This window comes from Syngnathus scovelli, chromosome 8, assembly GCF_024217435.2.
Source record: "Syngnathus scovelli strain Florida chromosome 8, RoL_Ssco_1.2, whole genome shotgun sequence".
In the NCBI taxonomy this organism is placed as follows: domain Eukaryota; kingdom Metazoa; phylum Chordata; class Actinopteri; order Syngnathiformes; family Syngnathidae; genus Syngnathus; species Syngnathus scovelli.
This window is the reverse complement of record NC_090854.1, coordinates 1820194-1881141: the sequence shown is the minus strand read 5'-3', so window position 1 is coordinate 1881141 and position 60948 is coordinate 1820194. Positions and strand designations below refer to the sequence as shown.

At 47.8% G+C, this 60948-nt stretch overlaps 1 protein-coding gene and 3 long non-coding RNA genes across 4 annotated transcripts; all 4 read right to left on the bottom strand.

Moving 5' to 3' along the window:
* Positions 1-9307: 9307 nt before the first annotated feature.
* LOC137840547 (uncharacterized) lies at positions 9308-10817 on the bottom strand. Its single transcript, XR_011087278.1, has 3 exons — positions 10468-10817; positions 10263-10388; positions 9308-9483 (listed from the first exon to the last, which is right to left on the bottom strand). It is a non-coding gene; the product is annotated as an uncharacterized lncRNA (long non-coding RNA).
* A 7558-nt stretch (positions 10818-18375) lies between these two features.
* Positions 18376-19354, bottom strand: LOC125973208 (janus kinase and microtubule-interacting protein 3-like). The gene is made up of 5 exons (XM_068651656.1): positions 19296-19354; positions 19111-19209; positions 18788-19021; positions 18602-18667; positions 18376-18540 (listed from the first exon to the last, which is right to left on the bottom strand). The coding sequence occupies exons 2-5, from the start codon at positions 19198-19200 to the stop codon at positions 18529-18531; spliced, it is 402 nt and encodes a 133-aa protein (XP_068507757.1). The 5' UTR covers positions 19201-19209; positions 19296-19354; the 3' UTR covers positions 18376-18528.
* A 218-nt stretch (positions 19355-19572) lies between these two features.
* On the bottom strand, positions 19573-20820 carry LOC137840568 (uncharacterized). The gene is made up of 3 exons (XR_011087307.1): positions 20016-20820; positions 19775-19879; positions 19573-19631 (listed from the first exon to the last, which is right to left on the bottom strand). It is a non-coding gene; the product is annotated as an uncharacterized lncRNA (long non-coding RNA).
* Positions 20821-21122: 302 nt separating this feature from the next.
* Positions 21123-22144, bottom strand: LOC137840567 (uncharacterized). Its single transcript, XR_011087306.1, has 3 exons — positions 21744-22144; positions 21532-21645; positions 21123-21300 (listed from the first exon to the last, which is right to left on the bottom strand). It is a non-coding gene; the product is annotated as an uncharacterized lncRNA (long non-coding RNA).
* Between the last annotated feature and the right edge of the window lie 38804 nt (positions 22145-60948).

The window sequence follows — 60948 nt, the reverse complement described above, 5'->3', positions numbered from 1 at the left end:
CCAGTGGAGCCAATAAACACATCTTTTGACATTGCAATCTCTGCATTCGAGTCCTCTCCCTGCTCCGCGCCTGACAGGTTCAAAAGAAAGACATTTAAAAGGAAATAACATTTTTGATTTGGGCAATTGCAGGCTAACAGGAGCATGAGAAAGAACAGCTGAAAAGCGGGATCAAATGGGATCGGGGAGATTGGAAATTCACAACACCATATTCTAAGTCACATTTTCGAGCAAGCATGACACAGGTAATAACGTTTGAGAGGTCGAGACGTAGATCAGGGCTAGATTTGGAACGCAGACGCTTGATGAGTTAATTTTGGATACTGATATTGAAGACACAACCTACATCTCATTAAATTACATTACATCTTTACACAAGAGTTAGAAGCTGTATCCAAAATTGAAGGCTTGAAGTGGGAAAGAGAGAAGGATGAGGGATCTAAGTAAGGTATGGAACGAGGGGAGCTTGGAGTAAGTCCCCTGGGGGGATGTGGTATGCACATGGAGCAAGGAGTGGTCTCAGCGGTTTCAACTCAAATAATTAGAAGAAGGAAGGGATTAGAATCGAAAATAAGAAAACAACAGACAAAATGTCTCTCAAAAACAGGATGAGTTTGCAGGACTTACAATATGAAAACGAGATTGCTTTTACTAGGAGAAGTTGAAGTTTGATAAACAAACGTTATTAGCGAATTGATGGCAGCAGCTATATTTGGAGATACTCTTACAAGTTTGACGTCCCAGTCTGTCACATATCTGCCGTGCGCAATTACGATTGCAACGGCCGCGCGCAACGGCCGCTCCAAAGCCGCTCCAAAGCCGCACACTTCCTCTCGGGTGAAACTGCAATCGGAATTGCCGCGCGCAACGACCGCGCGCAATGGCCGACCACAAGGGCTCCGCGCAACGGCCGCTCCCGAGTGGCACACTTCCTTTCAGTTGAAATTAAACAAAGTGTGAAGGCCCATTCATTTACGTTTGGGATTTGGGCGGAGGGCGACATTCCCACAGCGGCAATCCAACAGTAGCGCAATAACCCCGCAGAATGGCATATCGGAAACGGCCGCGAGCAAGGGCCGCGCACAATGGACGATCGGAACGGCGGTTCATACTGACGGAAGTGCTTTTTTCGGCCACCTCGCGCTTGTGCGCGGCCTCCCGGTAGTCCCAGGAGCGCGTGGAAAAGGCACAAAGTGCTGTCAGACCGCTGAAAATTGTCTATCCGCTCTCCAGGTGCTTTTTTCGGCCGCCTCGGGCGTGTGAGCGGCCTTCCAGTAGTCCCAGGAGCGCGTGGAAAAGACACAAAGTGTCGTCAGACCGCTAAAAGGTGTCCATCCGCTCTCCTGGTTCCTTTTTCGGCCGCCTCGCGCGTGTGCGCGGCCTCTCGGTAGTCCCAGGAGCGCGTGGAAATGACACAATGTTCCGTCGGACCGCTAAAAAGTGTCGATCTGCTCTCCTGGTGCTTTTTTGGGCCACCTCCCGCGTGTGCACGGCCTCCGGTAGTCCAAGGAGCCCGTGGAAAAGGCACAAAGTGCCACCGGACCGCTAAAAAGTTTACATCCGCTCTCCTGGTGCTTTTTTCGGCCACCTCGCGCGTGTGCGCGGCCTCCCGGTAGTCCCAGGAGCGCGTGGAAAAGGCACAAAGTGCCGTCAGACCGGAGAAGAGGCGGATATGCGGTAAGTGCAACTGACGGTGTATTGACAAGGCGTATCCGCCAGAGGTAGGTAATTCCCCGCTACAGCTGCAGCGGCAGCGCTGAAAAGTCTCCCCGAGCCCGTGGAACTCTTCACGGGGGGGAGATGTGTCCCGTGCGAGGTACCAGACCTCTACGGTCAGCAAAGCCGCTTTTGGTGGGCTAGCGGCCCGCTGTAAGTCTATTAACGCTCTCTGATCTCCGCCGCGGACCTTAAAGCACAAAGTGCCGTCGGACCGCTAAAAAGTGTCCATCCGCTCTCCTGGTTCTTTTTTCGGCCGTCTCGCGCGTGTGCGCGGCCTTTTGGTAGTCCCAGGAGGACGTGGAAAACACACAAAGTGCCGTCGGACCGCTAAAAAGTGTCCATCCGCTCTCCTGGTGCTTTTTTCGGCCACCTCCCGCGTGTGCACGAACCCCCGATAGTTCCAGAAGGGCATGGAAAAGTCACAAAGTGCCGTCGGACCGCTAAAAAGTGTCCATCCGCTCTTCTAGTGCTATTTCCGGCCACTTCCTGCGTGTGCACGGCCTCCCGGTAGTCCCAGGAGCTCATGGAAAAGGCACAAAGTGCTGTCGGACCGCTAAAAAGTGGAGAGAAGGGGAGGTTTCAGCGAATGAAGCTAGCGGGGAGCTGTGCACGTAGTGTGCACGAGGTGGGTTTTTCGTCATTTCTGCCCGACCGGGGAACCATAGCGGCCGTTGCAATTGGCCATTGCGCGCGGCCGTTGCGATCGGCCATTGCGAGTGACCATTCTGATCGGCCATTGCACACAGTCGTTGCGCGCAGCAATTCCGATCGGACATTGCAGTTTCCACCGAGAAGTGCGCAGCTTTAAAGCGGCTGTTGCGCGCGGCCGTTGCAATCTGCCATTGCGCTCTGCAGTTCCGATCGGTCATAGCAGTTTCAACCGAGAGTTCGTGTGCAGCTTTTGAGCGGACGTTGCGAGAGGGCGTTGCGATCGGCAATTGCGGGCGGCCTTTCCGATCGGCCATTGCGCGCGGTTGTTGCGCACCGCAATTCCGATCGGCCATTGTAGTTATAACCAAGAGAAAGTGTGCGGCTTTTTAGCGGCTGTTGCGCGCGACCGTTGCTCGCGGCCGTGGTGTGCGGCCATTGCACGCGGCAGTTGAGCTCTTCAGGTGGTTACCTTTATTTATTACTTGACTATTGTTATTTTTAGTTCCTATATTCATATTTATATTTACTGTGTTTTCTGGACTATAAATTGCGTTTTTTCATAGTTTGGCCGGAGCTGTGACTTATAATCAGGAGTAATTTATATGTGAAATTGTTAACACAATATTATTTGATCATTAATACATTACTTATTAGTATCTAGTATAGTTGATCACGTAACATATTATTTTCACTTTGAACCACAAGAGGACGCACTAGGCCTGTGGAATAACTGGCTTGTTCACGGCAATTATCTTAAAAGGCCTGCCTGATACTTATACGCCTTAGCTACACGTTGCTATTACAGTGAACGCTAGCTACATCGACAACTTTAGTCAAACTACACAAACGTAAATCTCCTTAAACAAAATGAGTGTTACTCACCGTGTACGCTCTAGACGGTCCAGTTGCAAGCAGAAAATAAAGATATTTCTGTTGATAATCGTCGTTGCTCAGTGGCGGAAGTTCCGCCAATTACGTCATATCCGCGGCACATGACTGCGACGTAATACCCGCTTATCTGAAACGGCAGTTAAAAGTAGAGTTACATCAAGTTTTCTTGGAACCTAAACGAATGAAAGAAAACTATCATTTGGCCACAACCAACATTCACAGATACAACACAATGTGACGTGCGGGGTTGAGGTTAAAGGTTGAGTGAAGGGCCCTCGTTTTAAACAACTTTTTTGAAAAGGAGTGGGAACAAGTAAGACATATTTAATTTATTTAATGGGAAGTAGTAAGACTTATTAAATTTATTTAATCTACTTTTCCTCCCAGGCAAAATTTGATGTGCTGCAATTCCAAATTTCCAAAGTGAATGAAGGAATGAAGTCCTTTAAATTATGATTTTGTATAAATACTAGGCATAAACACAAAATCTACGGCACAAAATGGGCAGACTTTACTTGTTTGAAAAGGACTGGTTACAAGACATCCATCCATCCATCCATCCATCCATCCATCCATCCATCCATCCATCCATCCATCCATCCATCCATCCATCCATCCATCCATCCATCCATCCATCCATCCATCCATCCATCCATCCATCCATCCATCCATCCATCCATCCATCCATCCATCCATCCATCTTCTTCCGCTTATCCGGGGTCGGGTCGCGGGGGCAGCAGCTTTAGGAGGGACTCCCAGACTTCCCTCTCCCCAGCCACTTCATCCAGCTCATCCCGGGGGATCCCAAGGCGTTCCCAGGCCAGCTGAGAGACATAGTCTCTCCAGCGCGTCCTGGGTCGTCCCCGGGGTCTCCTACCGGTGGGACATGCCCGGAACACCTCCCCAGGGAGGCGTCGAGGAGGCATCTCTCTCAACGTGGAGGAGTAGCGACTCTACTCCGAGTCTCTCCCGGATGACCGAGCTTCTCACCCTATCTCTAAGGGAGAGCCCGGACATCCTGCGGAGAAAACTCATTTCGGCCGCTTGTATCCGAGATCTCGTTCTTTCGGTCACGACCCATAGCTCGTGACCATAGGTGAGGGTAGGAGCGTAAATCGACCGGTAAATTGAGAGCTTTGCCTTTTGGCTCAGCTCTCTCTTCACCACAACGGACCGGTACAGGGTCCGCATTACTGCCGACGCTGCACCGATCCGCCTGTCGATCTCACGCTCCATCCTCCCCTCACTCGTGAACAAGACTCCAAGATACTTGAACTCCTCCACTTGGGGCAGGATCTCATCCCCGATCCGGAGAGGGCATTCCACCCTTTTCCGATCGAGGACCATGGACTCGGATTTGGAGGTGCTGACCCTCATCCCGACCGCTTCACACTCGGCTGCGAACCGTTCCAGCGAGAGCTGGAGATCACGGCCTGAAGAAGCCAACAGCACCACATCATCTGCAAAAAGCAGAGACGCGATGCTGAGGTCCCCAAACCGGACCCCCTCAATGCCTCGGCTGCGCCTAGAAATTCTGTCCATAAAAATTATGAACAGAATCAGTGACAAAGGGCAGCCTTGGCGGAGTCCAACCCTCACTGGGAACGAATCCGACTTACTGCCGGAAATGCGGACCAGACTCTGGCATCGGTGATACAGGGACCGAACCGCCCTTATCAGTTGGCTCGGCACCCCGTACTCCCGAAGCACCCTCCACAGAACCTCCCGAGGGACACGGTCGAACGCCTTCTCCAAGTCCACAAAACACATGTGGACTGGTTGGGCGAACTCCCATGCACCCTCGAGGATCCTGCCGAGGGTGTAGAGCTGGTCCACTGTTCCACGGCCAGGACGAAAGCCACACTGCTCCTCCTGAATCCGAGGTTCGACCTCCCGACGGACCCTCCTCTCCAGCACCCCTGAATAGACCTTACCAGGGAGGCTGAGGAGTGTGATTCCCCTGTAATTGGAACACACCCTCCGGTCCCCCTTCTTAAAGAGGGGAACCACCACCCCAGTCTGCCAATCCAGAGGCACTGTCCCCGATGTCCACGCAACGTTGTAGAGGCGTGTCAGCCATGACAGCCCCACAACATCCAGAGCCTTTAAGAACTCTGGGCGGATCTCATCCACCCCCGGGGCCTTGCCACCGAGGAGTTTTTTAACTACCTCAGTGACTTCGACCCCAGAGATTGGAGAATCCGCCTCAGAGTCTCCAGGCCCTGCTTCCTCAATGGAAGGCGTGTAGGTGGAATTGAGGAGGTCTTCGAAGTATTCTCCCCACCGACTCACGACGTCCCGAGTCGAGGTCAGCAGCACGCCATCCCCACTGTAAACAGTGTTGACGTTGCACTGCTTCCCCCTCCTGAGACGCCGGATGGTGGACCAGAATTTCCTCGAAGCCATCCGAAAGTCATTCTCCATGGCCTCACCGAACTCCTCCCACGCCCGGGTTTTTGCCTCAGCAACCGCCGAAGCCGCGTTCCGCTTGGCCATCCGGTACCTGTCAGCTGCCTCCGGAGTCCCGCAGGCCAAAACGGCCCGATAGGACTCCTTCTTCAGCTTGACGGCATCCCTTACCGCCGGTGTCCACCAGCGGGTTCGGGGATTGCCGCCACGACAGGCACCAACGACCTTACGGCCACAGCTCCGGTCGGCCGCCTCAACAATGGAGGCGCGGAACATGGTCCACTCAGACTCAATGTCCCCCGCCTCCCCCGGGACGTGGGAAAAGCTCTGCCGGAGGTGGGAGTTGAAGCTCTTCCTGACAGGAGATTCTGCCAGACGTTCCCAGCAGACCCTCACAGAGCGTTTGGGTCTGCCAGGTCGGACCGGCATCTTCCCCCACCATCGGAGCCAACCCACCACCAGGTGGTGATCAGTTGACAGCTCCGCCCCTCTCTTCACCCGAGTGTCCAAAACATGCGGCCGCAAATCCGATGACACGACTACAAAGTCGATCATCGAACTGCGGCCTAGGGTGTCCTGGTGCCAAGTGCACACATGGACACCCTTATGTTTGAACATGGTGTTCATTATTGAAAATCCGTGTCGAGCACAGAAGTCCAACAATAGAACACCGCTCGGGTTCAGATCAGGGGGGCCGTTCCTCCCAATCACGCCCTTCCAGGTCTCACTGTCATTGCCCACGTGAGCATTGAAGTCACCCAGTAGAACGATAGAGTCCCCAGAAGGAGCGCTCTCCAGCACTTCCTCCAGGGACCCCAAGAAGGGTGGGTACTCTGAGCTGCTGTTTGGTGCATAGACACAAACAACAGTCAGGACCCGTCCCCCCACCCGAAGGCGGAGGGAGGCTACCCTCTCGTTCACCGGGGTGAACCCCAATGTGCAGGCGCCCAGCCGGGGGGCAATAAGTATACCCACACCTGCTCGACGCCTCTCACCGTGGGCAACTCCAGAGTGGAAGAGAGTCCAGCCCCTCTCGAGAGGGCTTGTACCGGAACCCAAACTGTGTGTGGAGGCTAGTCCGACTATATCTAGTCGGAATCTTTCTGCCTCGCACACCAGCTCGGGCTCCTTTCCAGCCAGAGAGGTGACATTCCATGTCCCAAGAGCCAGCTTCTGCAGCCGGGGATCAGACCGCCAAGGTCCCCGCCTTTGGCTGCCGCCCAGCTCACATTGCACCCGACCCCTTCGGCCCCTCCCACAGGTGGTGAGCCCATGGGAAGGGGGACCCACGTTTCCATTTCGGGCTATGCCCGGCCACCAGACGCTCGCCTTCGAGCCCCGCCTCCAGGCCTGGCTCCAGAGGGAGGCCCGGTGACCCGCGAAAAAATCAATTACTGTTAGACATTATTAGTCTGATAATCTACCAAATCTTTGAATTGAAGAATTTGTGATTTAATTAATAGCTTGTTATTATGTTCAGGATAATCAGACTTGTATATAATTCTAATGGCCTTCTTTTGAAAACTATTCTGAATTACAACTTTGGATCTTATATTACTTTGCAACAATATACTCGGTGGCAGATTAGGCAGTATAATCACATGTTAACTTCAGTGCCCACACTGTATTTATTTATGGTTATTTGTTAAATCAAGTACTGTTAGACATGAAATAGGAAGTGTTTAACATAAATGTTATGGCTACTCACTATTGTAGCTCGCTCCTGGTCAATGATACGAGCCTCTTCTTGCAGTGGAAAACTTACAGCCAACAAACACCGTGGAACCTAAAGGAATGAAATTAAACATTAACATTTCGCCTGGACCAATATTCACACGTACAACGCAACGCGGCTACACTTCTGCTAGGGTTAGCGCCTCAGCTACACGTTGCTATTACAAACGTAAATCTCCTTAAACACAATGAGTGTTACTTACCGTGTACGCTCTAGACGGTCCAGTTGCAACCAGAAAATAAAGATATTTCTGTTGATAATTGTCGTTGCTCAGTGGCTCACGGCCATCGCGCCAACAGATTAGAATTTTGGTGGAAGTTCCGTCAATTACGTCATATCCGCGGCACATGACTGCGACGTAATACCCGCTTATCTGAAACGGCAGTTAAAAGTAGAGTTACATCAAGTTTTCTTTTTTAATCAACGCAATCATTTACAACCGTTGACCAGAAAACGTCGAAATTCGACGTTCCCCCCAAACGCCACACTCACTCGCTTTTCAGGGCAACAAAAGTACTTATTTTTAAAAACTATGAGTTGTACTTACCGTGTACGCTCTGGACGGTCCAGTTGCAAGCAGAATATAAAAATATTTCTCGTTAGTCGTATGTTACCATCCACTGTGTCTTTGTCAACGTCGCCGTTTTCCTACTTCCTGTTGCGAGCCACGCCCACGGATTTAAATTTTGGCGGAAGTTCCTCCCATTGGCGTCGTTTTCGCGTATAGCAAATCCGATTGGTTGGGAAGGGGGCGCGGTTATGCAGCCGAGGGGTCTTGTGATCGGTGGGATGTAAAGTAGGCGTCGACGTCATGTCCGCGTCACGTGACCACGGCAGACGTCATATAGTAACCGCTGTTTTGTTTAGTAGACTTACAGTTGTTATGCATTGACATAATGGCGCACACTCCAAATAGATTTAAATAAATTAAATAATTCTTCTGCCCACTCCCTTTTAAACAAGTTAACTCTCCCCGCGGATTTGAATTCCGGCGGAAGTTCCGCCCATCGACGTCACGTCTGTCACGTGACCACAACGTGGCAGATGTCATATAGCAGTTATAGCTGTTTTGTTTAGTAGATTTACAGTTGTTATTCATTGGCATAATGGTGTGCACTCAAAATAGATTTAAATAAATTAAATATTTCTTCTGCCCACTCCCTTTTAAACAAGTTAACTCTGCCCACGGATTCTAATTTCGGAGGAAGGTCCGCCCATTGACGTCTTGTCTGCGTCACGTGACCACGACGTAGCGACGTCATATAGTAACCGCTGTTTTGATCAATAGACTTAGTTATTATGCGTTGACATAATGGCGCACTGGTTAGCATGTCCACCTTTTAAGCATGATGTTGCGGGTTCGACGCCTGATCAACGTTAGCATGGAGTGAGCTGAAGTGCATGGCGCTGAAGATTTGAATCTTTGAAATGCACTGAGGTCTGACATATCAGGCAGAATGGTTTACCATCACGTTCAACAAAAAAATAGAAACTTTCCCACTCTGATAAAAACGTCCTGTGTTCACCTACATATTTTCGTTTTGCTGTGCATCTTTTCCCTGCCATTTCGAGAGCCCAATTGACACTAATAGTTTACTGTAATGTGTTTGCCCATCCTACTTTGTGGAATTTCACCACATGCGCTTTTGACGAAAATACCAAATTGAACTCAAGTGAAACCAACACGCACAACCCCCCCCCCCCCCCCCACCCCAAACACACACACACAAATGTTGATATGAACATAAAAGAGCCGCATGAATCCAAGCAAAGAGCCGCATGCGGTTCGGGAGTTGCGGCTTGGCCAAACCTGTACTATACAACTTTATTTGTATAAAATTTTCACAACAGCTGTCACACAAACAAACCGAAGACGTGCGTGTTCCGCCCACGCTGGATTTATTTGCACCTTTGAAAAGACACCGTATTGCCACAGATGTAGCAAAGAGTACTTTTGGGCATCTGAGACGGAAGGATGTCCAAAGCATCACGTCACCTGCTCTGGTAGGCATGGTTGTGGGACGTTGAGGTCAACCGCTTTGGGGTTGGCTGAATCTTTGGTCGCAGGATGCCACACACTTGAAGACAGAAGCAGAAAAGCAGAGCTAAATCCAAAATGTACTCACCAGTTGTTAGGGTTTTCCAGGTTATCTTTATCATAGGATTATGTTGGAATGCAACAGGTAATAAATACCTTACCTTGTCCTCCTTATCACAAGATCGTAAAACATCCCCTGAGATGTTTAGACTAGAGGACAAGGGCTTTCTATTCAGCCCACTCATACCCCCATTCTTTCTCTTAATAAATATGCCTTTGCAGTTGGGAGAGGCTCCAGACTTCATTCCTGCACGTGGATATTTATTAAGAGAAACAGAGTGGGGGTATGGGTAGGCTGGCTAAAGCCCTTGTCCTCTAGTCTAAACATGTCAGGGGATGTTTTACGACATTGTGATAAGGAGGACAAGGTAAGGTATTTATTACCTGTTGCATTCCAACATAATCCTACGATAAAGATAACCTGGAAAACCCTAACACCAGTGACTCCAACATTTTCCCCCCTGAAGAAATGGATGGACGGGTGGCCCCGGCTGGCCGGTGGGACTCTTGTTATTCTGACCCTTTTTAGTGCGCGTTTGGGGCAACAACCGTTTTTTTGTGGCCCTCTCTTCTGGTTCAAGAGTGCCCTGCATGTGAATTTGCCTTTCATGCCTTCTGATTGGATGAGCGCCGGTGTGACGCGGTGCCTCTGTCACCGTGGCGGGGGGTATACGTCGGCATCGGAGCGTCTGCCAACGTCTGAGACCGGCTGGCAGTGTATCGGAGGTGTCGAGTGCGGTGCCGCTGGAGCTCACTCACCAGCTGGTGTTACGGCCACAGAATGAAGGCCAAGGAGAAGAATAGAAAGAGAAACAGAAACTTCTCCTCCAATTGTTTGATTTGTCTCTTCTGAGCTTCGATGAATTCTTTCAGCTCTTTGTTCCTCTAGGACGGACAAATGGAAAGTGGCCTTCAAAAGCCAGTAAGCGTGCAAGTAAGTGCCGGGCTGGCTTTGGGCCCTTACCTGTTGCGCGCTGTGCAGCAGATCCATTCTCTCTTGGAGGATGCAAGCGTCACGCTCCCTCAACTCGCACATCAGGGCTCGCTTCCATTGGTCCACGGCGCTCCTAAGCTCTTCTCTCTGATCCGCCGTCAGCACGTCATTCACGCCAGCGTGGCTGGCTTTTTCGCCGTCCGTGGCGGGGCAGTCCCGCTGCGGTAGTGCCTTGTACAACATGGCCTCCAGCTCCAGGATCCTCTGGGCCGCAATCCTCGTCCATCAGTGGTCCGGCGGGAGATTTGAGGGCGGCTTACCTTATGAGCCTGGTCCATGGAACGCTTCCTGAAGTCCAACTCTTCATCCAGGTAGCCTGTTAGGTTCAAAGTGCTAACTGAATATCTGAATAAGAGAAAAGGATCAGCAGACAAAAAACAAGTGAGGCAGAATATTGAGTCTTTTCTCGCGAGGAGTGCATTCAGACTTACAGCAATCCGACTACACTAAAAATCTGTTTTACACTCCTCGCTCTTTTTATTTGGAATGCCCTACCCACAGTGTGAGACGATTAGCCCTTAAGGGGGGGGGGGGGAAGAGATTGTGGCTTCGTCTCGTAAGAAACAAAAAGTAACGCACAAAGTGTTGCGTGCAGATATGGCTATATCAGCAAAACAGTTTAAGCGATATTCTGAGAGATAAAAACAGAAAGTGACGTTCTTTAAGGAAGATCAGAAGGTTCATGACGCATTGTTTGACGTGTTGTTTTCACGATCTGTTCTGGTGGACGCTGAGCTGTCAGCAGCATCTTGTTTGACACAACCGTCATCTCGCCCCTGACCCAGCCGTAATCCTTCTGTTCTGTTGTACAAGATAAGAATAAGCAAGGCAAAGCAGCAAGCATACTGAACAGTAATATTGTGAATAAGTACTCATTAGAGAACGCATGATAACATATATATACAATTTTTCTAACAATTCCCCCCTGTTTATCATAAGTTCTCGGGGACTAACTTATCACCCATATGGCCACTTCAAAAGATTTTCAGCCAAGGGATCACATTTCGCAAGAACTAACTTACACTTGGGAGGAAATTGAGTCTTAATCGTCAAAGCCAGAGTCACGAAACAAATCGGACAGGTTTACCACAATGGATTCGCTGACAGAGTCGTCACTAGAGAAAGAACTCCCGTCGATCGAAAGGTCATCCCTTTGGAGTAACGGAAAAGTCTCAGCTGGTGGAGAGATAGCAGTTGTAATTAGCTTAATAATTAAGGATCGGAGACAAGGAATGCAGCAACATCCACACAGGGTTAAAATGGCAGAGAAAACGGCAATGGAGACCAGGACCGAGGAAACCAGGGTGCGGTACTTTCCGAACACGTTCAACCAGTCGGTCCAAACCTCCGTGTTCACCCCACTGTGTTCCTTCATCCTCCCATTCAAGGTCCTCAGACCCTCAATGGCCCGGGACAGGCTTCCGTCGGCTGCAGTATTATTTGGAATAAATGTGCAACATTGCTCACCAAACATGGCGCAGACACCACCCTCTTTTGAGAGTAGCATGTCAAGGGCCATTCGATTCTGGAAAGCCATGAGGGAAGTAGCGGCCAGTTGGGAGTGGACCGCCTTGAAACTCGCCTCGGTCCAGTTTCCAAGCCTCTGCACGTTGTAGTGGATGTAGTTAATCCTGTCAACATTTTTGTTAAGAGTACACCACCAACACAGGGCGGATTCAAAACCAGCTGCTATCTGATTCACCAGCTTATACTCATCCGGTACTCCTCTAGGAACACCAATGGCGTCTATGTAAGTTGGATTAACTGCGCCCTGCCATTCGGCGTTTCGCTTCGTTCTCGGCCAGTATTCGGGCACTACGGACTTAGCAAAAGATGTTAGATCATAAGACATTGGTATCAAATGAACAGGAAACAATAGGCCTAACAAAGCGCAAATTCCAGAGCTGTTTAAAGGCAACCTATCATAAAGTTTTTTACTATTACACCAAAACCAAATATCACTACGAGCAATGGGCAAAAAGGGGCAGTGACATTGGTCATGGACCCACACCATGGAGTAGGTAGGGCGCCGAGCTTCTCACCGGTACCAGGTAATCTAATGCATGTAAAATTACCCTTATCTACATCGGACGAAAAAAGGGGTTTATATTTTGTCATAGAGGCAACAGGGTAAACCTTATCCCATTTAAAACAATCATGAGTGGGTGAAATGGATGAGTTTAACATTAAAACAACAGCACACTTAGGAACTATATTTGCAAGTATTTTCAAAAGAGGTCTTGGACCCATACATGCAATGCAACTGGTGTTAGCCATTTTTGCGGCTTGCTCAGCCATAAGAAGCCAGTTGTCGGTTTGACCGCTTATTCCTGTGGAAGCTACAAAATAGCTGTCTATATCAGTGAGGAGCATACTTGTGATTTTTGCTCCTGCTGACAAGGTGTAATTATTTGTAACGGGACGGTCTGCGATCGACATTGTTTTATTAAGGCAAATAGCAATAGGAAAGTGAGGATCGATTCCAGAGGACCAGGCCCACAGTTGAAAACCCCAACAAAAAGTGTCAAACAAGGTGGCATTTGGAGGACGAATTTGACCATCAGGGAGTGTAAGAGTCAAAAGGAGGCTTGTGCCCTGATTCTTCAAAGTCACTCGTTTAGCAAAGAACACAGCCTCTTAACTGGAACCAGAGAGCGGGGTGACCATTTCGAAACCTTTCAAACTTTTCATAGGTAAAATAATAGAAGAAGATGTATTAGGAGCCACAGTAAACATTAATGAGTTATTGTAAGTCCAAGACAAAAGCCATGGTACGCAAGTTGGAACGCGGACGGTTTCTGGTGTACAAACAACATGATCAAAAGGGGATTTTGTGTTGCGCTCATGTCTAGCAATTTTTCCCCATGAGCCATATTGATTAGAATCAGCGTTGGTAGTTGCCCGAGAGAAGAATGTTCGAGGCTCATGGTACTCTATCCCTCCAAATAAAATAACCCCCGAAAAAAAATACAATGGTAACACAAACCAGCAAAAGCAACCAAAAACACATGGCAGACTTTGCGCAGGCCACAGCCGGATTAAAGTACTCACCAAATGACTCTCTAATGCTCATGTTTTTGGATCTCCTCAGAGTCAACACCCTGAGCTTCGGGTTGGTGTCTTGGAAATTGGCTTCTGCTAGCTTTCGTGTCAACCCTGGATCTTGGCACCAGGATCAGGCACTATTACCAGACTTTGCTCACCTTCCGTACTTAGGTTGGGTCTGCGGAGATCACCTTTTTACAATAAGATAAATGCAGAAAACAAATAAATGCAGAAAAAAATAATATTTTTTCCCTTCACATTTATGTAATTGGATATAAACAATATGTATTGTCTGAAGCGGATACAATGGAGTCGGGAACTTTCCTCTCTGAGGTCTTAAATTGCCTCGTGAAAAAGCTGCAAAACCATATGTCGTATAAATAGCTTCAACTTGTTTCACCATACCCCCCGTCGAGACATGGGTGACCCCATGACTCGAAATAGCAGCCCATTTGAACAAGTTACGAGGCAAGACAGGTTTGCCCAAAGGTCACACAAAAAGACCATCAGTGTTTTTAGTTGCACCCCGTTTTTTCCATCGAATCATGATCAGTGAGAGACGAGAGGACATGGAGCAGGCCTTCTGCAGCGGCCTTAGCGGATTTGTCAGCAAAAGCATTACCAAGAGAAACAGGATCAGATCTTGCAGTGTGAGCAGCACATTTGCAAACCGCCACCTTTAAAGGTCCAAATTGCGTCCAAAAGTTGAGTTAGTAATGTGGAATGGGTGACGGGCTTCCCTGTAGAAGTTATCATGCCACGGTTGCTCCACTGCTGAGCAAAAACGTGCACTGTAGCAAAAGCATACTGACTATCAGTCCAGATAGTGACGGACTTGTTTGCAAACAATTTGCAGGCCCCAGTCAAAGCAATGAGCTCAGCGGCCTATGCTGACATATAGGATGGCAGTTTAGCAGCCTCCAAGACTTCGTCGGCAGTAACAATGGCATACCCAGTAAGGGTCACACCAGATTCATTTTTCTTAGAAGACCCATCAACAAAACCCACATGACCATCTGACAGAGGCGTATCTTCCAAATCAGGCCGAGCCTTTGCAATCTGTTGGGCAGCATCGACACAATCATGGAATCCGCCGTCGTCAGGAAGGGGAATGAGAGTGGCAGGATTGAGTGTTGTGCACCTTTCAACGGTCAGATGCAGCTGAGACAGCAACGTAGCCATGCAAGAAAGATGACGTGCAGGCGACAGAAAAGTCGCTCGCTCAATCAATCAATCAATCAATCAATCAATCAATCAATCAATCAATCAATCAATCAATCAATCAATCAAGCAAGCAAGCAAGCAAGCAAGCAAGCAAGCAAGCAAGCAAGCAAGCAAGCAAGCAAGCAAGCAAGCAATCAATCAATCAATCAATCACACAGGTGTTAACTAATTTGTAATTTTATTGCAAGCAATTCCTAATCCTACTTTACCTTTGTATAAGGCACAGGTGTCAAATTGTGCTTCATATTCATGTCATTACTCGAATTGCGAATTATCTTCCCTCTTAATAATGTTGTAAGTTTAAATATTAGACCAGTTTGTATTTGTCTGATTTGAAAGCGAGTTACTCGTCAGCTTGTTTTGCAACTCCCACAATATGAGGCGCTCATACATCTACTCGGGTATGACAGTCATACCGGCCCTCCAAAAGAAGCCATGACTACACCGCGGCCCTTGAACAAATGACACCCCTGGCACAAGGGATAGCCTTCTCATTGATCAATCGCGTATCTTAAATCATGCTTTTCCTCCTTTGAAGCGACTATGTACTTCAAACCCAAACGGCACCATTTTATAGGGAAAAAGTTGTCGAATTTATTCGTTGTCGACATAATACTGGTCGCAAATTTGCATGTAGAGCATTTTTGAGTTGTTGATCATAGACATCAGTTGAACACTCTTTCTGGTCTGTGTCTAAAGTCTTCAAACAACTTATCTTGTTTTTGTTTAGTTCGGCCAATGTCTGTGTAATTTGCTCTACGTTGGAATTTTATTTTTATCCTGCCCAATAGTTGGTCAATTTGTATTTGTAATGGCACCCCGTTATATTCCAATGGACGGCCCTGGAGATCAAAAGGACTCCAGGTGCCTTTACCGCTTGCCCAATGTTTGGTTAAGGATGCCATGAAAACCTGTTGTACTTCATCACCTCTCAAATTATAGGAAGCAATGAGTTGTTTAATTTGGGGTACAAAGACGGAAAGGATGGTTCGCTTTGCCGTGCCACAACATCTGTCTTTGTAATTTGATCATTTTTCTCATCTTCATTCATCACATTCTTAGCTGCGATTCTTAAGCGAGCTCGCGCTGACACTGTGTCATTATCTTCCTGTCTGTGCAACAGCAAGTTCTTTTTTATCTTTTCTTCGTCTTCCTTATCTTTCACTTTTCCTCTCATCTGGGAAAATGAGAATGTAATTTTGCTTTTTAATTTTTAATTTTAAGTCTTGCAAAATTGCTATATCCTTACTGCACCGAGATAAACTGTTAAACATATCTTTAAACAAAAACAATCTATGCTCCTGCAGAGACTCTTCAAAATGGGACCCAAATGTCAGATTACAAATCAAACCTCCTCCTTCACTCTCACATTTTTTGATAGAACAGTCTACTTAGCTAGACACTGTCATATCGTACTAAATAATGGCCTGCAAATTAAATATAATGTTGTTGCTGTGGTCCCTCAAAACATGTGACTAGAATTTGGACAATTACTAACCCCCATCAATTGATAAATTATCTCCTCACTAAAGTCCTAGCCTGTTAACCTATCTGCATTAAGAAGACATTTGCAATGCAGGGGATTAGAGAATAATAATAACACCAGTGATTTCTAATCATTAACCTAATTTTATCCAGTTCTACAATGTATGTTTTCTCTTACTCTCACATTTTTATGAGGGTTGGGCACTCTCCTCGTCGGATGAGTTTCTGCCCACAACCGTCATATTATTCTATAATTTCTAATTTTTACATTTAACAATGCAAATCTGATAAACCATTGTCTAGCACACCGTTTTCGTGCACCAATTTAGCGCAATTCCAACCTTTATAACGAACTGATACACAAAGACAAACATACACAGAAACAAACACACGGGCCCACAACATAGACATGACAATCTTCCCAGCTGATAACAAGGGTGGGGGGAGCAACTGAAGTGCGGAGAGCCTCGCCACCGCCACGTCGCATAATGCAACCCACCTCTGTCCAAAATATGCATTTGTCAAGATATTTTATATTTTCGGTGTCAACCTCTTCCATCAATTTCCAATCTTTGCATTTTAATTCATGTCGGGGTAGCAGCTTTTGTTTGCTATTTGATTTTCCCATGGTTTATTTTCTAAATTTCGGAGTTGGCAATTCGAATGGCACCTACAGTGTCCTAAAGCCAACTTTATTCACAGGACAGTGGTTAAATGTTCGATGTGTGGCGAGTCTCTTTTCACCTTCCCGGAGGAAGCAGAGAGTCCTTGCTTTCATCCACACAAAGCCACTGTTTACAATCCTGTGTTGTTTACATAGAGGAGAGCTCAAATGAGGTCACTCTCAGTCAAACCATACACACACACACAATGCGCACTTTTATCGTCTCACAGGCAAGCAGGGGAGTCCACCCTCCCGTGGATTTTAACAAACTCTTTAACCTTCCTATTGTGTAAGCAAACTTATTTTGCCTTTTTCTTGAAGCAGATATAAAACCTATCTTTTCATGGATAAATGAGCCAAACCAGCTAAACAAGAGTTAAGAAAAACACCACAGATGGCAGCAGAAAGCTAACACATTAGGAAGGTTAAGTTAGGAGGCCCCACGACACCTCAGTGGAATTTAACTGCTCCAAATTACCTGTACTTTTTAGAAAACAGAGGAGTCCGCCCTCCCGTGGAATTTAACTGACTTTTACGTCAGGGGACTCCACCATCCCCTGCAGAATTTAACTGTTTCTAATTGCACTTGATAGGGTCTAGAATTGTCAAGGTTTTAAGTGACCTCTTGTCACTGTACTTTCATTACTTTCAACAGAATCAAGATTCGTACTCACAGTCTGCTGGGCCTTCTCCTCGGATGATCTCGTCAACCACTCCGGCGTCCAGCTGACTGATCGAGTCAGCCCTGTGAAAAGGGTTTCCTCTATATGCCTTGGCCAAGGACTTGTCCTGGGTCGAAAAGTCAGCTGGAATCCCGAAATAGGTCTATTGAGATCCCGGACGAGCCCCCAAAAATCTGTTAGGTTCAAAGTGCTAACTGAATATCTGAATAAGAGAAAAGGATCAGCAGACAAAAAACAAGTGAGGCAGAATATTGAGTCTTTTCTCGCGAGGAGTGCATTCAGACTTACAGCAATCCGACTACACTAAAAATCTGTTTTACACTCCTCGCTCTTTTTATTTGGAATGCCCTACCCACAGTGTGAGACGATTAGCCCTTAGGGGGGGGGGGAAGAGATTGTGGCTTCGTCTCGTAAGAAACAAAAAGTAACGCTCAAAGTGTTGCGTGCAGATATGGCTATATCAGCAAAACAGTTTAAGCGATATTCTGAGAGATAAAAAGAGAAAGTGTCGTTCTTTAACAAAGATCAGAAGGTTCATGACGCATTGTTTGACGTGTTGTTTTCACGATCTGTTCTGGTGGACGCTGAGCTGTCAGCAGCATCTTGTTTGACACAACCGTCATCTCGCCCCTGACCCAGCCGTAATCCTTCTGTTCTGTTGTACAAGATAAGAATAAGCAAGGCAAAGCAGCAAGCATACTGAACAGTAATATTGTGAATAAGTACTCATTAGAGAACGCATGATAACATATATATACAATTTTTCTAACATAGCCCTTCTGCTTGCAGAACATATCCTAGCACAGCTCAAGGTCAGAATTGTTGGGGCACATTGCCGGAGTTCCCCTTGGCTGATGTCGCGTGTCTGTCTACCTTCTCACTTTCAATGTCCAACATCTTCTGTTGAAGTGCTGACTTGGTCACTTTGATCTATTCTAACCACTGAGGAAAGGCTGCTGTCACATAAGCAGAACGCGAGAGCGTGCGTGGACGTGCGCGTTACCTTCTCGGCTAGGGTGAGAAGGGTCCTGCCGTGAATCACGACCACCTGCTCCTCGTTGGTGAGATTCTGCAAGAGCCCAAAGGCACAGCGTCAACAAGCTTCTTTCAGCGCAAAGCCTTCCAAAAGTCACATTTGAGCCGCCGAGTCTCGTGGAGTGCGAACATAAGGAGTTCGACATACACTTACGGCGTTATCGCCCAGGATGTCCAGCTTCTTCATCAGATCACTGATGATGATGTCCGGGGGAAAGGCGCAAGGAGCAATGTAAGGTGTTCTGGGACCTCGGGTTAAGGTTAGGGTTGCGAGGGACGCCTTACGTAGGCTCACGCCCTCGGCCTCGCAGTAGATCTGCAAAGGGCTGAGGCCGTCTGGGAAACGGACTTGCAGAGACTTCAAGACGGGGGAGCGCCACTCCCTCTCCTGAAAGGCAGAGGCATGCATCCGTCCGTCCGTCCGTCCGTCCGTCTGTCACATCTCTGGCCTCAACACGCTTGTGCGAGTCTTCCCACCTCCAGCTCCAGGATGCGGAACTCAAGCAGTTCGTTTTGGTCTCGGATATCCTGGATGTGCTCTTTCAGACGCGCTTCTTCCGCCTCCATCCGCCTGACCTGAAAAGACAGTCAGACCTCATCTGCGGGGCTTCCCGACGGGTGTGACGCCAAGCGACTCCGCCCAGCGCCTTTCTTTCCGTCACCTTTTCGGCCAACTGCTGATTGCTCTGACGCAGCAGCTGCTTCTCCTCCACCCACTTGACATTCTAGAAGAGACAAACGCGTGGACAGCTTTGGAATGTTGTGTCATTTTCATCCACAAATTCTTTGGTTGACTGGAAAATGGGCTCCTCCTCCTCCTTTCAGACCAGAGAACACCCGAGGCTGGGTGAGAACGGGGAGGCTGCGACCCGGCCGGGGGTTGCGGGAAGGGGCGCCACCTTGATCTCCTTCTCGGCGTCGTAGTCCCCTCCGCTGGTCTAGGCTCGTTGCAGCGCTTGATATTCTTGCGTCAGCTGGCGGTAGCGAAGCTCCGCCTCCTCATGCACACACCAATGCAACACAGCACTAGTACCAGAATCAGTCAGACCGGCGACAAAGCACCCGCGACGCGAAGACGAGTCCGATTCCAGGCTGAAGAGGAATGTTTGGCGCCAATACGCTGGCAGAAATGGCGGGTTACCTCTTCGGGTTCCGTGTCGGGGGTTCTGTCGGTGTGAAAAGACAAGAACGATCCGTCCGAGTCCACCAACACGTCTTCGTCGTAGCCGTAAAATGTTTCGATGACCTGCGGGCGCGGAAGCAAACATCTCTCTGAACAAACTGAAGCGACACCTCACGATGAATTGACGAGAGGAACGATAGCGAGGAAAAGGCCATTTCATCTTGCGCAACACCAAGCAGCCGCAAACGAACAGACTCACCTTGCAGGACCTCACGCTTTCTTCCTCCTCAGAGATTCTCGACGTCGGTATCGTAGCAGTAAATCTCTCTCCTGTCAACACAAATAATCCGCCTTTGAGATTCTTTGGATGCAAAGGGAACGAACGGCTCCGGCGCAGAAACAAACGCGACTCACGATGACATTTCTGACATGAGCTCCTGTCTCCAGAGCCTGAAAAACCGGTCACCGGCGATGATTGGAGGGACGCTCGTCTTTTCCAAAAGTGACAACTACAGGGTGTGTCAGGGTTTTCCAGATTATCTTTATCGTATGATTATGTTGCTTTGACTTTGACTGCAACCTGTAATAAATAATATTATTTATCCCTTATTTATCCCTATCGCTTATCCCTTCCTACACAAAGTCGTAAAACAACCCTTGCTATGTTTTGACTAGAGGTCAAGGGCTTTCTCTATTCAATCCACTCTTACACCCACCCTGTTTCTCTTAATAAAAATGCTCGTGCAGGAGCCGAGAGTCAGACTTCATTCCTACAACGGATGGACTCTCCACCTGCAGGTGTCCAAAAGAACTTACTTGTCTCCCGTGTGGTTCTTGCAAAATAAGTTGGAGCAAGCGCAACTCTAACAGGGTGCATTTTGCCACTAGCTGCCTACGGACAATGACGTTGCGCTCGCGGCTCATGGCTGACGGGCTGAGCAGCCGGGCGAGTCCGTCGTTTTCAGCGCACAGCGAGTGGCAAAGGCGCTGACAAAACGGGAGCTTTGAGCTGCTGAAAACGGCAAAACAAGTCTAAAGCGTGTTCAAACGCGTGCGCACAATGCTCCTGCTTGAAAGGTCGGAATTTAATTTAATTTAAAAATTGGCCCCAATTTTTTGGATGGCGGCCGCCGGCCAAGCTTTGGACGAAAAAGGTTTCCTGGCGACAGCGAGCGAGCGCGGCGCTGCCGTACGTGCACCGAATCGCCTGCCTGAAGACCTTGGACAAGTCGTCGATGATTTGCCGCTGCTCCACAACTTGAAGGAACTCCATTTCACCGTCCTGCTGGCCGCAACCGCGGTCCAGGTCATTGAGCGAACTAGGCCTTCTCTGTGGAACACAAATGCAGTGGACTGTTGGCACGCCGCCGTTGTCCGCGTCGACTTACCAAGCTTGCCATCTCCTCGTTCTCCTGGGTGACAAAGCGCACTTTGTTTTCAAGGCGACACAGCACCAGCGAGAGTTCTTCATTCTTCCTGCTCAGACGTTTGTTTTTGTACAGGAGTGGCAGAAACTGGCTTTCTGTTTCTCTCAGTCGCTTTAGCTGCAAGCATGAAGTGCGGGATGTGAAAGACGCACAACACGCGGGCCAGAACATATCCATTCCTTTTGCATCGGTTTGAACGGAATCGTGGCTTTGGCTCCCTATAAAAGACATCTACCAGGCAACCGACTCGCCGCGCCGCTCAACTAATAAGCAAGCGCAATGGGTGCCATGCTGGATGGCGCGCATCAAACGTAGCGCAAACCTTCAAGCGTGCCGTCAATAAATTACCAGTTCATTGCGCTCTTCAGAAAGCAGGGCGTTTCGATCCTCCAGTTTCCTGATGACTGCGCTGAGCTCAGCGATTTTCAGATGAAACCTTCGCGGGTCCCGATCCTCCTGAGACTGAAAACGCCCCGCAACACACACACACAACCACTCGTTCAAAGTTCAAAACTGTTTTTGTGCTACCTTCCTCCAGCAACGAACTAAGTCATGCATACTGCAAGTGTGTGATGAGGTGGCTTACGCTATGAAGAGGATTGCTAGTAGCGCCGTTGACCCCACTTCCAGGGTAATTTAGGCCCGCCCTTTGGGAATCCCTCAGGGCAGCGATCTGCTGCTCGGCAGCCTGAGTCTGCAGCTGAAGGCGGTGGACGTGGCCGGCCCCAGGGCTTTATCCAAAACACTAACCGCTCTGTCTTTCAGCTTGATCTCATCCATCTGGATGTACAAACGGGGAGCGCTCAGGCAGGCGGGCAAACTCATTTGCCAGAATTGTGACAAAATCAAAGCGAGCAACCGGCCAATTTTTATCTTGAATCGACTAGAACACCATTGCTGTGACAAAAGCGAAGCGAGCAACCGGACGTTTTCTTCTTGTGAAATAGAATAGAATAGAATGCCTTAGGTGTCATTGTTGGGTTGACAACATTTATCTGAAATCAATCTCAGAGGCGGTAGGTCTTTTTGGCTTAGCGTTTTCTTCTGCGCAGAAGGGCGCACCCCAAACACACGCAGCAAGTGTGGCTGAGATACGCGCTCTGCTCGAATTTAGCCGTGCCTTTTATTGAGAGAGAAACAAAGGGGCAAGTGTACATGGTCGAATAGGTTTCCAGACAGGAAGAACATTCCATAGTTATATCCCATTACCACAGAACACAGGGGGTACTCTTATGGACGGGGCAGTATGGACGTCTCATGACCATTAGCTCACCAAAGACGTAGTCTTTAGTGCCTCTAGGAATACATTGCTGTGCCGTACTCATGACTTCAACTTAAATAAGACCTTTGTCCGCTTCAGCCGTCCCATGACAATCTCATGATCTGCACATGTCTAGATAACTGTGGGGCTTATTGTATAGCGCGGCTAATGACTGCCATATGCCCCCAAGTCATTTTCACGAGGCCAGATGGTCACATACTGCGGAGAATCTTGCACACAAAAGTAGTTACATAGAATCCAATGATAAAAAGTATATTATTTCCAACATTCCCCCCTGTTTAACATTGGAATTCATGGGAAAACAAAACATCAACTAATAACTACAAATGTGTATAAATGAGTATATGCTTACACAATATAGTATAGTACCATCAAAAAGCATGAAAGTTTACATTCCAGAGTTTAGCAGAAGTACAGCCCTTCATCCGGCTTTGGCTATGTTCATCATAATGGAATGTATTTTGTTCTGGATCGTCAAGGAAAAAATAGACAGCGATTTACGCAACGCGGTCCCACTCATCTTGTTCACGCTGGGCCAACATGATATTCTGGACAGCAGACGTTGATGTCAACCTTTTAGTCATGTGACAAATTAAAATAATGCCGCATGTGGTCATTTGATAAAGTAATGAAGGACATAATATTGACACAATATCACTGCATACTGCAAAGTTGAAATGCTCTTAGTTTTGCCCCCCTTGCATATGTATGTGTCTGTAGTGAATTGCTCTGGGATCACTGCCCAGGGGATGCTGTCCATCCAAGATCTTTATGTCCACTTCACTGTCCTCAGAGTCTCTTCCCAGGCCCCGGTCAGCGTCCAGGAGTTCCCTAGTAATCGACATCTCCATAACCAGTCGTCAGCAAACAATTCTTCTCCTTTGTGGTTGTTCGGGGCACGGGGATGATTGGTGGTCGTTGTCTCATCGGAGTGTTCAATAGAACCTCCAAGCGTCCCTGCATCTACTCCTACGATCCAGAGGCCCGCGTGAACCTAAAACAAACAAACAAACAAACAACAACACTCCCCCCAGGAGTTATGAATTATCTTCCTTATTTCTCATCGTGCTGTCAGTCTCGCACGATTTCTCCTGTGACTGCTGCCTGTTGAATTCTGGCACGTCCTGTTAAAGCCTCCAAAACAAGTGAATCCAAAAAAGCATTGAATGTCACAATTAAATTTTATATGCATCTACTTACGCACTCAAACGTAACCCCACCCCCCTTTGACACATTCGCCCAATGTGTCATTAGGCATCCAAAAAGGAACCGGCAAATGTCCTACCACATCATCATATGTCTTGCAGCCAGTCCTGTCGAACCTTGCACTCATCCAAGATCGTCATCCCCAAGTTCCTGAAAATTGACTGTGCACCTCACACTCGGCAATACCAACAATGGACACTTGTACTCACAAAACTACACAGGCATCGAGTATCTACTGAATGAAAATAGACACACCATGAATCATGGCGCACGGGGATTCCATCCTGAAAATCATCAATCATCATAAAAATCAAAAGGGTTAGGGTTAACATTTTCACGTGAATTCAACATAAACTTTCCAAGACTGCAATCGACAGCCTGCAAAAGTAATACAAGTTATAAAACAACCAGCAATCTGCTCCTCGGCTGGCGGTTGACGCTGCAATAAGTCAAGTGACACACAGAAACAAAGCAAAGCTCGCACTTGCCACAAGCAAGCTTAAGTTCCAGATGTATGGTTGTCATCTACATAGTCTGTCACCTTGTCGGGTGAGTCCAGGTTCGTCATGTCATATGTCCATCGTCCTAGTGTTCGATATCAGTCCTGTCTTGTCCATCCGTGTTGCTGAATTCGGCCTTCTCCATGAACTATTTTTGTTGTTCATGGTGCCTTTGATTAACCATCGGCTGTTAGTCATCACGCTTGGGTGTTCCCGTCTCAGGTGAGAGGAATCTTACCCTCAACTGTGACCCTTTCATACCAACTACACAATACTTTGGCCTTTCATACTGCCCTCAACACACACACACACACACACACACACACACACACACACACACACACACACACACACACACACACACACACACACACACACACACACACACACACACACACACACACACACACACACATACACACACACACACACACATATTCGTAACCACACAAGCGCCATCCATTTGCATCTATCACTCATACAACAACAAACAAATTTAGTATGTGTAAGTGAACAGGCAATCAGCGAATATTAACGGTAAACCCTTCATTTCTGGATGTTCTTCCCAAGTGAATATTTCGTACATTCGTACCGGACCTTTACTATAAAATTGCCAATTAAATGCCTAAAAATTCAGTCATTTGTACTGCTGAGCATGTTCATGGGTGAGCATGGGGAAAGAAGCAGCCTCAGTAGGTCCTTAAATAATCTTGTCCTAATCCATCGTTCTGATCGAGCACCTGGGTAAAGATACTCAAAAGTCTTCCTCCAACAGTCTATTCCACTACATTATTTTCACTTTGCCATGTTAAGGCATTTGTTTTCCGAGTCCTATCACATTTGTCATCGCGTTCACTGTCACTTGGTGTGAGTCTCATGCAGTGTTATTCTTAACTGTCAAAAGTTTTCATGGCTGTTATTCCTTGATCTTATCAAACTTTTTGTTTTGACACCAGAATTTCCCTATGAGGTGTGATTAACTTCTACTTTATTAATTACCTCCATTGAATAATCTAATCACCTTTTGACTGCATCCTAGTAGATCCTAATGCCCTATTTTTCCTTCTCCGAACTGTTAATGACTAAATGTCTAATTGTTAAGCTGGATGGGCTAAATGTGATTCTACTCTTATTTCTTACAATTTTAGCCTATCTGTTTCATCCAAATTTATCCTCTGACTATGATACTTTTTCTTTCTTCGTAACACTACACAATTTGTTCCTTATTTGATTATCTTTTAGTAAGACTCCTCAGTTGTGTCAAACTCAGTGCCCAAGCAAGCTTCCATCCACTCTGACCCAAGCTCCACCAAGTTTGATAACGTCTCAGCAGCTTGATGCATCTTTCAGGTCTTGTGTGTCTTTCGCCGCACCTCATTGTCAGGTTGTTATCTTTGGTTGTAGTCTTAGAGTCAACTCATCTCTCACTCTTGGATGAGTCCATTTTCAACTGAGTCCATTCTCATCTTGTGAGTTCCTTCACTCTTTGTACTCCGCCGCCGAGGATGCCGTTCTCCTCCAGAAGCGTTGTGCTCCCCCCCAAGCACAAATTTAGTCCTTCTTTGCTCTTGCAAAGGTCAAAGGTGCCTTAGAGCCATGCACCATTTTTCTTGATGTTCTCAGCTGTCGGTGGAGTCTCGGGATCGAGTTTCAGAGTCACTGATGGATACTGAAAAAGACAGACTGGGATACCAAACTTAAATATCATCTTCCAATTTGACATAAATTCCATAGTGCCTTCTGTTAATCAAACTTCAAATTCTACTATTATCAATAATCTAATCTACCTGAGAAGGACAGCGCCTTTCCTTCATGAGCCCTCGGATGTATTGTGATGGACCTCATTTGAACCATTTTAAATTGACAGATTACCCTAAACTTAAATTGCAAGTCTTAACTGTGATTTCTCTCAATTATACTGTAATTTCCAGAAACTCCTCCTATTTTCAGGCTACTATCTATCTTTTGTTTTCCTAACTTTGATTTTATGCCATTCTCTCTATTACCTTTCCACCTTTCCTGATTTGAGCCTTCAATTTCTGATCTAGTTTCCAAATTTTGCCTAGTATCATCTCTATTTTGACCTCAGTATTAATGGTGTTATGCTCACTGAACTGTCCTGAATTTATAATTCACTGCCAGTACATCGAAGGCCATTTCTCAGCTGTTCACTTTTTCCATGTTCCTGTTAGGCTCCACTATTCGAATCTTCGAATTTTCATATAGAGTTTCTTTTAGGTTCCTGTGTGGATCATGTTTCACACAAACAGGACATGCTTAAAACATTTTTTTTCAAGAATCTAAACCAAAGGTAACTAATAGGTAACTAATAACTCATCCCCCCCCCCCTGTTGTCACATAAGTGACACAACAGGCGTTGCCTTAAAAGTCATTTTGGCAAAACAGTTTTGTTATTGACATCGTCAATAGCACCTTATCCATTATCACACCCTTTGTTGTTTGAACTAATATCATTTTCAATCTTGTCAATCCTTCTTCTACTTTTGGTGTCCACGCGAATGTATCTTTGACTGCTAACGGCTGTCCATGAGCCACTCCTGTTAGTGGCTTAGCAATTTCAGCATAGCATGGAGCCCAAGCTCTGCAGTAATGACAAAAAAACATCAGTTGTTCTTCGTGACAGGTCGTGGTGTGTCTAATATAACCTGTTCCCTGCTCTCCCTTTCGCTGAGAGTAAACCAAGATAGTTTACTTCTGGTTTTTACCCATCCTAACTTCTGTTACTTGAATTCACTTCCTCTCTGGCCTAAATGCTGCATGAGGAGAAAGGAATCTCATCCTTACACTTCCTTTGTTTCAAAAGCAATTATCATCATTGTGGACGAAAACTTGAATTTTTGTCTACTTGAAGCCCTTTGAGACTGTTTGTGATTTAGGGCTATACAAATAAACTTGACTTGACTTTTAGATGAAAGCGTAAAACGAGCCATTCAATCCATGATAATCAGTCAACCACTGTGAAATAAGCCCTATTTTCTTTTCTTAGCATTAAATATGTTCAAAATCACTCTTTCTTCAAAGTTGTTCTACTGCTTTTCACATAGTAGTCTCCAACAACGTCAAACAGTCAAGCTGTATCTTTTTTTTTTTTTTTTAAGTCAAATGTTGTCATTCATTCCTGCTCATTTGCATCTCACACATGCGCACACACACAGGCACGCACGCATGCACTGTTCTCACTCTCCTCAAGCTCTCTTCAAGCTGTCCACACAGTCATACTACATCATTTTTAATTCACAGTCCTCATTTGAATCTGTCCTATCTCAAGGTTCTTGGTAAAACAACCCACTCATTCCGATTTTGACATATTCCAAAAATTCACTCAAGAGATGCTTGCATTGAATTAATTCCATAAGCTTTTCATTTCCACAAAATTTCAAATTTAGGGCAATTTTCCTTCCACTCATTCTTACAGGCAAATTCTACATTTCACCTTTACATTGTCCCAGTTTGAAATTCACATCATTCAGCCCATTTAAATCACACTGGGAACGTTTTTAAACATTCCCGAAATTGCAAAATTAAAAAAAACATATTTTAACGTTAAATTATTACTTCTTTGTAATGCTATGGCATGGTCAAACTTGGCGAATAAAAGATTGATTAAAATTTCTGCAAAATTTTACAAAATTCATATTTCACCTCTAAGTTCTACATGTTTCAACTGATTCAATTCTGCTCGAACATCATTCTGTTGCATCTCCTAAGTATTTATTCATTTTTTATTATGAATATTCATATTTATTTAGTATTTACCCCAATTTCTCCAAAAATTGCATTTTCCAGTTTTAATGTCTCCTTTTTTATTTTATTTTTTCTTGCAGTGCAAATCGAATAGACCCCAGTCTAGTAACTTTCCTTGCACACTATTTTAGCCAATTTCAAAATTTTAACACATAGACACACATAAACACACAGAGAACACAAGGACAACACAAAGGCCCACAACAAAACACAGTGCACAAACAACATCAACAAACAATGCTGCGCAAACGTCTTCCTCTATTTGATGTTTTGGTTTTACTATTTTTATTTATTTTTTTCTCACATTACTGGCCTTTCAATAAGGTTTGACAACTGTATCATTCGCATACATCAGCGTCATTTATACTTTGGGGAAATTTAACAGCCTTGGTCATGCTTCTTGTTTGGTAGGAGTTCTTATTGACTGACCATGATATATTTTGCTATTATATGGGGGGGGTTCAGGTCTTTTAAATTAGATGCATGTTTTGCATAGGAGCAGAAGGAGCTTCTGCCTCAGGCTCCTCTTCTTGAGCCACGCCTAACAGTGCGCCTACGCACTATAGCTTCATTGTCTGACAATCATACTTGCGGCCTCAAGTTTGGTAACTTATTTAACGTATACTTCTCATCCCCTGATACATTGTCAGTAACACTTTGACGGCCCCCCATTGTAATCAATTTAGTTCAACATTTAAATCATAGGGATTTCTAAAGATGGAATGTTTCTTTAGTGCAATAGCAACTTTCTGTGGTAATTCCTGCTTTGACCAGTTTTCTGGTGAGGAATTCCACAGAAATTTGCCATTTCTTCCCACCATGTTACATGCAGCACAATAGCGAGTGATACGTGCTACCATTCACACACATTCACACCGCGGAATTTTCTTAACACAACGAGGTGTATTTCCGTCTACAAGTTCCATCTGTAGACCGAATTCCTATCACTTGGAATTCACAACAAGGACTCCGCCATCCTTACCCAGGTACCCTTTTTCTGGGGACTAAAATACCCCAACCACGCAGCCAACAAAGAGGTCTCACCGAGTCTCTGAGAGATTTCTTTTGAAGTTTCCGTCAATCATCCCTGCCGAGAGGTGCTGAACCGGACGCCGGCCTGGTGGATGAACATTGTTCCCCAGGGCTTTCCTTCAGGCGTCCTGTGACCTCTGGCGCGCACGGATTCGGCGTCTTCAACACTCTTCGGATCAGCGAGCAGATTTTCAGGAAATCCCGGACGAGCCCCCAAAAATGTTGGGTTGACAACATTTATCTGAAATCAATCTCAGAGGCGGTAGGTCTTTTTGGCTTAGCGTTTTCTTCTGCGCAGAAGGGCGCACCCCAAACACACGCAGCAAGTGTGGCTGAGATACGCGCTCTGCTCGAATTTAGCCGTGCCTTTTATTGAGAGAGAAACAAAGGGGCAAGTGTACATGGTCGAATAGGTTTCCAGACAGGAAGAACATTCCATAGTTATATCCCATTACCACAGAACACAGGGGGTACTCTTATGGACGGGGCAGTATGGACGTCTCATGACCATTAGCTCAACAAAGACGTAGTCTTTAGTGCCTCTGGGAATACATTGCTGTGCCGTACTCATGACTTCAACTTAAATAAATCATCAGTATCTTCGCCAGGCTTCTGTTTTATTGCTGCCAAATGACCATAATTAGCTCGTCTTTGAAATATAGTTCGCACTCTTTGCACAAGACCATTCCATTGTGCTGCATACTTCCCTCCCAATTGATTTCCCTCAACGGGATAGGGAAAAGGCCCTTGATTATTTCTGCCTGTATAATTTCCTCTAACCTTTGCCCAGTCTTTTCCCAAGGAGGACATTGCAGCTTCTCCTGCCTCATGTCCATTCAGTCTATAGGAATGTATAATTCCAGCCATGTCCTCTGCCCATTTATCTGGGTCTTCAGCAACAGGGGTAACCCCTTCAACTGCTTTTCTTGCCTCTTCCAAAGTCCATGGCCGGAAAACATATGTATGTGGGGGTTGGCCTTCACCTACAATAGGGTTTGGCACCTGTATCATTGGGCACACATCAACCTTGTCTAAATTTTGAGAAAATTTAGCAGCAGTGGTCAAACTTCTTGTTTGTACAGGACTTCTAGTAATGTGACCCTGACTTCTTTTGCTGTTATATGGGGGGGGCTGCAGGTTTGTTAAGCTTGGATACAAGTTTTGTGTACGAGCGGAATGCCCCTCTTGCTCCTCTGCTCGAGCTGCGCCTTCAGAGTCGGCGGGAGCCGTGGCCGCGGCAGTGCGCCTGCGCACTCCGGCCTCATTGTCTTCCGGCCTGACAAACATAGTCTCAGCCTCATCACCTTTCATCTTTCTCTTTTGTCTTTTGGATTTGTTCTTTTCTCTCTTGTGAAGCTTTCAACCACACTTTAGCACAATCCAATTCTCTTTCTTTTCTTTTCTTTTTCAGTCCATTTTTCTTTTTATCCACACTCTCTTCTAAAACATCAACTACTATCTTCCACACTTCAACTCTCAACTTCCCTTCTACTCCATACTTTTTCTTCCACTTTGGCATATATTGCATACAATTAAGAAATCTACTCGCCATGTACTTCTCATCTCCGTCAAGAGGTAGAGATTTACAGTTTTTATTTCCCATCTTAATTCTAGTAGTTCTAGGTTTTACAATCTTTGTCTCAAAAATATTATTATTATTATTATTACTATTTATTACTATTTATTTATTTAACTATGTCTTTGAGGATCCTCAATGCAGGTTTAAATTGACCTTTCAACAAATTACTAGCCTGTATTATTGCCGTGGATCAATGCTAGAACTGCTATTTAGTCAATTTATCCTACCAGTCACACTCCCAACCACACAAACTCAAGCGCTTTGTATTTTTCTCATGGCTCGGACAAACCAAAGCCGAATCTCATAGCTCGGACAAACCAAAGCCGTATCTCATAGCTCGGACAAACCAAAGCCGAATCTCATAGCTCGGACAAACCAAAGCCGTATCTCATAGCTCGGACAAACCAAAGCCGTATCTCATAGCTCGGACAAACCAAAGCCGTATCTCATGTGCACCTGTGTTTTTTTTTTTTTTTTATATATATACGCGTTTCACAACAACACAATCACACAACTTCAGGCCTTTGACTTACTTGTCCCCTGGTTCGTTGCACTGCCGGGTCCCGTCAATCCACCTCTGTCAGACGAAGGCAGACCTAAGATGCTGGCCCAGCGAAGAATTTCCTTCCCAGGTCTTTCTTTACCAGGTCCGGCTAGTGGACGCTGGCCCGTCGACGGTGTACAGCGCGTCGTCCTCCGTCAGCCAGATGATGGGTATGAGGGTCCCGGGTTTCGGCACCAAAATGTTAGAGATTTGCTCACTCCAACTTATTTTGCAAGAACCACACAGAGACAAGGCAAGTTCTTTTAGACACCTGCAGGTGGAGAGTCCATTTGTCGCTGTGTGTGCAGCGATGATCAAATGGAGGTCTGAAACTCTCCCTCCTGTAAGGGCATATTTATTAGGGGAAGCAGAGTGGGGGTGAGAGTGGACAGGTTTGGTGAACCCCCGGCCTCTGGTCAAATCAGAGCAGGGGGTGTTTTACGATGTTGTGGGAAACAGAACAACTTTGATTGCTTACTGGGGACAAGCTACACAATACGGTAGCGGCCGCATCGGAGCCCGACGTGGCGTGGGGATAGTCAGACACGGATTGAGCGGATCACCTTGTCCATGGAGCCGTCCCTCAGGCTGAGGACCAAGGCATTCAGTCGCTGGATCTCTCCATCTTTGATTTTGATCACTCTCATCAGCTCCATTTCATGCTGTCGCAGTAATGTCTCCCTGGTAACGGCTAACTCTTTCTGCTTCTCCTCATGGAGTTTGCTTTTGAGTTCCGTCATGGCGGCGGTGGCACGGTGGTGCTCCGCCCGCAGGTCCTGACTTCTCACTCTCTCCAGACAGCTGACCTGACATGACTTAGACTTAGACAAACTTTATTGTCATCTTGTCTGCACATGGTGCATACAAAACGAAATTTCGTTGCATACGGCTTACAACAAAGTAGTGATATTGCAGTTGAATAGAAGTAACATATCCTATGAAAATATATATATATACTTATACTGTATATATATATATATATATATATATATATATATATATATATATATTACAAATAAGTATAAAGTGCAGCAGTGCTAATTATGTAATAGTGCAAGTAGGCAAAACAGTATTCAAGAGTGTGCAGAGGAATGCTAAACCATGTATTAAACTTCTATTTAAAGGGTTTACACAATTTCAGTAAAGTTGGTAGTGCGAGATAGTGCAAGATAGAGGTCCGTAGTGTCATAAAGTACAGTTCTGTGAATGTGTGATGCAGAGTTCAGTTTAGAGCTCAACAGTTCTAGTGTTCAACAGTCTGATGACAGCAGGGAAAAAGCTGTTGCAGAACCTGGTGGACCTGCAGCGAATGCTGCGAAACCTCTTCCCAGAGGGCAGCAGGGAGAACAGTCCATGGTGGGGGTGTGATGGGTCATTGATGATGTTACGGGCACGGGACATGCAGCGCTGAGATGAAATGTCCTGAATGGAGGGAAGAGGAGCCCCTATGATCCTCTCTGCTGTCCTCACCACTCTCCTCACGTTCTTCCAATCGGAGGCGGTGCAGCCTCCACACCACAGAGAGACAGCTTGTCAGAATGCTCTCTATGGTGCTCCTGTAGAACGTCCTCATGATGGGTGGGGGCAGGTGGGCTCTCCTCATCCTCCGCAGGAAGTACAAGCGCTTCTGTGCCCTCTTGACCAGTGCCATAGTGTTCATAGTCCAGGTGAGGTCTTCTGTGATGTGGACCCCCAGGAATTTGGTGCTGCTGACCACCTCCACAGCTGAGCTGTTGATGATCAGTGGAGCGTGGTGAGGCTGGTTTTTCCTGAAGTCGACGATGATCTCCTTCATCTTCTCCACATTCAGGATCAGGCTGTTGTCTCTGCATCAGCCCACCAGCTGCTCCACCTCCTCTCTGTAGTCCAGGTCGTTGTTGACTCTGATGAGCCCCACCACCGTTGTGTCGTCTGCGAACTTCACGATGTGATTGGTGGTGAACCTGGGGACGCAGTCGTGTGTCATCAGGGTGAACAGCAGGGGGCTCAGGACGCAGCCCTGAGGGGAGCCTGTGCTGAGGGTGATGACATCAGAGGTGTTCTGTCCGACCCGGGCTGACTGAGTTCTATTGGTGAGGAAGTCTAGCAGCCAGTTGCGAAGGGGGGTGTTGAAGCCCAGGTGTTCCAATTTTCCTACCAGATGCTGTGGGATGATGGTGTTAAACGCTGAGCTGAAGTCCAGGAACAGCATCCGCACATGGGTGTTCTTCTCCTCCAGATGAGCCAGGCTCAGGTGAAGAACGGAGGAGATGGCGTCTTGAGTGGAGCGGTTTTGCCGGTCGGCAAACTGGAACGGGTCAAATAATGGGGGGAGTCTGGAAACGATGTGATCTTTAAGCAGCCTTTCGAAGCACTTCATCATGACTGGAGTCAGTGCAACAGAGGTGATTTGAGGTTTCTTCGGCACCGGAATGATGGAGGCAGTCTTAAAGCACGCTGGCACTGTGGCTTGGCCCAGCGAGGTGTTAAAAATGTCTGTGATGACCCCAGCCAGCTGACTTGCACATTCCCTGAACACACGCCCAGGAATGTTGTCGGGGCCAGGGGCCTTGCGGGGGTTGACTCTCCTCAGGGTCTTCAACACATCGGCGGAGTCAAGGCAGAGTACCTCCTCTTCCTGATGGGGGATGTTAGAGATTTGCTCACTCCAACTTATTTTGCAAGAACCACACAGAGACAAGGCAAGTTCTTTTAGACACCTGCAGGTGGAGAGATCACTCGCTACAGGAATGAAATCTGAAAAGTCTCCTTCCTGCAAGGGCATATTTATTAGGAGGAACAGAGTGGGGGTATGGGTAGGCTGGCTAAAGCCCTTGCCCTCTAGTCTAAACATGTCAGGGGATGTTTTATGACCTTGTGATAAGGGGGACAAGGTAAGGTATTTATTACCTGTTGCACTCCAACATAATCCTACGATAAAGATAACCTGGAAAACCCTAACATCTCCCTCCTGATTTATCATATGATTATGCCACCCCAAACAACAAAGACAAGCAAGGAAAAAAACATATATACGTATAATGAAGAAAGTAGAATGGTAAAAATAAAAACAACAAACAATAATAGCAACACATTCCAGTGAAGATGAGGCATTACCTCAAACTTATTGTGTAAGCGAAAAACCTGCTGGCCAGATGTTATTAGCAGGAAAATTCTTACACGGCCCCGTCGCCACAGGCGACCAGAATGCTATGAATAATAAAAAATAAAAAGAAAAACACAGAAACAGTACATCATTGTATCCATCACTTGCGAAGCATTTTCGATGGTCAAATCATCAAGTTTCTGTAAAACATGCTCAACAGAACAGCACCTACGCAATCCATGTTTCATCATCGTCATCACATCCGTCATCTCTAAGGAGTTGTATATGAACCTGGGCTACAGTAGAGGACACAAACTTCGACACAGCAGACTTCAAACATGGGATAACGCAGGTCGTAAACAAGCACAACACCATCAGCACAACAAGCACAGGAGACAGCAATTTCAACAGCAGTTGCCACCAGTTGCCAGAGAATAGCCATGAAAAGAAATCAAACTGAAGTGGGACCTTGTCTTTAGACATGGCCTGCTGTAAGTTCTTCAGCGAATTCATGGCGTCGTTGATGTGGGTGTCATTTTCTCCTGGTATGTATGTGCAACAGGAAGTCCCAATGATGTGGCACACACCACCTTGTGCTGCCGTCAACAAGTCCAGAACCATCCTGTTTTGCAAGACCATCAGTCTAATAGCCTGAATCTCTCTATTTTGTCCATCGTTGACTTGCAGTGAGAGATTCACAAAGGATTGAAAACGATAGTTCAGTGTCTCGATGAAGAGCGATAGTTTCCCAACCCCACTCTGGGGGAAGAGCGCAAGGACAACTTTGTCCCCGGCAGACCATACTTTATGGTCCTCTGGAACGTTCGCACCCCAGACAGGGTCATGAGGGTCAAAGGTTGCAACTGCTCTGCGTCGACGTCCAGTAGAGTTATGTGCTCCTGTCAACAAATGGTGTCGTATCCTGTAGGTGTGGTCTGTCACCCACACTGGTGCACACACTCCTGTCCAGTTGGCGGGCAGCATCGGATAAACCTTGTGACCACAAAGCCACCAGCCATTCTGTATGAAGTATGTTCCGTTCGATGGTGTAGCCATGTTCGTTGGAGAGCCCTCACCACCTGAAATTGCTCTCTTATCTTGACACTCATCGGTGATGTCCAAAGCTCCCATCCAGTTTCCTCCTGGAGAGCAGTCGTCGTTAATGCAGACGTGGGTCTTGTTGCCTTGGATGTAACATGTGTAATTCACTCCAGCTGGTCTTTCTGTGTAGGCCACTTGTGGTATTGTTCGTCCTTTAACAGTCACATTGAGATTTGTCCAGAACAGCTGATCACAGGCACCGTCAGCAAGTCCAGGGCGGTAAGGGTCGGCATCTTTGACTGCGACGGCACGGTGCTGATATCCAACTCCTCCCATGGATGCCATACATTTTGCTTCAGTGACATTCATTGCTCTGGCCTCCAAGCGAACTTGCGTGGAGGAAGGGGGGAGTTTCGAACACACATAGCATCCCTCCTGTGTGTGAGCTCTCACAGTGAACCTGACATACCGGTACCAAGTGTTGGTTTCGTATGGGTTTCTGGGGTCCCATGACCAGTCTTCATAGTTCTCATCATGTGACCATCGTTTACCACGGGCAACATTGTCATTTGGTCTGTTCAGATGAGTCAATAGACCATAGCACGCTCCAACCACAACGCAGCAGAGGATCCATCTGGCATATGGAGCCCCGTTGCTACTAGGATGGCAGAGACACCGGGACATCCCCTCGCCTAGCGGAGTGGGGATCGATGAATTCTTCACCAACATTGAGACGCCTCGCCCTAAACGACGGGGCCCCTTTGTAGTCAGCCTTCCCCACCACTCCGAATTAGGGGTCCAGCACTCTCTGCAACTTGCAGTGGCTGAGGTGAATCCAGCTGGGCCGTTGAGAAATTTTTACCGCCGTGGGAGTAGCAAGCAAAACTTGGAACGGTCCCTCCCACCGCGGGCTGGCCCAGTTCTTTCTTTTGATGACCTTGATGTAGACCCAGTCTCCTGGATTGATGGTGTTGTCCACCTGTGAGGGGGAGAGATCAGGCGGCAGTAAATTTGCATTTGACACATCTTTCAGTTTGAGCGTCCTGATTAGATAATCTGCCAAGGTCTGTTCTTCATCTGCTTTTTGCAAATCTGCAGGGAACACTGGTAGTCTATATGGTCTCCCATGTATGATTTCAAAAGGTGTTAGTCCTTCTGAAGTGGGAGTAATTCTCATATAGAGCTTCACTAAGTCGAGGCACTCTGGCCAAGGTCTGCCTGTTGTTTCCATGCATTTTTTCAACCTGCTTTTGATGGTAAAGTTTGCCCGTTCAACCAGGCCTGCGCTCGAAGGATGCCAAGCACAGTGGTTTTTTAACGTTATTCCAAGGTGTACAGCCATGTTCTGCACAACTTGGTTCACAAAGTGTGGACCATTGTCACTGTAAATGGTTTGGGGGATGCCATGAGTTGGTATGATGGTTTTGCAGATAGCTTTTGCCACTGTTAAGGCATCTGCGCGTTTAGATGGAACTACTTCCACCCATTTTGAAAATGCATCAATCATCACTAGGCAGTATTTGTAAGGTCCACTTTGTGTGAGTTCAATAAAATCCATATGCATGATTTGAAATGGATAAGAGGGTTTTGGAAATGAGCCTCTCTTAGGTCTCATGTTTCCTTGTGGATTATGTTTCACACAAACAGGACATGCTTTACAAAAAATTTTTAAGTAAGCATCTAAACCAAAGGTAGTGAATTGTTGATCTATGATGGACTTCATCCCTCCTGTCGACACATGGCAAGGCCCATGTGTCGCAAGCGCTGCTGCCTTAAAAAGTGATTTTGGTAAAACAGGTTTGTCATTGATGCGGTGGATATTATCTGTATCCACTATTGCACCTTTTGTCGTCCACATTCGTTTTTCCACCATTGGAGCATTGCCCTGCATATCTGTCAGTACAGTCTTATCTATGAGTTGTGTGTCCTCTGAACCCATTAAAAAAAATTCATGGCCATGTCTCCCTGCAGCTGCTTCTTTTGCAATCTTGTCTGCTAATCTGTTTCCATTTGAGACTTCATCTCTGCCAGTGGTGTGAGCAGCACATTTACACACAGCTAGTTTAGCAGGTAAAAGAATGGCCTGCAACAAGTCTTTTAACAAGGAGGCATGGGTAACCGGCTTACCGGTTGATGTTGTCATCCCTCTGCGCTCCCATTGTTTCGCAAAATAGAACAGAGTAGAAAACGCATACTGACTGTCTGTGTATACAGTGACTTCCTTATCTTCCGCTAATTGACAAGCTCTTGTTAGAGCAATCAGCTCAGCAGCCTGTGCTGACCTGGTGTATGGAAGCTTCTCTGCTTCAACAATCTGGTTTGGCAATTTCACAATTGCATAACCACTTTGATTGTTTCCTTTAGGATCCTTTGAACATGATCCATCCACAAACCACTTTTCCCCCTTGTCAAGTGGCGTGTCACTTAAATCTCCTCTGGGCAGCTGTAGATGTTCTGTAGCATCCAAACAGTTATGTGGTGTTCCATCCCCTGGCAACGGGATCAACGTTGCTGGGTTAAGGATTGTGCACCTCTTTATCACAATGTGTGGTTGTGACAGAAGTATAGCAGTGTAGGACAGATGTCTGGCTGGTGACAAAAAGTTCATTTTGCTTTGCAGCAGCAACACATCTACAGCATGTGGAACCAGCAGCTCCATTTTGTGAAAGAGCACCACATCTGCAGATTGTCTCACTGCAAGCGCCGCCGCGCACACTGCTTGGACACAGTCTGGCAAAGACAGAGCCACTGGATCCAGTTTTTTTGAATAAAATGCAATTGGTCTTAGTTTGCTGCCATGACTCTGCAGTAACACTGAGGTCATAAAACCATTCCTGCAGTCTGCTGTTTGCACAAAGGTTTTATTGTAGTCTGGCAAGATAAGAGTTGTGGTTTCTATCAGAGCCTGTTTCAGCACTACAAAAGCATCATCCGCTGCTGGTGTCCACATGATTTTTTCTGTCATTGTCATGGGAACTCCATGCACAATATCCAGCAGCGGTTGTGTTTTTTCCGCATAATATGGGATCCATGCTCTGCAGTAATTGCAGAGCCCCAAAAATGACATCATTTGTTTTTTTGTTTCAGGTTTCGGTGTATCTGAAATAATCTGCTTTCTGGTTCTTTGTATCTGTCTTCCAGAAGCTGACAAAGTGTGACCTAAATAGTTCACTTCCTGTCTGACCCATTGTAACTTATTTTTGTTCACTTTATTCCCTGTTTTGCAGAGATAGTGTGACAATGCTAAGGAGTCTGCCTTGCAAGCAGCTTCAGTTTCAGAGGCTACCAGGAGATCATCTACATAAACTAGAAGTTTGCTTTTGTTTGACATCTGAAAATCAGCCAAACAGGCCATGATAGCTTAAACGAAAATAGTTGGACTATCAGCAAATCCTTGTGGCAATCTGGTGTATGTATAGCTTTGTCCTTTAAAGGTAAAAGCGAACCAAAACTGTGAGTCTGGGTGAATTGGCACTGAGAAAAATGCATTGCTGAGATCAATTACTGTCAAATACTTCTGATTAGGTTTCAAAGTGTTCAGAAGTGTGTGTGGGTCAGGCACATTGGGTGCTCTTGTTTGCACTGCATCATTCATTGCTCGTAAATCTTGTATCATTCGCCAATTAATTTTGTCGGCCTTTTGGACTGGAAAAATGGGAGTGTTGCAAGGAGAATCCGGGCATTCCCTAATGATTCCTCCTGCCAAAAGATCATTTATAACAGGGGCAATCCCATTTATTGCCTCCTGTTTTAAAGGATATTGCTTAACTCTTGGACGCCACTCTGATCTTGGTTTGATCTGTACTGGGGATATGGATTTTAAAAGTCCTACATCAGATGGGCCCTTGGTCCACAGTTTTTCAGGAAGCCCAGCCAATTCCCCCTCCTCCTTTTCACTCAAACAAATGTCAACTAGTCAGGGAAGCGCACAAGCGCCTGCTCTGCCTACAGCCACTTCACACACTGTTTGCTTCCACACGTCACAACTGGTACTGTAGCTCCACCCATCACCTTTGTCCTCATAATCAGTCACAGATCCAGCAAGTTTAATTCGGGAACCCACATCTGCCCACGTTATACTGTGAGGTTTAAACAATGAGATGTGGGGTACAGCCGACAATTTGTATCTATCTTTCTGAGGAGCGGGCAGGAGTACAGTGGCAGCCGCAAATGACCTGCGATCAGTGTACAGAGCAGTGATTGTTAAAGTTACTTCTGTGTCGCTGAGAAAACTTCCAATATAGTCATCTTGTGGATCAGTGAGAATATTCATGGTGACATGTAATTCAGTACAAGTCATTTCTGATTCAGGTTGGGACAATTGTTTTCGAGCTTCACCCAGCAATCTGCTTGGGAGTTTAGGATTTCGTTCAGGAGGGATGGCATAGGAGCAGCAAATCTGTTCACCTGCCTGTGCAGCATATGAGTCCACATCTCTCACTCTACATGCTCGCATGCCATCCTTTACTGGAATTATTGCAATTCCCAACCGAGTCATCAGATCTCGTCCCAACAGGTTTATGGGACATTTTGGGGATAGGACAATCGAAACTGAAGCCATGCTTCCAGTTTCCTTATCTCTCACTTCAACTGGATTAGAGATACTCTCCTTGTGTACCTGCCCATCAGCAGATTTCACCCAAATAGTATTTTGGGAGGCCTTTAGATTTGGGACTTTAGTTTTTATCACGGTTTTACAAGCCCCAGTATCACACAAAAACTCAACATCACTGCCTCCAATGTTTAGAGTAACATATGGTTTTTCTTTTAATGTACTCAGAATGTCCCATGCTGTATGGACATCTACTATTTCTTCCTCTATAGGAGCACCAGAGGTCAAGGGGGGGGGGGGGGGGGGGAATCTAGTCATGCTGAGAATTTGGCCCTTCCCCCGCCCCTTCCTGCACCCTTTGATTGATATTGCTTTGCAGAACGACACACTCTTGCTAAGTGTCCTCGTTTCCCACAGTTCCAACACTTGTCAGAATCTCGTGGGGGCTTTGAATTATATGGCGGCCTGCGACCTTGTTGGCCTCTACTTCTTCCTCTGGCTTGCTGGGACCCTTGGAAGAAGACTGTTGTATCTTCATCTAGTTCATCATCATCATTATCTAGATGAAATACATCAGAACGTTTGCCTTTTTTGATCACTTTTTCAGCATGTCTGGCCCATTGCATAGTTGTTGTCACACTTGCAACATCCACTTCCACCAAATGTTTCCTCACCCAGTTGCCTATTTCAGGGCGGAAATTAGTGAGGAGCGCATTTTTAAGCTGTTGTAGATAAGCACTCTCAGCTGTATCATTGAATGGGATGCCACTCTGCACCCTGAATTCTTTTTCAAATCTCAAACGAAATTCATCAGTATCTTCGCCAGGCTTCTGTTTTATTCCTGCCAAATGACCATAATTCGCTCGTCTTTGAAATATAGTTCGCACTCTTTGCACAAGACCATTCCATTGTGCTGCATACTTCCCTCCCAATTGATTTCCCTCCACGGGATAGGGAAAAGGCCCTTGATTATTTCTACCTGTATAATTTCCCCTAACCTTTGCCCAGTCTTTTCCCAAGGAGGACATTGCAGCTTCTCCTGCCTCATGTCCATTCAGTCTATAGGAATGTATAATTCCAGCCATGTCCTCTGCCCATATAGCTGGGTCTTCAGCAACAGGGGTAACCCCTTCAACAGCTTTTCTTGCCTCTTCCAATGTCCATGGCCGGAAAACATATGTATGTGGGGGTTGGCCTTCCCCTACATTAGGGTTTGGCACCTGTATCATTGGGCACACATCAACCTTGTCTAAATTTTGAGAAAATCTAGCAGCAGTGGTCAAACTTCTTGTTTGTACAGTTATATGGGGGGGGGCTGCAGGTTTGTTAAGCTTGGATACAAGTTTTGTGTACGAGCGGAAGGCCCCTCTTGCTCCTCTGCTCGAGCTGCGCCTTCAGCGTCGGCGGGAGCCGTGGCCGCGGCAGTGCGCCTGCGCACTCCGGCCTCATTGTCTTCCGGCCTGACAAACATAGTCTCAGCCTCATCACCTTTCATCTTTCTATCTTTTGTCTTTTGGATTTGTTCTTTTCTCTCTTGTGAAGCTTTCAACCACACTTTAGCACAATCCAATTCTCTTTCTTTTCTTTTCTTTTTCAGTCCATTTTTCTTTTTATCCACACTCTCTTCTAAAACATCAACTACTATCTTCCACACTTCAACTCTCAACTTCCCTTCTACTCCATACTTTTTCTTCCACTTTGGCATATATTGCATACAATTAAGAAATCTACTCGCCATGTACTTCTCATCTCCGTCAAGAGGTAGAGATTTACAGTTTTTATTTCCCATCTTAATTCTAGTAGTTCTAGGTTTTACAATCTTTGTCTCAAAAATATTATTATTATTATTATTACTGTTTATTACTATTTATTTATTTAACTATGTCTTTGAGGATCCTCAATGCAGGTTTAAATTGACCTTTCAACAAATTACTAGCCTGTATTATTGCCGTGGATCAATGCTAGAACTGCTATTTAGTCAATTTATCCTACCAGTCACACTCCCAACCACACAAACTCAAGCGCTTTGTATTTTTCTCATGGCTCGGACAAACCAAAGCCGAATCTCATAGCTCGGACAAACCAAAGCCGTATCTCATAGCTCGGACAAACCAAAGCCGAATCTCATAGCTCGGACAAACCAAAGCCGTATCTCATAGCTCGGACAAACCAAAGCCGTATCTCATAGCTCGGACAAACCAAAGCCGTATCTCATGTGCACCTGTGTTTGTTTGGTTTTTTTTTTTTATATATACGCGTTTCACAACAACACAATCACACAACTTCAGGCCTTTGACTTACTTGTCCCCTGGTTCGTTGCACTGCCGGGTCCCGTCAATCCACCTCTGTCAGACGAAGGCAGACCTAAGATGCTGGCCCAGCGAAGAATTTCCTTCCCAGGTCTTTCTTTACCAGGTCCGGCTAGTGGACGCTGGCCCGTCGACGGTGTACAGCGCGTCGTCCTCCGTCAGCCAGATGATGGGTATGAGGGTCCCGGGTTTCGGCACCAAAATGTTAGAGATTTGCTCACTCCAACTTATTTTGCAAGAACCACACAGAGACAAGGCAAGTTCTTTTAGACACCTGCAGGTGGAGAGTCCATTTGTCGCTGTGTGTGCAGCGATGATCAAATGGAGGTCTGAAACTCTCCCTCCTGTAAGGGCATATTTATTAGGGGAAGCAGAGTGGGGGTGAGAGTGGACAGGTTTGGTGAACCCCCGGCCTCTGGTCAAATCAGAGCAGGGGGTGTTTTACGATGTTGTGGGAAACAGAACAACTTTGATTGCTTACTGGGGACAAGCTACACAATACGGTAGCGGCCGCATCGGAGCCCGACGTGGCGTGGGGATAGTCAGACACGGATTGAGCGGATCACCTTGTCCATGGAGCCGTCCCTCAGGCTGAGGACCAAGGCATTCAGTCGCTGGATCTCTCCATCTTTGATTTTGATCACTCTCATCAGCTCCATTTCATGCTGTCGCAGTAATGTCTCCCTGGTAACGGCTAACTCTTTCTGCTTCTCCTCATGGAGTTTGCTTTTGAGTTCCGTCATGGCGGCGGTGGCACGGTGGTGCTCCGCCCGCAGGTCCTGACTTCTCACTCTCTCCAGACAGCTGACCTGACATGACTTAGACTTAGACAAACTTTATTGTCATCTTGTCTGCACATGGTGCATACAAAACGAAATTTCGTTGCATACGGCTTACAACAAAGTAGTGATATTGCAGTTGAATAGAAGTAACATATCCTATGAAAATATATATATATACTTATACTGTATGTATATATATATATATATATATATATATATATATATATATATATATATATATATATATATATATATATATATATTACAAATAAGTATAAAGTGCAGCAGTGCTAATTATGTAATAGTGCAAGTAGGCAAAACAGTATTCAAGAGTGTGCAGAGGAATGCTAAACCATGTATTAAACTTCTATTTAAAGGGTTTACACAATTTCAGTAAAGTTGGTAGTGCGAGATAGTGCAAGATAGAGGTCCGTAGTGTCATAAAGTACAGTTCTGTGAATGTGTGATGCAGAGTTCAGTTTAGAGCTCAACAGTTCTAGTGTTCAACAGTCTGATGACAGCAGGGAAAAAGCTGTTGCAGAACCTGGTGGACCTGCAGCGGATGCTGCGAAACCTCTTCCCAGAGGGCAGCAGGGAGAACAGTCCATGGTGGGGGTGTGATGGGTCATTGATGATGTTACGGGCACGGGACATGCAGCGCTGAGATGAAATGTCCTGAATGGAGGGAAGAGGAGCCCCTATGATCCTCTCTGCTGTCCTCACCACTCTCCTCACGTTCTTCCAATCGGAGGCGGTGCAGCCTCCACACCACAGAGAGACAGCTTGTCAGAATGCTCTCTATGGTGCTCCTGTAGAACGTCCTCATGATGGGTGGGGGCAGGTGGGCTCTCCTCATCCTCCGCAGGAAGTACAAGCGCTTCTGTGCCCTCTTGACCAGTGCCATAGTGTTCATAGTCCAGGTGAGGTCTTCTGTGATGTGGACCCCCAGGAATTTGGTGCTGCTGACCACCTCCACAGCTGAGCTGTTGATGATCAGTGGAGCGTGGTGAGGCTGGTTTTTCCTGAAGTCGACGATGATCTCCTTCATCTTCTCCACATTCAGGATCAGGCTGTTGTCTCTGCATCAGCCCACCAGCTGCTCCACCTCCTCTCTGTAGTCCAGGTCGTTGTTGACTCTGATGAGCCCCACCACCGTTGTGTCGTCTGCGAACTTCACGATGTGATTGGTGGTGAACCTGGGGACGCAGTCGTGTGTCATCAGGGTGAACAGCAGGGGGCTCAGGACGCAGCCCTGAGGGGAGCCTGTGCTGAGGGTGATGACATCAGAGGTGTTCTGTCCGACCCGGGCTGACTGAGTTCTATTGGTGAGGAAGTCTAGCAGCCAGTTGCGAAGGGGGGTGTTGAAGCCCAGGTGTTCCAATTTTCCTACCAGATGCTGTGGGATGATGGTGTTAAACGCTGAGCTGAAGTCCAGGAACAGCATCCGCACATGGGTGTTCTTCTCCTCCAGATGAGCCAGGCTCAGGTGAAGAACGGAGGAGATGGCGTCTTGAGTGGAGCGGTTTTGCCGGTCGGCAAACTGGAACGGGTCAAATAATGGGGGGAGTCTGGAAACGATGTGATCTTTAAGCAGCCTTTCGAAGCACTTCATCATGACTGGAGTCAGTGCAACAGAGGTGATTTGAGGTTTCTTCGGCACCGGAATGATGGAGGCAGTCTTAAAGCACGCTGGCACTGTGGCTTGGCCCAGCGAGGTGTTAAAAATGTCTGTGATGACCCCAGCCAGCTGACTTGCACATTCCCTGAACACACGCCCAGGAATGTTGTCGGGGCCAGGGGCCTTGCGGGGGTTGACTCTCCTCAGGGTCTTCAACACATCGGCGGAGTCAAGGCAGAGTACCTCCTCTTCCTGATGGGGGATGTTAGAGATTTGCTCACTCCAACTTATTTTGCAAGAACCACACAGAGACAAGGCAAGTTCTTTTAGACACCTGCAGGTGGAGAGATCACTCGCTACAGGAATGAAATCTGAAAAGTCTCCTTCCTGCAAGGGCATATTTATTAGGAGGAACAGAGTGGGGGTATGGGTAGGCTGGCTAAAGCCCTTGCCCTCTAGTCTAAACATGTCAGGGGATGTTTTATGACCTTGTGATAAGGGGGACAAGGTAAGGTATTTATTACCTGTTGCACTCCAACATAATCCTACGATAAAGATAACCTGGAAAACCCTAACAGGGGACAGTTTTAACTGCTGGAGTGCCGTTTAGTGCCTCGAACCTCCCAAAGAAGTTATTTAAACCATTTAGAAAGTCAGCATCAACTTCACCCACCGGAGGGGGGGGGTGAGTTGTCATCTGTAATCGCCCGTATGCCTTGCCACATACTCCTGGTGTTGTTGGCGTCGTGGAAACGATCCTGAATTTTTCGACTGTGGTCTCGCTTCGCTACCCTGATAGCACGGTTCAAGTTGGCTCTCGCTGTCCTCAGTGTCTCCTTGTCGCCAGACTTGAAGGCAGAGTTCCGCGCTCGTAGCGTTTGACGTACCTCCTCAGTAATCCAGGGTCGTTGGTTGCCCCGGGTGATGATATTCTTAGTGGTGCTGACGTCCTCGGTGCATTTGTTGATGTAGGCTGACACAGTCATGGCACACGCATGTCAAATCTACATCGGGAAAACTGGGAGGGAGGGAGGCAGGCAGGGAGGCAGGCAGGCAGGGAGGCAGGCAGGCAGGGAGGCAGGCAGGGAGGCAGGCAGTGTCTGTCTGTTGAGGTTTTCACCTTGTTCTTCTCCTGCTGAAGTTCTAACTGGACGTCCATCAGTTTGGCTCTCAGCTCGTCATTGGCGGCCTGAAGGTTGTCCGTTCGCTCCGCCTTGGCCCGCCCTGCCGGAGCTCGTTTGGACATCTCTTACTCGAGTCTCGCCCGGTCGTCAGTCAGAGATCACAACATTTGTACCTGGAGAGCACAAACGCAGTGCTGTTTTCCACTGGCTTCGGACTCAACTTCAATCGGTACCGTAACTTACAACATCATAAACATAGATCTAGCTTGACTTATTCATTGAATAAATGCATTTGGTTCTTCAAAACTGCATCACGCAACATAGCGTGACCGAGACGGCCGTTATCCACCTGCGTGAAGTTATTTGGTGAAATGAATGAGATGTTTAAGCACCATCATTCTGTCTCTATGTAGATGAAGGGAAAAAATCGATTGCTGAAGGTCCAAAGGTGTTGTGATAAACAAATAAACATATTAGTGATTAGTGACATATTTGTGATAAACATATTGGGCAGGATAATCACATATGTTAACTTGACTGCCCACACAAATCGAGTACTGTTAGACATGAAATAGGAAGGGTTTAACATAAATGGACGACGAAAGGGGTACTCACCATTGTAGCTCCTGCTGGTCAATGATACGAGCCTCTTCTTACAGTGGAAAACATGCAGCCAACAAACACCGTGGAACCTAAAGGAATGAAATTAAACATTAACATTTAGCCTCAACCAACATTCACAGATACAACGCAACGCAAACTACACAAACGTAAATCTTTTTAAACACAATGAGTTGTACTTACCGTGTACGCTCTAGACCAGGTATGGGCAAACTACGGCCCGCGGGCCACATCTGGCCCACGGGACCGTTTAATCCGGCCCGCCAACCCTAAATAAATTGTATTATTAAATTTTTTTTCGGTAATTTTGCCTGCAATGACTGCGTTTCCCCAGTATATGGGGAACCACTCGCCTGCGCATTTCCTACCGGAAGCCGTGTCAGAAAGCTCGGTGCACACTCACAAGTGCGTGTACGTACTCAGTAGTACGGAAATGGCGCACTCGCGCTCCATTTGTATCAGTGCCAAATTTAGAGCGTGGGCTGTGACGACAGCATTCTTGTAATTTGCGCGCCGAGCTTTCGGATACAGTTTTACGCTAAAGCCACCCACAAAACTTACCCTGGAATTCTTCCATTAAAATGAGTCGCCCAAGGAAAAGCAAGGTGGACACTGAGTGCCGAGTGTTTAAAAAGAGTGGCCAATTTGGCTCGACGTACGCGACGGGACGTTCAGCCACATGAACATCAACATCAACCCGTCACAGATCTAGGTAAACGGACCAACACCTCCGATCTCTCCTAAGAATTGCCACAACAAATTTTACTCCAGACTATGACACACTAGCAAAAAAAGGGAGACCAACAACACTGTTCCCACTGAAAATGAAGGGGAGGCTTTCAAGTTTGTTGTAAAAAAATGCATTTTGAATATGATCTGTACAAATAGCAGGGATTGAAACTAAAGTTAAAGTCCCAATGATTGTCACACACACAACTGGGTGCGGTGAAATTTGTCTCTGCATTTAACCCATCCCCGAAGGGAGCAGTGGGCAGCAGCGGTGCCGCGCCCGGGAATCATTTGGTGATCTAACCCCCCAATTCCAACCCTTAATGCTGAGTGCCAAGCAGGGAGGCAATGGGTCCCATTTTTATAGTCTTTGGTATGACCCGGCCAGGGTTTGAACCCACAACCTTCCAGTCTCAGGGCAGACACTCTACCACTAGGCCACTGAGCTTTCACTAGCGACCATTCTCATTTTCAAACAATGCAGGATGCTCAAGGACATTGATGCACCACCTGTTTGTGACTAATCATAACCTGTAAAGTTCTTAAGGCTTACTTTAAGGAAGTGTTTCCCGTTTCCTCACCTCTGTTACCAGGTGTTTGTGAATTAAAACTCTGCTCTGATTTTCAGATACCCCTCACCGTGTTGCCGTTTTGATTACTTTATTTGGATGTATGCTTTCACCGATTCTTCAAGATGACATACTTGGTCAGAATGTTTGCCGTTTGATGTGATCTCATAAAATAAACATCTTTCATTAATCTGACCTGCAGGCACTGAAGTGATGGAGACTGTTATTCATAATAACAGTGTCATATTTTATGAGAATCACTAATAGCAGTTTTTAGGGATTTTTTTTTAATGCTGTTAATAAATGCATTTGTTTTCAAAAATCTCGCGCGAGTCGGAGGGCACGAACGAACCCCAATCTGACGCAATGAAAGTGAGGAGCCGGCGCGCGCCGGCCGAGGTGGGATCCCGGCCCCTCCCATGGGTCGGGCGCACCACCTGCTCGTCTCGCCCGCAGCGTCGGGGAGGTGGAGCTCGAGCGCGCGTGATGAGACCCGAAAGATGGTGAACTATGCCCGGGCAGGGCGAAGCCAGAGGAAACCCTGGTGGAGGCCTGCAGCGGTCCTGACGTGCAAATCGGTCGTCCGACCTGGGTATAGGGGCGAAAGACTAATCGAACCATCTCGTAGCTGGTTCCTTCCGAAGTTTCCCTCAGGATAGCTGGCACTCGAACTATATGCAGTTTTATCTGGTAAAGCCAATGACTAGAGGCCTTGGGGCCGAAACGATCTCAACCTATTCTCAAACTTTAAATGGGTAAGAAGCCCGGCTCGCTGACTTGGAGCCGGGCGTGGAATGCGAGTGCCCAGTGGGCCACTTTTGGTAAGCAGAACTGGCGCTGCGGGATGAACCGAACGCCTGGTTAAGGCGCCCGATGCCGACGCTCATCAGAGCCCAGAAAAGGTGTTGGTCTCATCACTTGTCGCAACACGCACTTTCCGCCGGACGCCGGTCCCAAAGCACCACCCCCGACCGCCACAAGGCGACCGCCACCATCCCCAAGCGCCACCCCCGACCGCCACAAGGCGAGCGCCACAAGGCGACCGCCACCATCCCCAAGCGCCACCCCCGACCGCCACAAGGCGACCGCCACCATCCCCAAGCGCCACCCCCGACCGCCACCCCCCGACCGCCACAAGGCGACCGCCACAAGGCGACCGTCACAAGGCGACCGCCACCATCCCGAAGCGCCACCCCCCGATCGCCACAAGGCGACCGCCACAAGGCGACCGCCACAAGGCGACCGCCACAAGGCGACCGCCACCATCCCCAAGCGCCACCCCCCGACCGCCACAAGGCGACCGCCACAAGGCGACCGCCACAAGGCGACCGCCACCATTTTCAAGTGCCACCCCCCGACTGCCACCCCCCGACCGCCACAAGGCGACTGCCACAAGGCGACCGCCACAAGGCGACAGCCAGCACCCCCAAGCGCCACCCCCCGACCGCCACCCCCCGACCGCCACAAGGCGACCGCCACAAGGCGACCACCACAAGGCGACCGCCACCATCCCCAAGCGCCACCCCCCGACCGCCACAAGGCGACCGCCACCAGCCGACCGCCACCAGGTGACCGCCACCATCCCCAAGCGCCACCCCCCTACCGCCACCAGCCGACCGCCACCAGGCGACCGCCACCGGCCGTGAGCGCCGCCGTTCCCCAAGCACCATCCGGGACGAAGCCGGAGCCAGAGATTAGCAGCGGTCGTGCGTAAAAGCTGCGGCCGGGCCTCGCGGAAGGTCCCCGGGCAGCGAGCTGCCGAGCGCCGGCCTCCCACTTCCACCAAGTAATAGGAGCGGGCGCGCGTAAAAGCTGCGGCCGGCCCTCGCGGAAGGTCCTTGGGCAGCAAGCTGCCGAGCGCCGGCCTCCCACTTCCACCAGGTAATAGGAGCGGGCGCGCGTAAAAGCTGCGGCCGGGCCTCGCGGAAGGTCCTCGGGCAGCAAGCTGCCGAGCGCCGGCCTCCCACTTCCACCAGGTAATAGGAGCGGGCGCGCGTAAAAGCTGCGGCCGGGCCTCGCGGAAGGTCCTCGGGCAGCGAGCTGCCGAGCGCCGGCCTCCAACTTCCACCAGGTAATAGGAGCGGGCGCGTGTAAAAGCTGCGGCTGGGGCTCGCGGAAGGTCCTCGGGCATCCAGCGAGATCACACGGCCCCCACCGGAGGTGGCGAGCGCCTCCGTAGAGTAGTACTGGCCATCAGCCTGTGGTGCCGCTGGGCGAAAAATGCACTAAGTGCCAAACCCCATTCATTTACAACGGCGTGTCCGCCAGAGGGCGCCGTTCCCCCCGCGGAACGGCCGGCGGGGCTCGTTAGAGAGTGTGTCCGCCTTCGCCGGTTCCCCGGTCGGCCACGAATGGCGAAAATCCGGCCTCTTCCCCCGGAGCCCGGGTTGCCGAAAATTTTTTCTAAGTGCCAACGACTCTCGGGCCGCAATGTGTCCGCCTAGGCCGGTTCCCCGGTCGGCCACAATGGCGAAAAATCGGCCTCTTCCCCCGGAGCCAAGGCCAACTTCTGTTGATATTGTACCGTATAACGATAACAAGTGTAATAATTAAATAAATATTAACATCGCATATAAATATATTATTAATAAACTAACGGTGATTTTACATGATTTGACTATATACGTGATGATGATATAGTGCCGAGGGCTCCCGCGCCGTCGCGCGTCCGCCTTGGCACGTGAGGTACCACGGGTCACCCGTGGCACCGAGCGTTCGGCTCACGGGGGTCCGCGGGGTCTTATTAGGGAGTGTAGCAGCCGTCCCGAGGCTCCGGCCGGCTGCCTGAAGTCCCGCGGAGGACCGTCAGAGCTCCGCGAGGCCGGCCGGGGAGCCTGTTAGTCATCACCCGGGCCCGCCGGAGCATCGTTCGGCCGCTCCGCGCGTGTGCACGGCCTCCCGGTGGTCCCGGTCGCCTCCGCGAACCGTCAAAAAAATCTCAAACGAGCCTACCTTAAGAGAGTCGTAGTTACTCCCGCCGTTTGGCCGCGCAGAGCGTCATCGGACGCGGAGCAATGCGAGAGTCCGCGCTAAATGCGAGAGGCGGTGTATTTACTCGCCGTGCCCGCGAGAGGGAGGCAATTCCCCGTTACGACCTCCGGGAGATCAACGGGCCGCGGAAAACACTTAGCCGAGGTGCCGGAAGCCTCCTCGGGCGTCGAGAGTTAGGTGGCAAGCACCCTGAGAACCGGATGGAGGTCCTCCGGAAGCTCAGCGGGCCGTTTAAAACGCTTAGCCGAGGTGCTGGAAGCCTCGAGCGGCTTAAAAGTGAGGAGGAAAGCACACCGAGAACCGGCTGGAGGTCCCCTGGAAGCTCAGCGGGCCGTGGAAAAAGCTTAGCCGGGGTGCTGGAAGCCTCGGCCGGCTTAAAATGTGAGGAGGAAAGCACCAGGAGAACCGGCTGGAGGTTTTCTGGAAGCTCAGCGAGCCGCTGAAAATGCGTAGCCGAGGTGCTGGAAGCCTCCTCGGGTGTCAAAAGTGAGGAGTGAAGTGTAATTTGGAATTCCCTCTCTATTCCTGTAGGTGGCCTTAGAATGTCCACCTGGCGTCAGTGATACGATTCTATTCTATATTTGCTGGTCAGGGAGAATTCAGTTTCAGCAATGTGTGCAATCCTATAATAAGGTAAAGTGGCTGTTGTCGTCCATCACCAACAGCGCTGGTCAAGATCTCCTTTTTAGGACTGAAGTAAACTAGTAGATTGAAAACCGCAGCTGGTGCACAAAGCCATGACATCAGCTCCTTGCCAGGTATAAAAGATACGGACGGGCCTGACAGGGGTTGGGGGGGGGGGGGGCTTTTTACATCCATGCCTGGGACCACTCAACTTTTTGGAAAGACTTCACTCTGACATCGGTTGACTAAAATCTTTTCCCAATCAGCCGTGGGTCTCTGAAGTGCTCATTCGTCGGGAAACAGCCACCCATCACCGAGTGTTTTTTGGAGACCAGCGAAGCAGCAAAAAACATATACCACATTTTTGGTGTCACGAACAGGATTCGTGTTCTCCAGGGGACCGTCCCGTCCGCTCTCTCCGCGAGCATCCAGCGGCCGGCCGACGACCTGTTTTGAGGTGAGTTGCTAGCACTCAAAGTCGCCGCAGCATGCTCGCTCTTGGAAAGGGGGGGAGGGAGCGTTGTCTCCCGCACGGAGGACAGTTAAACGGATCTGATGGGGCCACGGCGGGCTCCAGGGAAAGTTGTCTCTCCTAGTCAAAAGCCGTCATAATGCGACTTTTGAAGGGGGAGTGGCCCCAAATAGAGACAGCGAAAGAAAAGTAAAATAAAAACCGGAAAAATAACTAAAAAACAATAAATAAAAACGGAACAGTAACAAAACGTTTTGGGAATTGTGAAAAAGTGAATTCTTGTGAGAATGATAAACGAGAAGAATTAAACGCTCCAGGGAGGGCAGGGCGAATGTGAAACAGGACAGGTTGTCGAGAACAACGCTGGCCGGCTGTCACGGGAAGAAAATAGTAGGAAGTCCCATAAAACGTGGACGTGGAAATTAGTCGTGTCAATGGTCCGTCAGATGATCGAAATTTAAGCTGTGTGATTGTGGCGGAAACACAGGTACGATTGAACTATGTTGTGACAAGAGATAGATCACACCACCTCGCCCCCAGAGGTTCAAAATTCCTGGGACAAGCCGGGACACTGCAAGCGCCAAGTGCGATTGTCGAGATGTTCGGTGGCCGTGCTAGTCTCTGCCAAAGTCCAACGAAAAAGGGAGGTTGCGTTGACCGCATTTGGCCAATAGGAACGAGCGCAACCTTGGCATCCGTGCTGTGAGAGTGAATGGAAGAAGATATCCGGCCAGGTCAGGGACCTGTGGGCCGAAGAGAATGATGCGCGCGAAGCCACGTCGTTTGGGCACTGATCGAATTAGAGGTGTATGTGAGTTATAAGGCTTGACAATTTAAATGCTGGTGTATGAGGCCCCCAGGTAAAACTTAAGAGGACTGGCGGTTTTTGAATATTGATTAAGCTGATACGATCTGCTTGCGGTTCGATTCCTTTATGGGGACATATTATAATAGCATGCACGTCTGTCAAAGTTTGATAAATTTGAGCCTGTACAGACCGCGTTTGGGAAATAGGTGCTAAACGGCTTTTGTGTGTAGAGAGATCCCTCTGTGTGAAAAAGGGAAAACGTGGCAATGAGGCCTCTTGAAGTGCAAGGATTGGTATACCTTGGGAGAAAAGTAATTTGTGTGCACACTTAAGTTAAAATCTGCAGAAAATAAAGGGGAACATATAAAGCGCTATTAGAAACGAAACGAAACGAAAGTTAAGTAAGACGTGCGTATTTGTCACCAAACTGCATAGCCGCAGTTGGCAAGCAGCAAAACGTGGAATGGATTCAAATCCTGCTCTGTCTTCTATGTTTGTGCGTGAGCGTTTATCGCTCAATGGCGTCTGTTTGTGATTGTCTGCGCGTGCAGAGACGTGTGAGATCCTATGTGTGTGTGTGTGAGTGTACCCATGGGTGTGTGTATGTGAGTGTGCGTGTGTGCGCGTGTGCGCGATCGTGAGTAAGTGTGTGTATTTGCTCTTGAGTGCGTGTGGGTGAGCGTGCTTGTTGAGGCAGCAAAAAGCTAAAAGGATAGTGAGCTTCTCGGTGCTCTGGTGCGCTTGCCTGCCTGCGGTGCCCGCTCGGGGAGGGGAATCTGGCTTCGGGGGCGGGGCAGGGAGTGGCCAACCTGTACCTGCCCATCGTGTTTCAAGGCTAGGCACTCCCCGTGTGGGTGACGTGGGGGCGGGGCGCGGGGCCGGAGTTGTGCCCATTTTGGGGCCTACCTTGCTGGTAGCGAGAACATGTGACAGGATGATGGTGGACGGCATGCTGAAGGAGCAAAAGAATGCATGACCAACAGTGGAGGTCCTGAGGTAACTGCAACCCAGGAGAATTAATGTGCCACAGCTGTCTAACAAGAAACAAGAAGCATGGGAATGCTACCTAATACGACACTAATATAGATGTGCATGTATGCATCTCAAGAAAGAGTGTGGTCCCTCATAAATAATGAGGGACCCTACTAGGGTCAGCTGGCGCCCCCTAGACCCTCTGGGAACAATGAGAAATTGGAGTTGAAGAAAAGCCCAACTTGTTAATTGAAATTAAAGACAGAATGATAAAATTAAAAACCAATTAGTGATATTGCTCTCTGGGGCTCTCCTCAATACTTCTGATTTTCTGTTTACATAAAAAACCTGAGACGGCGGATACATCCGTTTCTCCAGGAGGACAAAGAGACACAGACTGAACTTCCAAGTCGTCTGGAGAAGAGCTTCGTGGAGCGTCGCATTCAAATTCTTAAGGCCAGTGTGATTTTGTCCACAAACTCTTGCATTTCACTCTAACCTGAGAACAGGGATTGCATAGCAGACTGACTACAGACTGATCATCATAAACTTGTGAACAATTGTTTTTCAAACAAGGTGTCATCTCCAACATAAGTTGAGCGCGGGTACAGAAATAGCACAGACGGAATACACCGGATCAAATATCAGTTGAGACAGCCGGTCTTAAGGGGTCCATCTGAGGTTGGCAAAATCGTATGTCTATTGTTTAGTTAACTAAAGTAAACTAAACTTTTTTTAGTAAACTAAAAAAAATAAAAAATAAAAAAAAATGGAAGAAAGGAACTATGCTAGTCCAATGGTGACTACCCCCATCGAGGTAGTGCTGAGAAACTACCCGCTTATTAAGGGGGTTAAAGAAATATCCAAAAGATGGAATAAGAGATGGCCTAACATTGAGAGGCCTTGGCCGGTGGAAGGGACTTTTAACAGGGAAGTAGTTGAGACTATACGTGTACTAGTATCAGCATACAAGGCAGGACATAAAAAAGGAAAAAGAGGAGAAAAGAGGAAGGAAAAGAGAGAATGGGAATTGGGATTGTTAAAAATATTTGACGAAGAGGGACTCAAATTGAACCGAGAGTTCCAACAGAGAAAAGAGAAACTTACAGCTGAAGTGCAGAAAAATATGGAAGAAGCTAAGACACCAATGGAAAAAGCAAACATGCCTTTTTCACATGTGTCCCCTGTTAAGAATCCCCCACCGTATGATGTGAGTGAAGACTGTGGAAATGTATATCCACAACTTCCGATAATCAACCAGGAAGGAAGTTATCAGCTGGAGACGGAGGATAAGGACATTGTCGAAACAGGAAGAGCAAAGACCACCATCATCATGCACCCTAGCCCTACCCGCAAAAGAAATAGAACACGATTTGCGAAGCATGACACTTTTGACTACACCAGAAAGGAGCTGCAGTATGACAGCCAGAGTGATGCTGAAGGAGCAGCGGGGGGCTATGACCCCACAATCAAAAGCATTTTGAAAAAAGCGGAGGAAAAAGGACGCACTCCGGGGAAAAAGATTAGAACAAGAACATATTTTAGTAGTACCGACAATGGAAGAGACAGTAGTGATGATGAAGGGGGAGACAAGGATCCTACGCCTACCTCATGCTCCACCCCCACGGCCATGGAGGATTGCAGAAGAACCGCCTTAATGACCATTAAGAACAGGAAAAAGCAATGCCTGGAGGAATTGGACTGGAGTGTGGAACCAAAGGAGCAAGAGGAGCTGGAGGAACAATTGCAAAGGTTGGAGGTCGCTGAACGCAAGCTGAAGAAAGAAGCGTCCAAAATACCAGCATCCCTTTTGAGCCAGGGGCAAAGATCAAGGCGGGCAAATACAATCCTACTAGTTTTGGTGAGAGGACAACAGCTGGAATACAAACCATGGCAGAATTCCGACATGTCAGCCATCCTTGAGAAGCTGCCCACCATTCAAGACGGAGCACACCCTTGGATATCCAAATTGGAGGAGTGCATGGTGGGAATGGAAACATCTATCTTGCGGGATAAGATCCAAAAGGGCCTGCCCGTGCAAGTGAGGAGCAAACTGGCTGAAGTGGTGGGACTGGGAAGCATGACGACTAATGTCTACACTGATCACATCGCTCATCAAGTTGATTGGTTCCGCAGGAAGGAGATGGCTCAAAAGGAGCAGGACCAAGAAGTGGTGAGGAGGCTGAACCAAGTGCAGCTCGTGGACAATAAAAAGGAAAAGAAGCAGACAGTCGTGGTGCAAGCTCCACCGCAACAAATCATACTACAGCCCACGTCCCCGCATGGCCTAACTCCGCAGGCAGCCATGGCGGTGCCCTTCAGCCCAGCCCCTCAATGGGGACACAGACCGGCCAATCTCTGGGGAGCCACGGCCCGTGGAGACAAAGGACGGGCAGGAAGGCCTAATCTCCCGGGGGGCCTACAACAGAGACCTAATGCGTGCTATAATTGCGGACGACCAGGCCACATGTCTCGCCAGTGTGATAGGCCCTATAACAACTCCTCTGGAGGTGGCTTCAGAGGGGGAATCAAACCACGAGGCCAAAGGCCTCAGGGCCCGGTAAACCCCTTTGGGGGACCAGAGCCTGGATTTTAGGGGTGCCCAGAGTGCCCTAAGGGGGGATGTCAGCTGGTAGTGTCAGGTCCGGAACAGGAGCCAACAATAACAGTGAAAGTAAATGATCAGCCTTTGACAGCTATGGTTGACAGCGGAGCGGCTTTCACTTGTATCCGGCCCGAAGACGCTACATATCTCCCCATGTCCGGTCATTTTGTGCGGACAATAGGGTTCGAGGGTATTAAACAGCTGATCCCCTCCACAAGACCAGTAAAGCTCTGCTGGCAAGACCACACAATACAAATTCCAGTCCTGTGTCAAACCGTACATCTATTGCCCTCCTCGGCAGAGATGCCCTGTGTGGATTGAACTGTACCATAAAGTGTTCTCCCGATGGATGTGAGGTTGAAATACCATACAAAACGTGCCACAAGGTGATGATGCAGTCAAGGTCCGGGAAGTCAACGCCCACTGTATTTTGGGTGGGAGATGTCAGCAACAACCTGTTGGAACCGTACAAGAAGTGGGAGAAGTTTATCCACTCCAATAGACCAGGAGCAAGGACCCCAGAGTACCCATTCCACTGCACGCTACAATATCACAAAGACCTAACGCAGGCACAGGCGGAAGAGTGGTTGCGTCAACAACCTCAAGAAGTGCAATTGAACGGCACTTGCATTATCCTGGGACCACAGGGAGTGGCCATGAAAATCCAGAGAAACGGATTCATTGACAAGGAATTTATAGTCAAGAATAGCATCCCACATGTGACTTTGTTGATAGCAGATGACTGGGAGCAGCAACATGTAGGAGAAATGATGGCGGAGGCGGAAACACTCAAGTTTTCCCCGCTGGCAGGAAACAATGCTCTGTGGGTGAGTGTTGATAAACGTTTCATGAAAATCATGGTTTCAGCGCATGGACATGGACAGCCCCAAACGGTGCAGCTGTCACACGACTCCATCCTCAGTATGACGACAGATCAACTCAAAGAGGACATGCTACAACAGGTCCCTGACTACCTGTGGTCTCGCCATAGTACGGATATTGGACTTGTAAAATCCGCACAACCGGTAACAGTGGATCTTCGGCCAGGCTGCAGACCTCCATGGAAAACACAGTACCCCCTGAAGGAGGAAGCAGTGCGGGGGATTGAAACACAGATCGAAGGATTGCTCGTGGCAAATGTGTTGAGGGTAACGCAGACCCCTCTTAGTAATACACCAATACTGCCCTTGAAAAAGCCTGACAACACCCACCGGCTAGTACATGACCTTCGAGCCCTGAACGAAGTGGTGATTGACAATGTAGCCAATGTGCCAGATCCGCACACCCTGCTGGCACAGATTCCGCCGGATGCGGAATGCTTCTCAGTGGTGGACCTTTGTGGCGCCTTTTTCAGTGTCCCACTCAGTAGCGAATCACAAGGACTGTTCGGGTTCACGTTCAAAGGACAGTTTTGTCAATATCAGAGACTTCCTATGGGTTACAAACATAGCCCTCATGTGTTTAACAAAGTGTTAAAGGATGATCTCGAAGGGCTCGAAAGACAGGTGCAGAGCACTGTTATTCAATATGTGGACGACATTATTGTCTGTGCATCGGATGTCGAGACGTGCCACAAAGACTCGATCAAACTGTTGCAAATTTTGGCAGAAAATGGTCATAAAGTGTCTCAAAAGAAATTACAATACTGTCAAAAACAGGTTGACTATTTGGGCCAGAAAATATCGTATGGACAGAGACGTATCTCAGATGGCCATTTGGAGGCGATACGAACGGCTCCGAAACCCAGAACTGTTCGGCAAATGTTAACCTTTCTGGGAATTGCGGGATATTCGGCCTCTTGGGTCGAAGAATACGCCAAATCGGTAGGGCCGCTAAGAGCTATGATCAAAGACACAGGCAATAATGATCTCCACGCCACTTTGGATTGGACACAGGATGGCCATGTGGCGTTTGAAACAATCAAAGCAAGGTTGCAAGAGGCTCCGGCATTGGCTTTACCAGATTACTCCAAAAAGTTTGTGTTATTCGCGTCAACCTCGGCGGGGGGTAGGTTTGCATGTGCAATTCTTTGTCAGCCTACAGGCACGGGGTCTGGACCCCAACCTGTGGCCTATTATTCGACATCCTATTCCGAGGTGGAGATGGGCCTGCCGCCATGCTATAGAGCTGTGGTTGGAGTCTATTTGATGTATGACAAAGCCTCTGCTATCACCATGGGCTATCCTGTGACAATTCTTACTCACCATAGTCTTCGGACTCTGTTGAACCATGGCAAGTACACCTTGACAGAGCCCCGGCTCCGGGACTATTACAGGCTTTTGGAGCAAGAGGATGTCACTCTAGCAAGGTGTACTACTGTAAACCCAGCTGAGTTTTTGCCAACTTCAGAGGATGGGGACCCCCACGATTGTTTGCATGAGTCAGAAAAATACTTTAGACTGCGGTCTGATTTGCAAGCTATCCCCCTGAGGGAAGCGGATCTCGAACTGTGGACAGACGGCTCTTGTTATCGAGTCGGAGAAAATTTATGCGCAGGCTATGCGGTCGTGCAAGCGCAGGGACCTGAGTTTGTAACGATCAAAGCCGAAGTGGTGCCACAACCGGTCTCGGCCCAACTTGCTGAACTGGTGGGGTTGACAGAAGCGTGTCTGCTCGCAGAAGGGAAAAGAGTGACAATCTATACAGATTCGGCATATGCGCATAGTGTGTGCCACCTGTTTGGTGCTGTGTGGAGGAATCGGGGGTTCAAGAAGACTGACGGTTCCCCCATCCAGCATCATGCGCAGATAATGAAGCTGCTGGTGGCCATGATGAAACCTAGAGAAATAGCCATTGCAAAATGTGCTGCCCACAAGTCCGATGCGTCCCGAGTCACGCAGGGAAATAGAATGGTGGACGAGGCAGCCAGGGCTGTCATGAAAGGCAGCCAGAAGCCAGAAGGGGAAAGTTTTGTTAATTACGCATGAGGTCGACCTCGAAGACAGGGTCATACTCAGAGATGTAATCTTAATGCAGGCAGCCGTTAACCCGATGGATAAACACCTTTGGGAGCAAAGGGGGCGAGTCAAGACCCTACTGGACTGTGGAGAAACCACGAGAGTCTGGTAGTGGCGCCGCCAGATTTGCTGGGACTGTTAATCCAGGAGGCACATGGGTTGGCCCATGTGTCAAGGGGGAGGTAAAGAGAAAAATAACCGCAGAATACGGGTTTTTGGCGCCATATTTGCTCGAACAAATCGACCAGGTAATTGGAAAATGTGCAATCTGTTTGAAAAACAATGTGAGAAGAGGGGTAGCCACCCCCACGGGTTACATCCCGACTCCTAATGGCCCCATGAGAGAACTAGTGGTGGATTTTGTCGACATGATACAACCTGTCGAAGGGAAAAGATACATGTTGGTGGTCGTAGACCGGTTTTCAAGATGGCCGCGAAGTTATCAGCAGATGGGGTCTGCCGGATAGGATTTCTTCAGATAACGGGAGAGAGTTTGTGGATAAAACGGTCAAAATCATAATGCAAAAATTGGGAATTAAACAGCGGCTCGGAGCAGTGTATCATCCACAAAGCCAAGGCATTTGTGAAAAAATGAACGGCGTCATAAAAAATCGAATTTCCAAAATTTGTCAACATACAGGCTTGAATTGGATAGCTGCCTTACCACTGGCACTGATGGTTTACCGGTTGAGTGAACTCCGCGATTTGCATTTGACCCCACATGAATTGGTAACCGGTAGACGCATGCCTTCGCCGTGTTTGCGTACCAGTGGGAAAGGCCCAAGCCTGTCAATTTTGGAGGACGAAATGAAAGCCTATGTCAAACATTTAACCACGATACATAGGAATATTTCCACCTATGTTGTTGACAGTCAGAAACAAGAAGAAGCACAAGAGAAACTCGAAGCAAATACTAAAGACACAGTTCAGCCAGGAGACAAGGGGTAAGTGAAAGTGTTCCGCCGCAAGTGGTACAACGAAAGACAGCAGGGGCCATTTGAAGTTGTCCGCTGTACCGGAACAGCGGTGCGAGTAAAAGGGTCGCCAACTTGGTACCATCTGACACACTGCGTCAAGGTGCCCAAAGATGAAGAACCCCAAAGAGGGAGTCGTGGCTGCGAGAACTCCGAACAACTGCCAGAAAAAGAGTCGCCCAGGGGCCCAGATCGGGATGAAGACGGGCAAGGTCGAGCTGTGGTGGATAACGTGTCTGCTGTATCTGTTCCTGAGGACATCGGGGGCGACACAGCTGACGACCGAGGAAGCCAACTGTTTGACGATGTCAATCTTGACGACGCACCCTCCCCAGATGCAGGTGACTCTCCTCAACACAGCGACACCGAGCCAACTACCACCGGAGATGGTGTCCCCAATGGACACGGTCACCCTACAGGACCCAGCGACGGACGCCCAGTCCGCCACAGAGTCCGGGCGGAGCGTTACATAGAGCAATGTTGAGGGAGTGTTGGGAAGAGCTGTCATACTGCCATGTAATTGCGCAAGGGCAGGAGGGTCCCTGTGCAGACACACCGCCAAATGGAAAGACAACACCGGTAACATCCTTGCCCTGGCCCAGCGAACATATGTGGACAATGTACTGTTACTAAATACATATAGGCGATTTGAGGTGTTAGGAGATTGCGCTCTATTTCTGACAAAAATCGGCATGACTGATTTTGGAAACTATACGTGTACCTGTTTCAAAATGGGAGTGGGAAAGGCAGAACGCACAAAAATTGGCATGACTGATTTTGGAAACTATACATGTACCTGCTTCAAAATGGGAGTGGGAAAAGCAGAACGCATGGGCGACCAAACGACGGTAGACAGTGTTACTTTCGTGACATTGACGGAGAAAAAAGAAATTGATGACGAACAACCAGACAGCCCAGTCACGGAGTATGTTAAGACGGAGAAGGTAGTCACAATCAAAATTAACATTGTATCCATGACAACGATTGGCGACAACATTGAAACACAGTCGGCCGCGTCGGGGAC

Coding starts and splice junctions, on each gene's coding strand:
- LOC125973208 (XM_068651656.1), bottom strand. CDS start 19,200: ATGGAGGCGGAAGAAGCGCGTCTGAAAGAGCACATCCAGGATATCCGA. Junction 19,022..19,110: donor TCCGCATCCTGGAGCTGGAG/GTGGGAAGACTC, acceptor TCTGCCTTTCAG/GAGAGGGAGTGGCGCTCCCC. Junction 18,668..18,787: donor ACATCCTGGGCGATAACGCC/GTAAGTGTATGT, acceptor GGGCTCTTGCAG/AATCTCACCAACGAGGAGCA.